Source organism: Phlebotomus papatasi, chromosome 1, assembly GCF_024763615.1.
Source record: "Phlebotomus papatasi isolate M1 chromosome 1, Ppap_2.1, whole genome shotgun sequence".
Lineage (NCBI taxonomy): Eukaryota > Metazoa > Arthropoda > Insecta > Diptera > Psychodidae > Phlebotomus > Phlebotomus papatasi.
In genome coordinates this window covers 42,936,225-43,008,313 of record NC_077222.1, presented here as the reverse complement: position 1 = coordinate 43,008,313, position 72,089 = coordinate 42,936,225, and the positions used below count along the sequence as shown (strand labels likewise).

General features: G+C 35.1%; 4 protein-coding genes across 5 annotated transcripts; 2 read left to right on the top strand and 2 right to left on the bottom strand.

The window, feature by feature from the left end:
* Positions 1 to 17,326: 17,326 nt before the first annotated feature.
* On the bottom strand, positions 17,327 to 42,362 carry LOC129799304 (uncharacterized). The gene is made up of 9 exons (XM_055843047.1): positions 41,868 to 42,362; positions 41,656 to 41,802; positions 41,441 to 41,593; positions 41,244 to 41,382; positions 40,975 to 41,186; positions 33,082 to 33,504; positions 32,556 to 33,011; positions 17,936 to 18,038; positions 17,327 to 17,819 (listed from the first exon to the last, which is right to left on the bottom strand). The coding sequence occupies exons 1-9, from the start codon at positions 42,027 to 42,029 to the stop codon at positions 17,422 to 17,424; spliced, it is 2,193 nt and encodes a 730-aa protein (XP_055699022.1). The 5' UTR covers positions 42,030 to 42,362; the 3' UTR covers positions 17,327 to 17,421.
* A 3,307-nt stretch (positions 42,363 to 45,669) lies between these two features.
* LOC129799303 (palmitoyltransferase ZDHHC23-B) lies at positions 45,670 to 49,091 on the top strand. Of its 2 annotated transcripts, XR_008751508.1 has the most exons (5): positions 45,670 to 45,886; positions 45,946 to 46,194; positions 46,267 to 46,414; positions 46,480 to 47,904; positions 48,699 to 49,091. XR_008751508.1 is itself a non-coding variant. In XM_055843046.1 (4 exons), the coding sequence occupies exons 1-4, from the start codon at positions 45,774 to 45,776 to the stop codon at positions 47,071 to 47,073; spliced, it is 1,104 nt and encodes a 367-aa protein (XP_055699021.1). In that variant the 5' UTR covers positions 45,670 to 45,773; the 3' UTR covers positions 47,074 to 49,091. The 2 variants fall into 2 exon arrangements, 1 of the variants encoding a protein (XP_055699021.1); XM_055843046.1 differs by having other exon boundaries at positions 46,480 to 49,091.
* Positions 49,092 to 51,075: 1,984 nt separating this feature from the next.
* On the bottom strand, positions 51,076 to 56,857 carry LOC129799301 (golgin subfamily A member 6-like protein 24). Its single transcript, XM_055843045.1, has 3 exons — positions 56,463 to 56,857; positions 55,233 to 56,401; positions 51,076 to 52,252 (listed from the first exon to the last, which is right to left on the bottom strand). The coding sequence occupies exons 1-3, from the start codon at positions 56,685 to 56,687 to the stop codon at positions 51,199 to 51,201; spliced, it is 2,448 nt and encodes an 815-aa protein (XP_055699020.1). The 5' UTR covers positions 56,688 to 56,857; the 3' UTR covers positions 51,076 to 51,198.
* Positions 56,825 to 69,857, top strand: LOC129799300 (phosphoinositide 3-kinase regulatory subunit 4). The gene is made up of 5 exons (XM_055843044.1): positions 56,825 to 57,066; positions 57,147 to 57,327; positions 61,681 to 62,688; positions 65,791 to 68,327; positions 69,525 to 69,857. Exons 1-5 carry the CDS (start codon positions 56,966 to 56,968, stop codon positions 69,751 to 69,753), a joined length of 4,056 nt encoding a protein of 1,351 aa, XP_055699019.1. The 5' UTR covers positions 56,825 to 56,965; the 3' UTR covers positions 69,754 to 69,857.
* The last annotated feature ends 2,232 nt before the right edge of the window (positions 69,858 to 72,089 follow it).

The window sequence follows — 72,089 nt, the reverse complement described above, 5'->3', positions numbered from 1 at the left end:
CACGAGAGCTTTCTAAAACACTTTCACTTTTTAAATTCTGACTATTGAACCGGAGTTAAGGCCATTTTAATAAAAATTTTTTGGACCCTTATAGCTCGAGTCAGGGGGGTCCGGGGCCCTTAAGTTTGGTATTGTATTGATCGAAAGCCCTAAGGCCCAGCTATAACGTACCAAAATTTGAGCCCGATCGATGCCATAGTCGAGGAGCCATTGAGAAAACAAAAAAATGGGGGTATTCAAAATGGCGGAAGGAAGGGTGGGGGGTGGGGGGTCAATGCTCCAAGTTGCAATTTTCACCCGATATTATAACCTTTGCCGAAAACCGCAAGTCGATATCTTTCTTAGTTTGGGAGCTATTAAGCTACAAAGAACGGCCGGACGGACGGACGGGAACGGTTTTTAGCCATTCATATATTCGTGATCAAGAAGTGTCCAAACACATTCTGGCTAAGTTTGGGGCCGATCGGAGGACATGAGATTTTGTTAGGATTATAGTAGGTGAGATTGTTAAGAATCTCAACTAATACTGGTTATCGGCTATGAACCAGTTCATTGCTAGTTCAAACAATTAAATTATTACTAGTCAAATAATTCTCTTTGGACAGAAAGTCATTTTTGTTTCTGGGACACCCGGGACATCGGTTGCCCACTCGTCCTTAAAGATTTAAAGACCTCTACATATCTTGGGAACAATTTTTGTAAAAAAAACAGAACTTCTTGAAAGAGATCACCGAGATCACCTTTTCCATACTATGGGGGAAATGTCAAAATACCATTAAAAAAAATAATCTTTAAAAAATTGCTCCTAGAAAAGGAATGAATACGGTTCTTTATTACAAAATTTAGATTTTCTCCAATTTTTAGGCAAAAGGTTCTTTCTAATTAGTCTGAGGAACTGCTAATAATATTTTTTCTTAACACATTGAATGTGGTAAATGGGTAAAATATATGTAGTATAGAATAATTAAATAAAATTAAGTTTTGGAAACGAATTAATTATGAATTTTAATAATCATGAAACATTGGGAAAATCTGTGCGAATTTTGTACATACCCTTTCAGATAATTGAAAAGGCCAATTGAAACATTATTTATGTTATGATTATTTCCTACTAATGCAAGTGAGATAATTTATGAAAATTTCAAATCATAATAGGACCCCAAGTAAAACCGTTCATGTTAATATTATCCTATCACTTACCATTACTATACAGTGAGTGTTTAAGTATCTCAATTATTCATATACCTAAAGCTAGAAAGTGTTGTAAATCACGTAACAATGGTAGATATTTTGCGTGCTATGGTTGGACAATTCCGTTCAGACAGTTACAATTCAATATGAAGAGAAAAGTGTATGTTTTCTATTTATTGTCCATCTTCCTGATGGTCTCGGGAGAATCTAAGGAATGTCGTCTGTGTGAGAGTTTACTGAACGAAGATGATCACTGTACCTTTCTCTTGGATGAATCAACTGAGACTCCCCCATGGAGCTGTCCAGCAATTTTTCCTTGTGGTCACATCATCTCCATCAATTACACTTTCCTGATGGATTTTCACGCTATTCACCTTCAAAGAGTCACAAAATGTCGCAAATTTGTAATTGTTACTCAGAATTTTACCCGATATAGTGATTTCTTTTCTGGAACTGAGATTTTTACCCCTTATACGGAGATTGTTCTCCTTGAGAGTGGAAATGATAAACCGTATGAATTTTCCAAGGGTGAGATTTATCAAATGTATGCCAATGCACTACATGTACTTCAGGTAAAATATTTTTAATAATACCTTATTTTTAGTTACGATTAATTAAAAATATCGGTTTTTTGAAATACATTAAATTTGGATCATCTCAATTTAAATTTACGTCATTTTGGTTTGATTTTACCTTAAACCAAAATTGCCCAGAAATATTATTAGTAAAAGAAAAATTAAGAAGTTAAGAAATGGTAATGGATTTAGTAGAGTTATTCTCAATAAATTTAACGTTTTTCTACTGACAGAAATATGATATTTTATTTATCATAAATATTTTTGTTTAAAAGAAAAAAAGCGATTGATCACAAAACTATTCTTTAATTTATTTGTTCAATAATTTCTCAAAAAAAAAAGAAAAAAAGAAAAATTACCCTTATAAGTTATATCCGCAAAGAAATTATATTATTTAATCAAGAAAAATACTAACATGTTTTACATTTATTACCGGATTAATATTCCGAAATTATTAAAAAAAAAAATAATACTTTCAACATAAATTAGCATAGTATTTCACTCATGATATTTTTTTAATTCACGCAACACAGTTTTTCCATTACCCAATTAATTAAAAAAAAACAAACCTTCTATTTTTTCGTTGAAAAATAAATTTGAATAACATTTCCCGTGTATTTTTTTTAATATATTTCAGGTATATCAGACTCAAGCGAGTATAACAATCAAAAACATTATAACAGGAATGAAATCTTTTGGCAATCGTCATTCAATTCCTAATGTTAATACAGTGTTACGTGAAGATCATTTGCACCCTCTTCTAGATAACGATTTTTCCTTGAATGTTATAAATGTTAGCTTATTTCACTGTCCACCATATGTAATTGATAAGGATCCTACGAATAAAATACAACCATCAATTGATACTGGAAGGTAATTTTTTTTTAAGATTTTAACTAGGGTAAGTGTGCCAAATTCCGGCCAGCTTGCAATTTCGGCCACCTTTTTTGTTCCTCGAATTTCCATGTACTTTTAGATTTTACGTAATCTAGAGATTATACAATGCAGAAGAATAACAAAAAATGTAGCTTCGACAAACGAGATGACGTGAAAAAGATATTGGAAGAATTCCCGAAAGGCAAAGAACTATGAGAATGAAGGTGGCCTAAACAGGGCACCAAAGCTATATGTATATTTTTATTCATTTTAAAATGTATTAAGAATGATTTTAGAGTAAATAAAGACGGTAAACTCTTTACAAGGTTCCAAGCAACACTCTTTCAAAAGAAAGAATTTTAAAAAAATCAATTTGTATTTCAAATATTACATTGCAAACTTGAGACTTTGACGCTTGCATGCAACTATTCCGAAATTTGGCACACTTACCCTACCATAAAGAATATGCGAAGAAGCGCTCATTTTTAAATTATAAATTATTTTTTCTTCTTTTTTAGATTCGATGGGGTTGAATATCGTTTAATGACTCACATAACGGAAAAGTGGAATCGAAAATTTTTTGTACGAAATCCCAGTCCAGATTCTCCAGACCCATGGGAACATATACGAAATGACTTGGTGGAAAAGCGTACAAATATTGCAATGTGCGGATTGTGGCTCGTTGAGGAATTAGATGCAAATTTTGAATTATCAAATCCTTATGAGCAACAATGTGTTACACTTTTGGTACCTAGAACCAAGCCAATTCCTCGTGATCAATATATCTATCTAGCCCTGACTGAACAAGTATGGTACATCTACTTGATTTTTCTACTTGTAATACCAATACTTATCTACTACTTCGTCACCATAAACAGTCATCATACACTCACTGTCCAATTTAATTTGCTCACACGATCTGTAATGGATATCATCGCAATCGCCACTCAACACGGAATCACTTTCTTCCCCAGGAGAAACTCAGCTAAGATTCTGATAATGTCTTGGTTCTTCTTCAGTATCTTAATTTCAGCCATTTATTCAACGGGATACACTTCTATCCTAACAACATCATTGTTTCCCAAACCTATTGATTCAATAAGTGATCTGATAGATTTAAAATTGAGATGGGGAGATGAATTTGGGGACCACCTGAAACGTCAACTTGTAAAATCAGGGAATATGGAGTTTGCCCAGTTTGCTGAACTCATGATTGATTCTGAAACACAAGAGGCAAAAGACCTTATGTACAAGGATTCATATGCTAAAACAGTTGCAGTAAGTTCCTTTCTAAAGATATTTTTTGGTAAATCCTAAGTTGCTCAGTGATATCAATAACCAGAAAATTTGCAATAAGTATTTATTTATGCGAAAGAAATAAGTAGATAAATTTACTCATCAACAATGCTTTCGAATTATAGTTACATATAATTAGATCCTGTGTAGTCCTGGGTCCTAGGAAAATAGTGGGAAAGCTCTTTCTCAGGTTGTACATGCCATAGTCATTTAAGAACATGTTCGAATTTTTAGATACACAAAATCCCAATAAAAGAAGAAGTAACAGAAGAGCTTTTGAGCGTTTGGAGCGTTTTTAGAGCTTAAAAATTACTAGCTCTTACTAAGCTATAAGCTATTTTTTGCATAGGATAAGATCCCATGATAGAGAAAAAAGCGACATAAACGCTAACCTTGGAGTATACTTAAAATCAATAAAAGTCAGGACAAAATATCCCGTGTAATCATTAACGTATTTAATATAAAAGTTACAGAAAAAAAGTATTGAAAGAAAAAAGGATCAGCTTGACTTTTCCGAAAGATTGTGCAGTAGGGGAGACAGGGGTAGAATTAGCCAGCAAATGAAGCTTTTTTTTTCGCGCATGATTTGTGAAAAAATGATAAAGTTTGTCTAATGTTTTTATGTTTCATAAGTAGCATTAAGATATTGGCTGTATAAAACCGTATAGTTCAGAGCTCTCAAATCCTTGGCTTTTTCTAGAGAGGATAATGAAAAAAAGTATGACACATTGGCTACACCTGCCCCGGCCTGGGTAGATTTAGCCACTTTCGGGGTGCTATTTGCCACCAGTTTTCCAGACGAAATTTTAGAACTGGAAATACCAAGTGTTATTTCACTTGATCCACTGAAGCCCACTGATACTAAATATGTAACTTAAACCTAATGAAAAAGACTTTAGCCGACTTTTTTATGACATTTTTGTAATTGCGGCAAAATTGATGAAAATATCATGAAAAAATCTATTTCACAAATTTTTCATCCGAATGGCAATATTGCTTGGAATATCAATAGTACTCTTTCATCTAACAATTATCCATGTATTAGTGAAAAATCATTGATAGTTTTATCCGGCCACGGAAGAGTGACTACAACTGCCCCAAGGGCTGTTTTAGTGTTTTTCATCTTATATAAAAAATTGGATAATTATTATCCAAGTGAAAAATATTTTTTAATTAGGTTTATGAAACCAGAAACGAGGTAAAACTATGAAATCTTGACTACAAACTCAGAAAACCAAATGCTGGTCCAAAAACTGAAACATCAAAACTGCAGTTTTATACCCATTTTATAAAAATGCTTCTAAATTGTAGGATAACAGGATCAGACTTATAAATATTTCTGGGAATATGGGGATGTGTTCCTACTTTCATTAAAAAATACTTTGCTCAAGGTACATTTTAAGGGAACCGAGAAAAATCCACTGTCTACTTCTGCCCCTGGCTAATTGTACCCCGGTCTCCCCTAATAGGCGTAGTCATTGGGAAACATCAGCGATCGGTACAATCTCTGGTGCACGATCGACAGATTGGAACGATACTTGCAAGTATCAGTAATTGACCAACACACAATTGAAAAATCGAAAAATATGTATATCTACGATTTTTGTGAAAGATTTGATTGATTTTGGAGAAAAATTGCTTAAAAACTTACTGTAAATTAGGTTACTAACCATTGGATTATTCTTTTACAGATTTCATCATCAAAATTTGTAGCAGGAACTGAAAAATTTGAGAACATCTCATCAAATTATCGCACAATGGGAAGCTGCATTTACAAATTCTACACGGTATTCGCCTTTCAAAACAATTCGCCGTACGTTGTTTTATTTACAAAAGAGATACCCAAATATGTTGAATCCGGATTGATTCATTATTGGATGAAATTAACAAACTTCCGCTACGGAAAGCACTATGTGTACTCTTTTTCCGTCCTCACGAAAGATAAATTGAGGGAACCACAAAGTCTAAGCATTCAAAATATTACAACTGGACTCTATTTGTGGGGATGTGGCTTAGCAATTGCAACAGCAGTTTTCATTTTAGAACTACTGTATTTCAAGTATAAAATGCAGAAAAATTCACATCGCTTAGAAATAAGCCATAATTATGGATAAAGGAGCAATCTTTGAGGCATTATCTTCTTAATTCTGAGATAAAGGAATCTCAATAAATTTAATATAAGTGCTTAAAATCCAAATCAAATATTTTAATGTTGATTTTTTAGTATGATATTGCTTAAATTTTCACATGACTACAAAGTCTAAAATTGAAGGAACTTAAGAGGTCTATTACTAGGCCTATAAAAAAATGTTTCCTTTAACTTTTTTCAACATAATAAGAATTTATTTAATTCAAGCTCTTAAGCACATAAAAACACGATATTTAAACTATATTTTTCGAAAAATTAATTATTTAAAAACCTTTGAAAATTCAACTGTGGAAGTAGAGGTGGAGTCGCTCAATTTTTTGCCCATCTTGCTTTTCTTCCAAAAGTATTCAAAATTTCTGACAAAATTCTCATCATGGAGAAGAAGATTTAAATCTTGGATTCAACTCGTGGTAAATCCACAATTTTTGTTGCAACTTCCGGAAAGAAATTCTCCCTGGTCCGAAATCATTAAAAAATTATCTTTTGATATTCATATATTGAGCCACTATAGATTTTATAATGGCAAATGCACCAAATCCTTTAAGAGGCGTAGATAATTTTTTTACGGTTGTGGCTCTTTGAACTGGAACCTTCTAATATGATCGAGATCGTTTGGTTTAATAACCATGAATTAAACATTGCAAATTTAAAGTTTTTCAAAAGTACAATAAAACAGCTGAAATCAGTACGGCTGTAGCGTTCCCGTCTTTGCTATTTATTCTCTTTCCTCAGTATTTCTCAGATAATTTTATAAATTGATGATTTTGGTGTATATTTTTATGGATGTTTTTAGTTTTCAAAGGATTTTCAACATAAGATACTGGTCAAAATAGGCCTAAAGACCTAAGACCTTGGTATAGAGCGGTAGGTCTAAAAGTTAATTAACTTAATTTCCAATTAGGCCTAGAAATAATAGGTAAGAGGGGGGACAAAAAAAGAAACAGCTGAAAATTTTAAGAAAGATCCTCCTTTGGTGGTTAAATCCTTAAACAGCAAAGATCGAAATTTCAATATTTTGTTTCTAAATAAAAACACAATAAATTTAAGAAAACTTTTTATGCACAAAAATATATGTTTGAAAAAAAAAACATTTGTTTCAATATATATCTTGAAATTTCATGAAATTTAAAATAATTGCAAACTATTATCATAAACTACCGTGAGACTGCTATGAAAATTTAATAATAGTTTTTCACAGAAATGAAAAGTGCAAGAAAACACGTAACAATGTGATTTTTCACGCCACAGTGAAACATTTCCTCTGAGACTAGTTGAAATTCAATATGGAGAGAAAAATGTTTGTTTTCTATTTATTGTCCATCTTCCTGATGGTCTCGGGAGAATCTAAGGAATGTCGTCTGTGTGAGAGTTTACTGAACGAAGATGATCACTGTACCTTTCTCCTGGATGAATCAACTGAGACTCCCCCATGGAGCTGTCCAGCAATTTTTCCTTGTGGTCACATCATCTCCATCAATTACAATTTTCTGATGAATTTTCACGCTATTCGCATTCAAAGATTCAGCAAATGTCGCAAATTCATAATTGTCACTCAGAATTTCACACGTTATAGCGAATTTTTCCAAGGATTGGAAAAATTTGCTCCTTATTCCAAAATTGTTCTTCTTGAGAGTGGAGATGACGAAGCATATGAATTTTCCCATGGACAAATCGACCATATGTATTTAAATGCACTTCACGTTCTTCAGGTATTTATGTATATCTTATTCTTATATTATTATTATTATTCTAAAGTTCGACATAATGTTATGAGTTGATATTTTGAACATATCACAGAGTACATGAGCTCTATGTAGGGGAGACCGGAGCAAAATTAGCCAAGGGTAGAATTAAACAGTTGGGTTTTCTAATTTCCTTTAAAATTAAACATTGAATAAATAGAACGAGAGTAAGAACATAGCCCCATATTATCTGAAATATTTATAATTTTTATTCTGTTATCCTACAATTTAGAAGTATTTTTATAAAATGAGTGTAAAATTATAATTTTAGTGGGCAAAAAAACAAACGAGCAGTAAAAAATTCAAGAAAATAAAAAATTAAAAATGTGCAGCAAAATATCCAATTTTGGTCAGTAAAAACCATAAATCTTTACAAAAAGGGGTCTAATTTATATAATTAACGTCTAAAATTCCACTCAATGGGTCAAGTGGTAGAGCACTCGCTCTATGATGCAAGTGTCCCGGATTCGAATCCCCTTCAGGTCACCAGGAATTTTTCTGGCGTTAAAGGTGTTCGGATTGCATCCAGTGAGATCCACTCATCTATGGGACATTTACCAAAATATTTTCCTCTATTACGTGGATAATTGTTAGATGAATAAGTACTACCGATATTCCTATTAGCTCATTTTTCAAAAATTATAACCAAAGAAAGAGCTAAATATGCTGGTTAAATGCACCCTGGTCTCCCCTACATTTATGCACGATACATATGACAATACGCACAGCACTTCGTGCAGAAAATAGCTGTTGCAATGATTTGTAATATTCCTAATTTTGTTGCTTAGACACTTAGGAAACAACAACACAATCAGAATATAATTAAAATTAAGTATTAACTTGATTTTCACAAAGCACATATCATATTTTAAAAGAAGCATAAATTTTTGAATAACTCTAAAAGGCCGTATTCTAAAATTTCTTCAAGTTTATTACCCATTAAAATTTTAATTTTTATTAATTGTCGTTAATGTTCGTTAAATTACACACAAAAAAAATTTGACTCTAAATTTAAGAATTATAAAACCCTCGAGAACATAAATTTGACGTGAATCCTCGAGGCGTTTAAGTTTAGAAGATCTGACCGAATGAAATCTAGAACCCCTACATCCTTCACGCTAAGAAAACGAGAGCATAAGTTCATCATTAGCTTAAAAATGAAAAAAAAATGTTTTAAGATTTGCAAATTACAAAAATAAACTAAATGAACAAGGATTCAGAAATAAGGCATTGGCAGTCATTGAATGAGATTTGAAATTAAATTCCTGGGTTTTTCTGTTTAATAGTTTTCCATTTTTCTGTGTGTATGGGATTTAGATCTTTGAATCCTTTGAATCGCTTAGTAATTATAATTTGATCTATTGGCTGATAAACAGGTAGACTTAGCCTGTAAAAAATAGTTTAAATTAACTTAAATCATAAATTTGTATTTAAATCTAAAAAAAAATTATAATCGCATTAATTTTGCTTATTAATACTATAATTGAATTTATACCATATTTTTGAGTGTCAATTCCATTTTTTTAATTAAATCAAATTATAAATTTCAATTGAATTATAGACACAAATTTGGTGTGAAGGACGTAAATGTTTAAATCTTATTTCTGAAGAGCATCAATTTTAAATTAAACCGGAAAAAATACAATTTATGGCATTTATTTTAAAAGTCTTCTAATCAATGCATCTAATCAATTCCTATCAATTTATTTTATTGGAGAATGCAATTGTCTTTGAAAGCCTCACCTGTTGTTAAATACCAGCGAAATCTCCTGTCGATACTGAAAAAATAACTACTAGCTGCACTTTTTGTAGCTGATGTAGGTATTTAGGGGAATGTTGGCATGGTTCGCACAGAGTGAACCTTCAAACAACGCAAATTTTCTCTTTGTTTGCAAAGAGCTAGTTCGTCATTTCTTAGCCAAAAAATAGATAATTATTTAGCTTATGAGACGAGATGAGAAATGGTAAGTCAGCTCTTTGCAAACAAAGAGAAAATTCGCATCGTTTGAGTGTTCACTCTGAGCGAACCATGCCTACATTCCCCTATTCACTTAAAGAAGTTTCCTGAATTAAGATACCAAAAGTTATCTGTTTTCCGTATTTTTTTTTTGCAAAAGAAAGAAATAACGAAGCTTTTTAATTTTATCATTTATTGTTAACCACATTATTAAATAATCAAAGAATTTATTTTCGAAAACCAAATATTATTTTTTTAAAAATTTATTTTCCCAAAAAAATCAAAATGAGTATTTCACTGGAGTTACGCTCCTTGAATTGTGTTGATCTCTGCATGTTCGAAGATACTTCGAAAATATAGTAGTACATACGTTTATAAGATACGATTATCTATATACCGATTTATAAGCAATAATAAAAAAATCGATTTTTTTTACCTTTGTTCTTGAGGGCACCCCCTTAATCTAATGCCCTAGACACACTTACGACTTAAAACGAGAGACGACTTAAGTGGAAAATTATGGAAATGAAGTTTAACCATTATTTCGAATATAATTACGCTAAGCCGTCTCTCGGCTAATCCTCATGTCTGTCAAGGCCCTAAGGGCCCGAATAGACTCACGCTGATCCTCAAGAATATTTAGACAATAAAATTTAATAGTAAAGAATTAGGCAAAAGTTATTAGTGAAGTTAGTCGATGATCCTAAGCCCTGCCCACAGTGTATGACAGTTTTCGATACACCTTTACTGCCAAATTTTCAGGCCGAATATTTTTGAAGATCAGCCAGAGTCAATTTGGAAACTAAGTCATAGATTTAACTAGACTATCGATTTAACCCTTTAAGTATGATTGGAACACCGGTGTCCCATAAAGAAAATAATTTTTCCTGACTACCTAAAGTTATTTTTTTTCTTAAGTCTGTACATAATTGTAAAGTAGAAGGATGAGGGAATCTAGAATATTTTTTGCAAGTCTTCAGCTATTTATTTTTATTTATTTTTTATTTTATTTAAATGGAAATCTGCCTTTGAAACTATGTGTTTCTTAGAGGCAACATTACAGGCAGGAAATTATTTGCGTCCACCGCCGTCTCAGCGTTGGTGACCAACCTACTCCAGAGCCAAACGGTGGAAATGCTCCTTCTCAGGTTGTATAAGCCAGGGAAGGGACAGTACAGTTTAACAGAAGTGAAAAGAAGAGAAGAAAAGAAAATAATTAAAGGCAAGAAAAAAAGCAGTCAAGACGTTACAAAGGCTTGGATCAATCGCCGTTTACTCTCTCTGGGTAATTCATTCCAGAGAGATACACCTAATACAAAAAGTGAATTGTGGTGAGTGCGGCTCAACGATCTGGGCACGACGAGACAGGAAGACCTGGTGGATAAGCCAGGCACTAGAAACTCGGTTAAATACTCAGGTTGTTCAGTTAATAAAGTACGGCAAAATAAATTCGACGGCTCGTGACTCCAGAAAGTGCGGTAAGGATTGCCCTAAGATAGAATTAGCAAAAGGAGAGATATGATCATAAGGACGAAGATTGAAAATATAACGTAAGCAGTTGTTGAATGCAACTTGGAGACGTCTTAAAGAAGCTTTATCACATGAAAAGAACAGTTCAGCACCATAGGAAAATAAAGGAATGAGCAGAGCTCGCACTAAAAGAAGCCGAACACTCTGAGGAGTGTAGAATCGATGTCTACGAAGGGTGAAAAGGGAGAAGTTCACTCTTTTACAAATGTAAGAAGTGTGATCGTCCCAAGTCAGGGTATCATTGAAAATTATTCCAAGATTCCTGACTTTATGGACGCAGGGAATTTCCTCACCATTGAGAAAAATGGGGATTGGGGAAGGACGAAGTCGATTACTTGATACAATCATAACCTGTGACTTCTTCGGGTTAAGAAGAAGATCGTTAGAAGACGCCCATTGTGAAACGGAATTCAGGATGTTATTTGCATCATCGAAACATTTCTCAGGAGCCCGAATATCACCAAAAAGATAGATTTGCAAGTCGTCAGCATATAAGTGGAAACTATGATTAACTAAAGCTGAGGAGAGATCGTTAACATATATAGAAAAAAGAAGTGGTCCAAGCACTGAGCCCTGACCAATTCCTCTGGAAAGAGGTAAAGGGGACGAAATAATATCGTCAATTTTAACTGATTGAGTTCTGCCAGAAAGATACGATTTGAGCAGTTTTATGCTGGAGGAAGAAAACGAATATAACGTTTCCAGTTTATTTTTTTATTATTCCAGCTATTTGCTATGTAGTAAATATTTAATCTCGAATTTTTAAATTCTCAAATTCATAATTGATTTTATTTATTTTTTATACTTCCAATTTTTTTAACCAAAACCCTTTTGGCAATAAAACCTGCAATACTCATACGTAATATTTTTCATTAAAGTGAAAAATATTATTCATTGGTATTGTCAGAAAAATTACCTAAATTTTTGGGCTATTTTTGCCCCTATCGATCATAGAATTACAAAATACACCGAATCAGACTCGGTTGGACTTTCTAAGGTTAGATGTAAGACTTATCATTGATTATGTTTCTTAGTTTAATTTTTATTGTTGATTTTCCGTCCGTAAAAAGTGTCAAGTCGTAAAAGGGTTAATAGTATTAATAAATTTTACCATTTCCTCAAGGCTAGAGACACCTTTAATAAATTCCAAAATTTGTCCATTTTCATACATTTTAAATACAATTTTCAGGTTTTCCAGAGCCCCTCAGATATAACCGTAAAGAATATCTTAACAGGAGTTAAGGCACTGGGTAATCGTAGATCAATTCCCAACGTTACGGCTGTTCTAAAACCGAATCAATTGCATCCTCTCATTGATAATAAATTTTCGCGAAATGAGATAAACGTGAGCTTATTCCACTGTCCGCCCTTTGTGGTTGATAAAGATCCCACAAACACGGAATACATTACAATGAATCTCACAAGGTAATTTTTGTCGTAAAGTCAAGGGAGAAATTTTCTATTAATTCTTCTTTTTCAGATTTGACGGTATTGAATTTCGCTTAATGGCTTACATAACGAGACATTGGAGGAGACGATTTTATGTAAGAAATCCTAGACCTAATAGCACAGATCCGTGGGCCAGTATTGTAATAGACGTCACACAACGACGTTCGAATGTTGCCCTCTGTGGTCTATGGTTAATAGAATTTTTAGATGCAAGTATGGATTTATCCCATCCATATGGTCAGCAATGTTTCACATTGTTAGTACCTCGATTACATACCATCCCTCGAAGTGAATACATTTATTTAGCTCTCAGTGGACAAGTATGGTACATCTACCTGATTCTTATGACTATCATTTCACTACTCGTGTACTACTTTATTAGTGTAAACACAGAGAGTTTCACTGTCCAATTCAATTTATTCACACGATCTGTAATGGATATCATCGCTATAGCCACTCAGCATGGAATAACTATTTTTCCTAGGAAATACTCAGCTAAGATTCTGATAATGTCATGGTTCTTCTTCAGTATCTTAATTTCAGCCATTTATTCAACGGGATACACTTCTATCCTAACAACATCACTATTTCCCAAACCAATTGATACAATAAGTGACGTTATTAGTATGAACTTAAAATGGAGTGATGCTTTTGGTGGACATTTAACAGATGAAATGGAAAAGGCTCACAATCTGGAATTTGAAAGACTTACCGAATTGAAAATTGATCATCAATCTTGTGAAACAGAAAAGCTCATACAAAGCGAAAATTATGGTCAAACAGTCTCGGTAAGTATTACTAGTCCCTGTAATACAAATGCAATCCATGTAAAGCGGTCCTCAGACTAGAGATTTAGCCTAGTTCCCGAAGATCTCAAAATCCTAAATAACGTGCAATTTTATTGCTTTTTGAGAACCTAATAGGTTAGCTGAGATTCTTTACAATCTGAGCTTTTGTGGTCACAGGTGAAATCCGACCTCGTCAGATCGGGCCCAAATTTAGGATGTACATGTACACGTTTTGACACTCATAGATCACGAATATGATGTGCGTCAAAAATCGATTTTCGTGGATGCCCCGTCCGTCGTATAACCACTTCTGGCGAGAGAACGGAAAGAGATATCGACAAGCAGTTTTCGGCAAAGGTTAAATATCGATAGGTGACCAGAAGCGGTGATGTCACACCCAGCCCCCCACCCCTCCCACCCTCCATTTTGAAACACCCCAAAATTTTCGTTTTTCAATAATTCAGTCCCTATAGCATCGATCGGCCTTAAATTTTAGTATGTTATAGCTGGGCCTAAGAGCTTTCCACAGATACCAAACTTAATCCCCTCCGTCCCCCCTGACCCGAGCTAGAGGGAATCAAAAATTGAATTTTTTAAATGGTCATATCTCCGGTTATAATTATCGGAATGCGAAAAATTTTTGTGTTTTGGAAAGCTCTCGTGGAGTACACTCAGTTCTTTGTTATCCGGCACTTCGTTATCCGGGTGACAGCTGCCAAACACTGGCGGTTGATGTATTCAAAATTATTTTTACTAAACATGAAGTTTGTCCAGAGTGAATTAAAGTATTATTATCATTATATCGAAGTTTTTAATACATAATTGTGATAAAAAATGAAACATAAGCACACCATGAAGAAAATTCTCTTGTCCTTTCTCAGACAGAAAATAAATTTACACAGCACAAAATAGAAAAACCGTTGATCATTCAAAAAACCTAAATGTCATTTTGTCCCCACGTCAGCCGGATAACGAAGAGTCTACTGTACTACAAACCCCATGACACGCTAACTTCATCCGATTTAATCGAAAGTCCGATTAATCGAAAAATCGATTTTCGATTAATCGATCTCGAATATTTCGAAAACTAAACGATGCTTTTTCTTTAAATTTTAGTATGTTGTAGCTGAGGTCGAGGCCTTTCCAATGGTAGGTCGCACTCCTCCCTCGATGTTCCCTGACCAGAGCTATAACCAAAAATGTCATGACCGGACTGCATTTTGGTGTTTCTGCAGCGGTTTTGATAAAAAAATTTAGTATATATCTAAAATCAAGATCTTTCTAATAATGGGTCCCATCCGTCTCTGCCCCAACCCACTGTACGCCGACCCTTACTATATCCACATGGACCGGACTCTATCTCTAATGTTTATTAACCGATTTCAATTAACTTTTTTTTCTTTTGTTGGTCTTCCCCACTCAGACTATTTAAAATAGAAAATGACCAATGATAAGCCCAGATAAGCTTATGGTAGCTAAGATTCTTTACAGGTGACCTCGAAATGCGTGCAACTCGGGGTGCTTGCAACTCGGAATGCGTGAAAATTCGATTGAGTTGAATTTTGGGAATAAAGAATCGCGTCGAGCCAATTTTATCCATTTCGACCGACAAGGACAGTTTACTCGACAACTCACAATCGAATTTTCATACATTCCGAGTTGCAAGCACCGCGAGGTGCACGCATTTCGAGGTCACCTGTAAAGAATCTCAGCTACCATAAGCTTATCACTAGTTTTTTTTTAATAATTCAATGCTAATCCTATTTTGCTTATTTTATGGCCTGAGATGAAACGATGAAACGCTCTAACCAGATTCCCTAAAAACTCTTCCAAGACGACATTGTAGCGTCATTTGAGAAAAACTGATCAAAAATTTCCTGATCAAACTGATCAAAAGTTCTATCAAACGTTTATTTTGAAAATTTTAATAATAAGATTTTGCGCAATACTTTTTTATATCTTTCATCGATTTTTATCTTTTATTGATTTTTAATCCAAATTAAATAATTTTGGGCATTTTGGAAAGCTCATAAGATCCTATAAAATACATTACTAAACAGTAAAAACGCCTCGCATGAAAATGTCCTTAAGGTAATCTCGATATTCTTTAATTATTTTTGGTTTTACATTATTATTTTTATTTATTTTTTATATTGTGTTGGGGGTGTAGAGGGCAACGATCCCTCCCTGTCCCCCGTTCGCTACGTCTTTGTTTAATATTTAATGAGAATCGACAAATTAAATTAAATTTACTTTAAAACCTGCAATATTAAAGGAGCCCGGTGAGCCCGGTGGATAAAACTAAGTGTTTTATAAGCTAAAAAACACATACGAAATATTTAACTCTTTCGCGTCATTAGGGTCATATATGACCCGGGGAAAAAACAATTTCTTTTGACTATTTACATTAATTGAAATCTATCGGTTTGTGCACGACATCATAATAGAAGGATGTAAGATTCTTGGCTAATTTTCTCAAGACTCCAGATATTCAGGAAAAGAAAATATTTGAGATCAAAAATCACGAATTTCGAACTTTGTGAAATGACTTTTCTTTTTCAAAATTTTTTATATTCATTTATTTTTTTTCAGCAAAAAGTTCTTTAGAAATACAAAATAGAATATCCAAAGATTGTATATTGCATATTTTGATATAATAAATTACTCTCAATTTTCCAGAAAAGCGTGTAGAATTTTCCGGGTCATATATGACCCTATAGTCCCCAAGGGTAACAGTGTTTTCGTCCCAAACCTGCAGCGAAATGTAGTTGGGACATTGTTTTTCTTTGTGAAATGCAGGTGGGACATCTTGCTCCTGGACATTTCATCTAATATCTGATGAATTATAACATATTTTGCAATATTTTAGAGTATTCTGCAAGCGTCTCATATTGTGCAATTGTATTGTGTGTGAATAAATATGTGGATAAGTTTATTTTTGCCAAATACCACTCAAAATATTGTGACAGTGACTGTTCAAGGGATTACCAGGAAGATTCCTTGAACACCAGGAGTACAGTGTTCATCATAACAATCCAGTTTGCCATGGTTTTGGCCAAATTAATAACTTCAAGCAAAAAAAACTCTTAAAAAACCCGTGATATAGATTTTGAAAATGGTAAATACACTTCCCTTGAGGACAACAGGGTCATATATGACCCGGGGTTTTTCCGAGTTTTCACGCAATGGAAAATTTTTTTCCTCTCTGAACTATTATATTTGATCATAAAGCATTAGGAAAAACTCAATTTTGCATAAATTCATCTGCTGAATAAAAGTGGGACGCGAAAGAGTTAAAAGCGCTTACAGCTTACCTGATTATTTGCCGAATGGCCGAAATGAAGTCTTAAATGTGAAAATTTGTAATTTGTTTCCAGATCATATCGCCATTTCATGTAGTGGGCACGGAGCGATTTGAGAATGTCTCATCGAAATACCGTGTAATGAACAGCTGCATTTACAAATTCTACACAGTTTTGGCCTTTCAAAGGAATTCCCCATACACTGCTCTCTTTACCAAAGAAATACCCAAATACCTAGAATCGGGTCTGCTCATCTACTGGATGAATTTGAACAATATTCGGTATGGTAAACCCTACATTTATACCTTCTTCAAAGACACAAAAGACACCATGCGTGGACCCCACACTTTAACCATGGAAAACATTGCTCCAGGACTGTATGTGCTGGGAATCGGCTTAACAATATCCACGGCAGTTTTCATTGTGGAACTCCTGCACTTTTGGAAGTATGGACAAAATAATTAAAAACAGTTTACGTGAAAAAAACGAGGGGATCAATTTTTTTTTAATAATAATAATAATATTCTAACGAGTTTTTTTCTTCAACGGAAAAGAAACTGAATCTCTTAGAGGTTCATACACCGAAGATCTTCGACATTTTTCACAATTTGCTTATTTGTGAGTGATGTGAACAATTTCCTCCTGGCCACTACAATCCTTCGATTGTACCTAGCCAGCATCTCTGCATTTTGCTGCACTTGGACATGTGGCGCTGGAATGGATACTGTTGCATGTGATGCTTTGCGTGGCAATAGAACAGGACGACAACCAGCAAAACGAAATCCAATCCTCGGTGGAATTCTCTTGAGAGTTATTCTATCAGGCCTTTCAAAGCACTCATCATTGCCCTGCCTGAAATGCCCACAACTCACCCTTGAGCACGTCTTTAGGAGCACTTTGGACACTATCTTGTACTTAATATGTGATTCAGTCGCTGATTTTATGGCAATTTTATGGAGTTTCTCTGCAAGATGGAAATTGTTTATTTCTGTTAATACACACACACATATGCATTTAGTTTATCTCCAACATTCCTTAATAACAAGAAAATAATAAAAATCCATCAATATTATAACTTACTTGTGTTGTAAATCATGAAGGGAAGGAGGGAATCCCCACAGAGTGTATAGAGTAATTCATACAAGTAACTATCACCATTTCCACAAATATACACAGCAGCAATCTGGTGAAGAGAAATCAACAGAAACATGAGTATCCTTTTTGCCCCAAACAGCAAAAGGTATGTCTGCATTATATCCCTGTGATTTATTTTGATTAAGTCACCAAGCCAAAAATCTACATTTCAAATTATTGTTGCAAAAGGGAAATTTGGCAAAAGAAGCCAGAAAGAATATTCTCTTATTCAAATCCTCTTTGCGGTTTATTTAACTAAAAATTTCTCTAATGAATGTAAATTTTGAAGTTTCGAGTTTATTTTTCTAGCATTACAGTGTTTGTCCGTTTTTCCGTTTGTGTATTTTGAAATTTTCAAACTCAAAGTTAGACTCTCTGTGTTTTCAATGGGCAGTGAATCGGTAAATTACCGGTAATGCATTTACTTAATTACAATATGTAAGCCCAGATGGGGCTCGCCTAAATACAATACAAACTTATAGAGGGAAAATGGGGAACTGAGGTTTGCCACCCTTATTTCAACTTCCTGAGAGTGACTGTCCACGGCGACTGATGCTCACTCACTGAAGTACTGATGTTAATTGCCATAAGCAACAAGAGCACCATATAGCAACCTTCAGCACCCGCCTTGGGATGGTAGGGGTTGGGCGTGTTAAAGGAAAAAGGAATTGGGATTGGTGGGTTGCAGCCGTCGACGAGGGTTGACATGTGTCGAATAGGCCGCACGCTCTACAATTCGGCCAATCCTGACGAAGCTGCCGTCCCTTGGCAGCGTGGTGAATAGTAGGAGCCCCAGGCCAGGACCGTAGTCTACCAACCTGCTCCTTTAGCCCATAGCACCACAACACCTAGGAATCTAGTATGCCCACCAGGATGGTGAATTAACCTGTAAATTCCGTGTTACATAGAGCGCTCGAATCCATTTATCACCATGGATCGAATGATTAAGCAAGCTTAATCTCACAGTCCTTTCAACTCACTAGGCGCTGTGACCTGGTCTTTCACTAACCAGACATGGAGGCCCCGCGAGAAGCTACAACATGGGAACGTGTTATAGCTACTCACTTCATTTGTAGGGGTGACACTCCCCGGACTCAATGATTGAGAAAGTGCCCGTGAGAAGCGCGAGCCAACAGAGTAACTGTTTGGGCAAATCACATTCTTTGACGTGGACATCCTAGAGATATGGAGATCGCCTAAAATGCCCGTGAAGAGCCAAAAACCCACAGCACCTGTTGGAGCCAATCACTGTATTGGTAGTGGACACTTCCGCACATCATTGGTCAAAGACCTACATTCCGCGTAGGTTAGGCTAGCCTCTTACACACTGCGCATTTTCTCCTAGGTAATTCCACACACGGACATCCTGTCTCCACCCGAGACCTGTCCTCTGCATTCTTCTGACGCCTTGCCAGACTGCAGTGACGAATCCCATCGTCTATGACTCTACTCTGTACTTCAAATGGGCCACATTTTCTCTGCAGAAGTTCGTTTGACCGGTACCGGTTTTCCATATATCCATGAGCTTTCCTCATCCATATACATCATGCTTTTCTTTCGACCTTAATCATTCCTCTGATATCAAATTCCTTGTTGCTATACTGATTGAATTTCCCTTGATCCAACCAGAAATATCCATGTAAAAGCCTGCCACTAGTGTGACCTATTGGGTACAACACGTCTTTGAAGTGAACAACTTCAGTGATTTCTAATCACAAATTCTTTGTCCGCGATTATATTCAGCATCCAGAATGCTAGATCTGCCCCATGCCTTTGTACTCCGTGAAACTCCTGTCGCATGTTAACTTGATATCTTCAGTGTTTAGTGTTGTCGACTCTTTCATTTAATCTCTTCTGTTGTAGTTCATTTCTCTGATAAGGATCCTTTAACGGTCCTACTGGTTATATTTCTGTTGTCGTGCATTCGAATTAGATGTCATCCGTGTAGTAGAAGTTCGCTGTATTGTAGAATGTGCTCTCTGTCGAATACTGATCCTGTTGGTTTCCAATGTGAAGTCTTCTTTTCCTCCTTCAGGAACTAACTCGGTGCGTTCGGCGCTTTCGTTCCCTGTTCCCTAACTTTGGGATGTAGTGATTGTATGCATCATACACCTGGCCAGATTCTGTCCGCTTTGTTGTAATTGGATCTTACCTCTGGACCTAGGAATTTGATCATACCACTATCCCATCATTACCGTTTTCGTCATGCGAATCTTTTACCGACCGTGTGCTTTAGAGTTTATAACGTATCGCTCCTATTCTTCGAATATACCCCTGAATACCGTTTCCTACTTATAACATTAAATAGCCTGTCATTAATAAGTTGAGATTTATAATCCCTTCGCAGTCTTGTGTAACAAAATACTATACGTGATGTTATAATTTTAATTTAGTATTAGTAGTCATGTAGTTCCAACAAGAGTCGTCTTGATTCAGAGTCCTGAGCCTCGCGTAATTTTGGTATCTATCGTGGTGTGAAATATGTTTCAACTTGAAATTTTCAAATGCTCGAACTCTACGAGAGAGTACTTTCCCTCATCTTTAATTTCTGTCTCAATACCAAATCTTCTTCCAATCAATTCTACTTGCTTGGATAAAACCCGTTGAGTCCAGCCTTTCTGTACTCCTGCCATTCTGCTTTTCTTCTAGTATTTCACGAAATACGTTTCATTTATATTCGTTTATTCCTTTCATACATTACAGTCGAATCTTGTAAGAGTCCCCTGTACTATTTTTTTCATACATAAACACTGTTGAAGATTCCATTATTTTCTTGATGCCGTTCCCCTAGGTCCAGAGCACAATAACCCCCGTCCTGCAAACATGCCTTCGAAATCTCATATGAAAGTAAGAGAGATTAACATATCTAGATCTCACTCATTCTCATTGAAACATCAAAAGCACACCTACAAAACAAAAACTATTGTGCGTTGCGAATTACTCTACTATAATGTTGGCTTTAGACTTCCTACTGCACACGTTGTTGTATTTGGTTCATGTCTAACTCGATTATGATCTTGTTTGTGCTATATTTATATTCACAATACGACGTTGTCCAAAAATTTTCATAATTACACTTCTGTCCGTATAATGTCATCTATCTCTTGTTATAGTAACGACTGTTATCACTTCGTACAACATCTTCCTTAAAACCTCATCGTATGTGTGAAACCCTTACACACACAGCATACTATTTCTTCATACTCCTATTAGATTCCATACAATTTGTTTATTTCATACACAACGCCATCTATTTGCGAATCCGTGCGATACAACTTTCAACTCAAAGTTTTGAATATTTCAACCGTCAACCTAAATGAATATGTTGTCCTACTTTCTACCTGTGCACTTTCGACAGCTGAAAAAGGTTTTTTCCTCATTATCCCGTGATCCTAAAAATGTGTACCTTTAATATGATTTGATTTCTGAATACTAAAAATATTGATCCCATAAAGTGTAATACAATATCACTGATTCATAGATTTGAAATTCTTAACACCGAATCTTGAATTAACGCGTTTATTTTGAACTAGGCTTTACTTTCCATTTACTAAATTCTAGTGAATTATAACATGCGATTAATCATAAGTTGAATTACAACATGCGATAGACGTCGGGATTCTCTTTACATTAACTGTTTTACTCGACATCCCCGAGATACTGTAAAAGTCCTTTGACTATTTTAAAACCGACCATCAAAAATAACCTTCTTTTCCTTCAAGATCTATCTAATTTAATGAATCCTCAGATGCTGTAATAAATGCTTTGATGCTAGATTGCTTACACGTCATATTGAGATATTCTTATATAACTCCCAAAATTTTCGGATTTCTTTAACATTTAACCCATCCGCATCTATCACATATTATATCTCTCGAAACCTAGATTATCCTGGATAAACCATTTCTGTACAATTGACATACGCATCTTTGCCGGAAAAGAATTTCTAGTTACTTTATTATCTTGCATAACACGGTAAGGATAACCCGACGGTCTTACAACTAGGTTTCGCATATTTGCTCCAGCTTCGTGGAAGATCATACATGTTCTCTACTTGATCACCTCTTTCTCTCTCTTCATGTAAAATCCAGGACAAACTTCCTTTTCATGTAATTTCACTGTGCCATGTAAACAAATTATGATTGAAAAAATTCAAAATGAAGAATTCATTCTGTGACTGTTATGAGATCCACACGCTAGAGAAAGTGATATCTATATTTTACATTATTGAAGAAATTTTGACGGTTTTCCCTGACGTCAACAATTTACTTCAATATGGCAAATATTGACGAACATTTATTATAGTGTGTAGAGGCCATTAATTTTCCGAATGACAGCGTGTTCCTATTTCCCCATTAGATAGTTCCTTCCCTCGCAATAATCATCTATCAGTCTCTAAGGAGTCACTTCCAAAATACGATCAGTCCATCTGTAGTATCTCCATATATCGCCTGAACGAATTACGATCTTCTGTTGATGTAGATGGTTCGACAAAGCCTTTCTCAATCAATAAACTATTATATTTTCTGCGCGAGTGTTGCACAACTGAAGTTAATTTCTATGTCGCAAATGTTGACTAAAATAAGCGTCGCGTCGATATGGTTACGTTTCATGATATTCCCTATCGTATTCAACCTAGATCTACACGCGATTTAGTGTCTTTATGTTACGTAGCCCTGTATTCCCGTATGTATTAAGAATTCTAAAGAGATTATATTGATATTAAGACTTTTTCAAAATACTATCTAATTGTTACTGAATTCGACTTATATAACCGTGAATTACCCGTCTTATTTATCTATGATATATCTGCCATCTGAAATCCGCTTCCTTAAATTTTGAGTTACCCCTTTTATTCCAAAATATTCCTTTTTGATTGAGATCAGATCCAAGAGCATGTGGTTGGGAAAGTTTTCAAATTTCTCTAGGTATGGCGACACGACATAATGTTCTTTCGAAGATCCTTCGTTTCGTTAATAATTATCCGTTGTCTAATATATTTTACAATTTGTGAAAAATGTGGTATGCAGCTGTATACATTTTAAAAGCATTACACATATCTATTTATGTGGGTTTTATTGCAAGGGATACGTTTTCGACCCGAGTATCTGACCATCCCGGAAATCCCAAGACCCGCCTAATGAGTGGTGCATTGTAAAACTGTAAAACCTTTTTGTAGGATAAATTGCAACATTGTCGGTATGTCTGTTTGAAAAACCTAATTACTTCATTTCCATAAGGCGCTTGAACTAATGGGTCCTTGCAACACATTTGGGTTTTCCCAATTTGCTTGTCGATCCTTTTGCATTTATTTTATGATCCCTGAATGAGGTGTTGTTTTTCGCCCCTTAACCCAGACGCATTTCTTTTTGTGTCTAAGCAATTGAAAAACTCATTTAGACCATTTCCTCTAACGCATCCTTTCAATATAACATTAAGTTTGCCGACGTGTCGGGTCCCTTTGTCTGCAAAAATATTTCAATATTTTATAGCCCCTATCATAAACCTAAGTTTGTACCCTTCTCTACCAGCATTTTTTTGGGTTATTCCCATACTTTCGAAAATGGATTACTCATCTTTATCATTTTCTTTCCTTTCTTCTTATATTTCAACATTATCATTATGAATTCCAATTTTTAATATTTTAATATGTCCTTCAATTCCGTGACCGCATTAATGTTCGTTAAGCATATGTGATATTGATCCTTGATCGCGTGAACTTTCTGAAGATACGTATGTAATATCAAACGTCTTATCACTTATGGATATCAATATAAACCTCTGAAATATAATATATAATTGCGATTCGTCTTCGCTTTCAAATGTGTCCTACTCTTCAACTTATGTTGCTTATACAACTGAAATTATGATTTCTCCTAAGATAAAGTTTTTACGAATTCTTCCAAATTCCCAATTTTGATTCAATTTACAACTGCAATGGAAAATCTCATTCACACACACTTTCGAGGGCCCTCTATCACACATCAATCTCACAGATCATTCATCGACACAGCTTCTAAGTTCCATTTGCAATTATTCTATGTCTCATCCGAAATGTTATAATCTTATTGCTAGATGAAATTTTTGCTTATCATTGACCTCTTAAATCTTCCGATATATATTCGTCATCGACTGGGTGTTAAGTATCGCCACGAAAAGATTATTTGCTAATGTTCCGAAGAGTACTTTTGCTCAATTAATATTTTAATTTAACCTACGTAATCCTACGAAATCACTTCCTTGCATACGGCCCTACAGACTTCTAAGTTATCTTGCTAACGTCTTCTGATCTCGATCACTAATTTACTGAGTTGCGCACTTAACGTTATTCTTGGTAAATCATGAAAAACTCGCGTTAGATCTATTAAAATAGTTGTCTCAAATGTAGATTTATACCTCTTCTATTAAATTTGATTCACTATGTGTTTCCGTAAAGAAATGGTCATGGGACGTGAAAACAATTATTTATTAATGGAATTAATAGTGGTTTTGAAGACTATATCACAGATGCTACGAAATGATGAAGTTATGGAGGACTTGCATCCGAAAGTATCCCTGACGAACTTTTAATTTGTGGCTGTGATTTAGATCCTTAATAAATTTAAAACACGTTCAAAATGATATTTATAATTTTTAGTTATCGTTTGCACAAATTTCCCAGCAAATCATCCCTCACTTTTCCTTTGATGATAACACGTCAAATATTTGATTGATATTATATATACTTCTATGAAATTGGCACTCATTATATCTGTAGCTACGATTGCTCAATATAAATAACTTTTTCTAGAAATTTAATTGGAATGGACTTATCTCAAAATCTTTCTCCGATGATCTCTCTGTACTAAGACCTCCATCCTCACAATTACTTTCTTGAAGAATTCCTCGCTCTTATCTTAAGGCTCCACAATCTCCTGGCTCCACAATACGATGTCTCCTCCGCGTTGGCTTAGTGATCCCGCATGGACTCCCCAGTCATCTGCAGTTTCTTCGACAGGAATCCTCCATCTTATCTTCTGTGTTCTCGTAGTATCACTGAACTTTACACATCTCGACCACAATGCAAGATTAATTAAAGTCTCAACACAACAACTACAACAATTAATTAAACTGTTTTTTTCGCGATCCACTTTTGGGGAATGGGGATCCCACTTCTGAATTTGTAAGCCCAGATGGGGCTCGCCTAAATACAATACAAACTTATAGAGGGAAAATGGGGAACTGAGGTTTGCCACCCTTATTTCAACTTCCTGAGAGTGACTGTCCACGGCGACTGATGCTCACTCACTGAAGTACTGATGTTAATTGCCATAAGCAACAAGAGCACCATATAGCAACCTTCAGCACCCGCCTTGGGATGGTAGGGGTTGGGCGTGTTAAAGGAAAAAGGAATTGGGATTGGTGGGTTGCAGCCGTCGACGAGGGTTGACATGTGTCGAATAGGCCGCACGCTCTACAAATATTACTTATATCGTTTATTCTTTTCAACCTAGAGATCAAACGATAAGAAATATGTATCTACTTTCGGTCTTCGGCAATCCTCTCTGACCTAAAGTCGATATTATCTAGGGGAAGTGTGCCAAATTTCGGCCAGCTTGTAATTTCGGCCACTTTGAGTGTAATTTTGGCCATGGAAATTAATTAATTAAAATTATGTATGTAATCTTCGAATAGTCAATGAATTAATTTTCCTTTTATATATTTATTCATTTTTGGACATATTAACACAAAAACCGTTAAATTTTAGGTATAATTTGAATTTAAATTGCGTTCTCAGTGTAGAGAGAGTCTTACAAAAAATGTGACAGATCGATTGCGTTTCTATAGTAGTCTTACGATTTGTAGTGAAGTGCAAAAGGTTTTCCTTCGGTGTTTTTCATGAAAATTGATTAGTTTTCATTAAAGATTGTTTCTGTTTATGTTAATAGTCCCAAAAATTTATGAATTATATAAAATATGGCTGATTTCCACCTATCCTGATATAACTGCGGCTACTGAAAGACAATATCAAGATATTTTCACTATTGAATTTAATATATTCTTTCAGGTGCCTAAAAAAGATGCCTGTAATGAGTGTACTATGTATCAACTCAGGGGTAAAGTTGGTCAAAACAATCTAAGTGATCAAGAGAAAGATCATACCAAGGCCAAGGGTGGAGAACCAAGAGAGGGTGACAAGAATTTCGGCGAGGCAGATCGAAACGTGACCGTGATTACCCTGGATTTTGAAAAGATTCTTTCCTGTCCACGAGCAAAATTAATGTGCACAACTTTACAATTTATTATTTAGTAAATCGTAATGTAGTGTACAGTAGACTCTTCGATATCCGGCTGACTGGGAGACATGACATTTAGGTTTTTTGAATGATCAACGGTTTCTCTATTTTGTGCAGTGTGAATTTATTTTCTGTCTGTCAAAGAAAAAGAGAATTTTCTTCATGGTGTGCTTATGTTTCATTTTTTATCACAATTATGTATTAAAAACTTCGATACAATGTTAATAATACTTTAATTCACTCTGGACAAACTTCATGTTTAGTGAAAATAATTTTGAATATATCAACCGCGAGTGTTTGGCAGCTGTCACCCGGATATCGAAGTGCCGGATATCGAAGAGTCTACTGTATTACACTTGAGACGAGAGTGTTAATTCGCGAGCCGTTAGCGAAGTCTGTAGCTGTTATCAGGACTTCGGATAATTGCTGTGCACAAAATAAGAATAATTTTTATTTGCTTTTTATGCATTGATAGCTAAAAAGCACAGCATCGATATCACATGTGCGATTTTTTCATTCTTTATATAAATAAAGATAATATAAATAAATATAAATAAAGGATTCCTAAACGGACATCTCGTCCATATACGAAAATACCGTTGAATCATTCCTAATAAAGGTTTTTTCGAGGTCAAAAGTCAAAAAAAAAAAAACTGTGAAGAGCATATTTCCCAACAGAATACCGGTAGCCATTATCCTTTGGTTAAGAAGGGACTTGCTACCCTTCAGTGTTGTTGAAATACCCAAGTCATAAGTTCCAAAGAGGATTTGCAAAAACCACTCTTTCGAAGAGCTGCTACGAAGATATTCACAACAGTAAGGTAAAGTGATACAAATTGGACATAGTGTTACAACTTGGATAATTCGCCGGTACAAGTTGGACAGGAATTTTTTTCTTGATAAATACAGTACTAATTTTTTTTTAAAGCACAAGGAACCAAATTATAAAACTAAAGCCTTAAAAATATTCAAATAAAAATTTAAAAAGAAAAATTAAATTTATCAAGAAAAAAAGCCCTGTCCAACTTGTACCATATTGTCCAACTTGTACCATGGTCCAACTTGTACCACTTTACCCTATGGAGGAAAAGCTCAAACTGAAAATCTACGATGGAACCAAAGACGTGAAACATCTTCTTCTTCTTCTTCTATTTTATGTAAGGCTGTCGGACTCACTCGGGGCCAGCCAATTGTGAAACATCAATTACCACGGACGCGTGGTCTGACAGATGTTCGCTAAATTATCTGACGCTCAATGTTCATTACTTTAATAAAGAAATTAAACTAAAATCATTCACTTTCACGATTTTCCAGTTTGACGGAAGCCGTACAACACAGAATATTTCCTGAGAAATGTGGAGCATGAAGGTGCTTCTCAAAAACCATTATTAGGGAAAAGTGGAGCATCTTTGAAACTGTGTTTTTTCTCGTATTTTAAATGGAAGAGGACCTTATCGTGATATAATTTAGCTTCAGAAACTTATTGTGAAGCTAAATTGCAGTGTGGTTCAATTCAATTTAAAAATAGGAGAAAAAGCCCAATTTCAAAGGTTCTCCACTTATCACTAGTAATTGTTTTTGAGAAACACCTTAAAAGGGGGAATTAGGGCAGCTTTGAAAGTAGGCCTTTTACCCTATTTTTTATTGGTATTGAGCCCTATCATAATGTAATTTAGCTTCGCAATTAGTTTGTCGAGCTAAATTATATCATAAGGTCCTGTTTTATTTAAAAATAGGAGAAAAAGCCCAATTTCAAAGTTGCCCCTATTCAAAGGTGGCCTACTTCTCCCTACTCCACATAACTTCTCAGCATGGCATAGAATGAGCTCCACCACGTTGTTGTCATTGACTACAATCTTTTGAGCCATTTTGCCGGCTCATATTGGATAATATCAAAATCTACCAGTTGCTTGGATGCTTCCTCCTTCTCAGAAAATTTTGGAACATTGACAAATAACGTCAAAGTGTTAAAACAAGCTCAAGGAAACTCAACGATCCCCTTCTCAATGGATTCATTTTGATGGACAACGAAACCATCGTTAAAGGTGATGTTAATCATCTTCCTGGTTATTAGCAATTTTACTCAGTAAAAACACGTACGAGTGTGGCTAATATGTTCCGGTACAAGAAGTACAACAAATTCCCAAAGAAATACATAGTGGATGGCTATCTGTTCTTGTGGCACTGTATTGCAATTGTATTGTGAAATTTTGAGCATTCAATTGAATTCAGCTCTCTACTGTTGCCATTATTATATAAATAACACACGTGATCTCCTTTTTCTTGGTCACTTATGGCCTCTACATAATAGATAAATTTATGTCCATATTGAAAAGTTTTTCCTACGCAAGCTTAGAAAATTCGTTTCAATATGTTCATAAATTTTTCTAGTGTGTAGAAGCCATTAGACTATTTTGATCAATCGTACTCTTGAGTTGGTATACGTATACAGTACACTCGTTTCAGGCATCCTTTTTAAGCACATGACAGCTTATATTAAACACACTTTTTGTAAGAATTTCTCGATATTGTCGTTTCAGTAGCCGGTGTTCCTTTAAGCATACATGCATCTTTGTTATTCTTAGTTCTTGCTTACACAATGTACTTTCAAGTAGTCTCACTCCTCTCATATGGCCTCTACACACCAGAGAAACTTATTTCCGTATTGAAGAGTTTTTTCCAACAAAAGCGTAATAAATTTGCTTCAATATGGACATAAATTTCTCTGGTGTGTAGAGGCCATAATACGAGTCGACGAATGGAAATAATTTAATATGCTTCCTGATAATACATTTTATAACACAGTAGACGTGGGTGTCTTTGACCCTGCTGTTCGTAAACTTCTCTTCAATTCAGATATATACTTGAGGATGATCTTCAGTTCCGTTCGGTTCAGATTCAGATCCGATATATCCGATCAGTGAAGACAAATCTTAAGTATTTAAATTAAAGAAAAGCTTACGAAAAGCTGGGGAAAACTTACCCACATTTACGGTACTAAACTTACAAAGCATTTCTCAGCAAGCTTAAGTAACTTTTAAGGTCATTACACAGAAAAAAATATTTTGTAAAAGTGTTCGTAAATGTTTGTGAATTCCTATGGAGGAGTTACGAAATGCTCGTGAATCGTATAACCCACAAACATATTCGTAAAAGTTTGTACTTTTTTCACAAACATTGTTCGTAACACGATCACTTGACGAGCATTTTTTGTACTTTTACAAACATTTGTTCGTAAATGTTCGTAAACACACAAAAAAATGTTCGTAAAATTTTTGTTTGTTTTCCTGTCGAACATTTTCCAAAAATCTACGAACAAATGGCAAAATTTTACGAACATTTTTTTGTGTGTTTACGAACATTTACGAACACATGTTTGTAAAAGTACAAAAAATGTTCGTCAAATGATCATGTTACGAACAATGTTTGTGAAAAAAGTACAAACTTTTGACGAACATGTTTGTGGGTTTATGGTTCACGAGCATTTCGTAAGTCCTCCATAGGAATTCGCAAGCATTTACGAACATTTTTACACAATATTTTTTTTCTGTGTAGGTGTTTTTGGTTATTGTGGGAGGAATTACCAAAAAAATATATAAATAAAAAATAAAAGTGAAGTTCATTTTGAGTAATTAACCAAAAATCCCAAATTATCAAGAGAACTAATTTGGAAAAGGGGGTGTCAAAGCGTCCCAGGCCTTGCGAAATGACCAAACTTATGACTTAGATGTTACACCTCAAAAGTTCTTTCGTATCATTTACAATTTTCCGGTTCTCAAGCAATCTGAACCGATTCACAAAACATTAAGATCCCACAAAATAGTTTTAGGAGTAATAAAAATAATTGTAGAATTAACCCTTTAGCAGATAAGACCGTCTCAAGACGATTTTCACAAAAATCACATTTACTGCGATTATTCAATTCAATTCAATTTAATTTATTAATAATTCACGATTATAAAATTTTTATTTATTTAAAAGTGATATAGTGTCCTCGGTAATAGTCTTACTAACATCTTTTGAAAGTTTAAACTCATTTTGACTCTTCGTTTTGTTGCTATTCCCAGTTTTGTGTGACAGATCAGAGAAAAAGCAACAAAAAATATTTATGCAAGAAAACTCATTTTTAATTTCAAGAAAATACCGATTTAAAGTTATCTGACTAAAATAAATTTATTTTTTTTTACTGAAAGATATGTCATTCTTCTTTGTATATTTTATTTAAAAAAATTGAAAAATGTGAATTTCATAAGCAAAAACTGTTTAAAAAAAAATTATATTTTCTCACCTAGGGCCTAAACTAAAAGAGATAATGAAGAATGGATGGTTTTTTCGACTTTATTGGACCATAATTATCTTAGAAAACATTGTTTTAGAACTTTTTTTCGCATATTAAAGAAAACACTGAAATTAACTTAGAGGGTTAAAATTAGTCACCGATTATGAGCCTACTCATTAGCGAAGACTGGGGTAAAAAGTCACAAATCGAGAATTTTAAAATTCAATATCTTCCAAGATAAATAAGATAGCGACTTAAAATTTTTTCCATAGATAGTTTCCATAGGTCTTCTTCAACATCGTAAGTTTGTTAGAATTTGAACAAGGAATTTATAAAATAAAAAATATCGAAATTTTTAGCCCTATTTTTGAAATATTTTCCGTGCAGAAGATATCAATTATTAGCTACTTATATTAAATTTGATGCACTACTGGTGAATATTTCCCAAATTATCTGGATATTCTTTGAATACGAATCCGCTATCTATTTTAGAATTTTACAAAGATTCTTTTCTCCAGAAATCCTTTTATTAAAAACGACCACTTGGGGTAAAAAGTAACAAAAGCTATGGAGCAAAAAGTATCAAAAACCGAAACAATTTCTGATGTCCCACGGTGAAAAGAAACGTCAATGCTATGTGTCGCGGCTTGTTTGCATTTGGTCAAACGATTTGCAGTCTTTTGTGTGTTTTTTGTAAAATAGCTTAAAATGCGCTTTTCTCGCTCAGATAGAGAAAACGGTGTTTTACAAAGGTGTAGAAGAATATATTTCCTATAAAAATATGTAATCTAGGTATTTTACTTAAATTTACAGAATCCCGTAATAAAGCGAATCAAAATGTGATATCTGATACAACGGATATAAACGTGATAAAACGGCTCGATAAATAAATTTCCTTACAAAATAAAGGAAAATTACTTTCACAGAGTTGTAGAGCGGTAAATTTCCTATAAAACTATGCTAATTAGAAATTTTGGAAATGCTCGGGTAGCTCATAAAAAATAAAATATCCGTTTTGTGACTTTTTGCCCCTGTCTCCCCTACCAATTCAGAACCGATTGGAACCGCGGGTCAGACATGTAAGAAAGTCCAAGACCTTTTCAACGAGCCCAACTATGATACCATTCGGTTGAGAAATACGCTCTCTAGATCTTTTTCAACCTTTGACCTTGAAAAACTGTTATTAGGAGTAATCCAATGGTATTTTCATATAAGGACGAAATGTCCACCATGATAATTTCTAAAACATGTCCAAAAATTAAAAAAAAACGCACAATGCGTTTTCGAGCAATCACAAAAAACATGTTTCTTTTTAGGCGTGGTAACGGTCAAATACACAAACGGACAAACAGCGTGACGTCAAAAAACTCGAAACTTCAGATTTCCGAAAATATACCAAAATATGAGCCCTTGAGGGTAAAGAGTCTCAATATATATAACTAAAAATCGAAGGATTATCGTCCTTGGAAATTACAATGGACTAACTCAGATTATTGAATGCACAGTTAGCTCAGTTTTAATGCACTTAGACAGAATATTTAATAAATTTTAATATGATGTGAGTCACTAAATTAATTTATTAGAAAATTTTTTTCAAAATTTTACTCTTTTTGATTGCTTGTGCAATTTTAGTTATTTTTCTTCAGTCATTATATTGAAATAATTATTTACACAAACTTTAATCTTTCGTACTGTCTTTTGAAAAATGTCTGAAAATGGGTTGGCCCCTTGTAATTTCCAAGGAGCTATATATACTGATCTCTCTGTAGAGCTCGAGCAGTAAAAATATGCAACTCAAAAATTATTAAGTTGATAGTCAGTAAGTAAAATTGCAATGTTCTCGAAATTATTTGACGAAGAAACTTCATTGAAAACTCGACAATGTGAATACAATTGTCAGATTTATGATTTTCAGTACATTTTACGCAATGCTCATGCTCATTGCATTCATTTGCCAAATGTCCAACATCACGTCATTTCATGCAATAAATTAAAAGTCGTTTGTACTCACATTAAATTCCTGTAGAACCCATTCTGGAGTCACAATTGGATCAATTCGCTCAAAATAGATGGAAAATTCCCGAAAGGGATTCTCACCGAGTGCCCACATTGCTCTAAAAGCCCTTATAAGCCACTCAAATTCCCACTGCAACTGAAGGTATTCCCGACTGAAGAATTCCTTCAGTCTGGAACGTATGAGATTGCAACAGCGACGCTCCACTAAACCCCAAAAACTCCCCAAGCGTCCCAAACACTGACACACGGTATCAACACAATCAAAATCACACATTTGCGTCGTTATCACGCCACACTCCTCTTCTCGCCAAAAGACAGTCTCTGAGTGATTGTCCGTGATCTTGGCAGTCTCATCAACTACTGAGATACTTGTTCCAGCAACTGGTTCAGATTGACACGAGGCAAGAGGAGGATCCTCCTGTTTGAAACACATCTGGTTTTGTGACTCACACTGAGGAAAAAATATCAATATAAAAGTTTAACATTAATCCTCGTCCTAATCAAAAAAAATAGAATCTAACCTGATAATCCATTGTTTCAGCACTTCCGTTGTACTGATCATATGTATCCATAAGTTCAGACTTAATCCTAACGATATTGCTCTGATCAATTCCACTCTCGTGCTTCATCTCCAGCCCATTGTTCTCCATCATAATGAAAAATGTCTCACACTCATTCTTAATATCCGTAATATCAATTCCATTGTACATGGATGGTTCCTGCTTGATTCCCGTTATTGTATTTAGAAGATTCTCATCCACCACCGTTGTGTGGGGATTTTCAATTGTGGCCACATTCACCTGGCCATTTTCACTGTGATACCCGTGAAATGTGAGATCGGGATTAGCCTGGAAATTCCCATTGGAAGCTACTTCCGCTGAGAAAGTGGCTTGATTTGCCGGTCCCAGAAGGAGACACACCAATATTTGGCACAAGTAGTACATCTGAAAGTACGAATTCAATCGCCATATACAATTTATTAATCACATCGACTTTAAACTTGAGGAATTCCTATAGAATCAATAAAAATATTTTAACTCTTTCAAAATTTACATCGCAGATAAGATTAACAAAAATCAAACGCAAAATTTCGGGAAAATCAAACGAGAAAATTTCAAATCTAATTGTAAGTTGTTCAGGATAAGTAAAAAATTAACCACGAAAAGCCTACATCACAAGTGGTTGTAGGAGAATTTCTTAATATGAGCCAATTCGGAATGCATTCAAATTCGATTGGAAGCTGTAGTTTTGGGTAATTCTGCATTAAATTGTGAATAAATACACATATCGTATTTAAACTAAACTATTTGAGAATTGAACAGGCTGGTAGAAGAATGATATAGGGCGGAACTGCGGCAGAATTAGTCGGGGCTAGAATTCGGTAGTAAAATATTATAATTTACCTTAAAAGGCATAATTGAACAAACCCGTATTTACTCAGATTTCTTCCCTATATTGAATTTATCAAACTGATTTAAATAGTCTAATCTAAAACGTCCTTTTGTTGAATTGTTGAACTTTGTGAGATTTTTCTCTTTAACCTCTAAGTAACGTGATCGATTGGAAAAGGTCATTTTGGCATCTGCGCACTTTCACAGAATTATCAGGGCTCAATGGGATAATTTAAAATCGGACAAAACTCCCCAATATTTCAGATAAATCAAGAGAAAAGGAGGACACCCAAAAAGTATAACGAAGTATCTTTTCTTTTCTTTAAGCAGTGAGGAAATCACAAAATTCTAAGTTAGGATTTATCTATAATTACTCCATAATACCCTAAATATGCAAAAAAAAAATCGTTTTCGTTATACTAAAAACACAATATCGTTTAATTTAAATGATCATCTTAGTCGAGGAATGAAGTACGCACGAAATACATATATAAATTATAGTCCTTTACAATTATGGCGAAGTAATCATCAAAATCGATTAAACGGGAGTCTTAATAATTTGGGTTATATATTATAAAAATTGGTTTTTGTTTTTAATGCTCTTAACATTGATTCTACGAAATCCAAATGTTTCAGAAAGCTGTATAGGAGAAAGTACTCTCTTCGAACGTTCATGCCTTCGAATAATGTGATTTTTTTTTTACTTTTCCTAAAATACTTACACATTTTTACTAAATATTAGTTAGCTTATTATCAATTATTAATAATTATGTGCTAATTATGTGTACTCTTATAAAAATCAAAGAAAATTCACATTATTCGAAGGTATGAACTTTCGAAGGGAGAGTACTTTCCCCTAGTAATTTGCAAGACCTTGTATTTGCGCCCTAGATCTTCCCATATGAACATTTAGATTAGTAGATAACAAGATTGTTATACACACTATCAGGAATTGTTGCCTACTGTATTGTCTTTAATTAAGATATTCCCTAGTATTTTGAAATCCAGGGATCCTCTATATCAAGAAAATTTCACCTATTTTAATCATTCGAAATTTCACGAAAACTTTCATTATCACCCCTGATCGAATAAGAGCCTCTACACGTCTACACACTGCACACTGGGAGCAATTTTTGTAAAAGATATGCTTTTTTAACACTTCGTAGAACCCTAACTAAAAGTGTCACGGAGGGACTAAATGGGCAACCGCTGCCATTTATCGGATTTTCAAAATATTTTGATATTTTTACTTATATTTAAACATTCGGAGCTTTAGTCAGTTCTTTTCTTGTGGTCTGAATCAGAAATTTCATCTCCTTGGGTACTGTATCTAACTGTGTTATCACACTTGTACATTAAAATTTTAATATGATTCACATTAATTGTCGCTGGTGAGAGTCCAAATATGTAATTTGTGTGTTTGAATCATTTTATATTCAAAATTTAATCTATTTGTTGATAAAAAGGTAGACTTGACCCGCAAAATTTGATATAAATTGATTTATGGCATTAATGCGAAAAATTAATACGATTTTCTCTTTAATTTTTTAATGTGAAAAATATTTATGTTTTAGGTAAATTTAGACTTATTTTTGCAGGCCAAGTCCACTTCTTTATCAATAAATAGAAAAACCCCAAATATTAAGTAACTCAAAGACACAAATAACATATTTAAACGCTCACAAGCGACAATTAATGTGAATCACATTAAAATTTTAATGTGCAAGTGTGATAACGCCGTAAAGATTTCTAACCATTCAATGTTTTCATATTTATCAGAATCATGTAATAATCCTTTTTCATCGAACATTTCACGATTAAAGTAATTCACTGAACTTTCATTATTTTTCTTCTCAATAATTTGCCAAAACACTTTCAATTTGTTCTTTTAAGGCTTTTATACACTAACAATCAAGAAAATTACATCGGCAGAACGTCAAACTCCCATATAAAGTCCATATGGCAACCACTGCCACTTGGTCCTTCCGAGTGCAGTTTTTTTGTTTTTGCAATATATTTACATTAATATTTAATTTTTATTAAAAATTTTATAACGAAAAAATAGCCAGATAAATTCTGCACGCATTCAATCAGGCCTCCAGGCGAAATGATATATTCTTCACTATAAAAAAATAAAATTTAAAAACTGAATTGGCAGCGGCTGCCACTAGGGTCCTTCCAAGTGTTGACGAAAATTTCCCCTAAAGATCATATTGTAGGTAGACAAAAACGTCAAAGTTTTTAAAGACATTTCTTGACGGAAATTGCTTCCAAATAGATACCATATTATAAGTTGTATAAATTTGAAGCGATGTTCTAGGCATTTTAAGGATTTATTTAAAATCCTCTTAACTAGAATTAAGGTGGTCCAGCGGAAATCAGTCAAGTTTGCTGAGATGGCTGAGATTCTCTACAAACTCAGCTCCTATTGTCTATGGTGAAGTCCGACCTCGTCTGGCCCGCCCAAATTTTGGATTAATAAAAATCGTTTTTTTCCAGTTGGTCGTCCTATCGTTTCTACGGACTTCAAACGCTTCTGAAGGGAAAACGAAAAGAGATATCGACAAACGGTTTTCGACAAGGGTTAAATATTGTTGTCCATTTAATGGTAATGTCAGATCCGTCCCATACTTCCCATTACACCATTTTGGAACACCCCCAAATTTTGCTAACCGAAAACTACAGTGAGAAATAACGGGGGTGCGATGAACTTTTTTCCTCATAACTTTAACACTTTTCAGGTGTAAAAATATATCAACATTTTTTAATATTAATTTTACACCTTTTTAAGGGTAAAATTAACATGAAAAAGGGTAACTTTAACCCCTAATACACCTAAAAAGCATAATATTTACACCGATTTCGGGTCAATACTGCAGGGTAAAATAAACATTTCCGGAATGTTATTTTAACTTTTTCGGATTTCTCTCAGTGTAAAAGCTTTCGATTGAAAAATAAGTTATGTCGCCAATCCCACATTACCCGATCTATAAGGGATCAAAAATGAATCTTAAAATTCAGAAAGGAAATTCAAGAAAGGTCTCATTAAATACTTTAACTCTGTCAAAAATACTACAATGTCATACGATCACACTAGGAGTCGTAAAATCAAAAAATCGATTTTCGAAAATTCCATTTCAAATATCTCTGAACTTCTATTTTCGACCTCGATTTAATTTTAATATATTGTCCCTTAAGTCAAGACCTTTTTAACGATGGATCGTGTTTTCCCTTTGCTATATTCTGGCCAGAACTTTAAGTGAAGAAAATAACTTGACCGGACCATATTTTCGGTGTTTTTATTAACCGATTTCTGCTTCATAGTGAATTATCAGGAATACACCCGGCCTGTTTTATGGAGTTTATCTGAAGAACAGGCTGGATTGAGACACCCGGACCTTAATAGGGTAAATTTTAGGGAATGCATAATAGGTCCAATAGAGAGACCTGGATGCAGCGGTCACCTTTGACCATCTGCTCTTCTAAATTTAATCTAATCTAAACCGATTTCCGCAAAATTTTAGGCGAATTTTTAAATTCTCATATTGAAAAATTATTTTAATTATTTTTTATACTTCCATTTTTTTAAGCAAACCCCTTTTGGGAATAAAAACTACATTACTCATACGTAATATTTTTCATTAGACTGAAAATTATTATTCGTTGTTATTATCAGAAAAATTACTTAAAGTTTCGGGCTATTTTTATCCCTATCACACGTAGAGGTAGAAAATGTACCGAATCAGACTCTGTTGAACTTTCCAAGGTTAGATGTAACACGTTTCACACATTTTCTTTATCGGTTTAATTTTTATTGTTGATTTTCGGTCCGTAAAAAGTGTCTCGTCGTTAAAGGATTAAAGAATCGCACCGAGACAATTTTATCCATTTCTGCGGCCAAAAACAAATTGTTCGGCGCGATTCTTTATGGCTCCGGCAAACCTTTTAAATCAGGAAAATTTCACGAAATCAAAATTCATATCCTTTTCTTTCTCAATTTCTTCAATGAATGAATATCTCATTTTTTCGCACTCCAAATTCGGTTGAACTAAACTGAATTTGTCGTTATTTCTAAAAAAAAAAAAGATTGCTTTCAGAAAGAAAGATATGCAAATTTCAATTTAATGAAATTTTCCTAATCTAAAAGGTGTGCCGGTTATTATGGTTCTATTCTATATTATGGTTCTGGAGCAACTTTTAGGTCAGGACATTTTAGCTTAGTCAGGAAAATTTCATGAGAGCGAAATTCACATTCCTCTCTTTCTAAAATGTTTTGCATAAGTCTACACTCTGTCCCGGGATTATGCACATTTTCGGGACCGAGAAAACCGCGCGAAGTGGCTTCATGCATCGAGAAAATTTGCATACCCGCAGGCAATTTCTTTAAAAGTAGTCAAAACAAAAAGATTCAAACGTTTAATAGAAATTCAGCAACAAACAGTACTCGCTTGACCAAATTTCTCCAATAAATTGTTAGAATTCTTAAAATTTTTACCTTAATAAAAGAAATTAAAATTTTATACTGAAAAATAAGCACAATTGGCCTCAATTCTAAGATCAAGATCAAGATCAAAATTTCAAGCTGTCAAATATTTCCAAGATCAAGATTTCATATTCTGACGTGAAGTATTTATGGAACTTAAAATGTCTTAGCTAAGAACCAAGACTTCAAGATTTTCCACACTTAACGAAACGTCATTTCTGACAAATCGTCAGTTAAATCAGCATTTGCCGTAACTTCCTTTTGAAAACTTTTCAGGAGACGAAATTTTCAGTTCAATATTATTTTTCTTAAAAATGAGCCCCGAATGCGATACTTTTGAGTCAAAATAATAAAAATGGCACTAACAAACTGTAAGTTAACTCGAGAAAATCTTTATAAAATTATTTAAAAGTTGAGATATTGAGATATAGGGTAAAGGCTCATAATTTTGTCCAGTCAGTGCAATATTGAGAAATATGTTAGAAGAAACACAATAATATTTTGTCGTAACTTCAATCGTTTATAAAGCCGTAACTTCCAATGTATGGAGATCTTGTAAGTTACGACAATTTTTAAAAGTGCATTATATCAATTTCAATTACTCTAGTGATAATAAGCGCTTTATTTGACTAAATTAATCAATTAAACTCTTAGGGGAAAGTGGTCTGCCTTTGAACGAAAAATGATGTTCAAAATTTGACTTTTTTTTTCATAGTAAACTACAACATGAGTTTTATTTTCCACTACATCAAAAAATTCTCTTGTTCATTAAGCTTCTATGCTTACCCCATTCAGAACTCGCAAGTCCTCAGTTTTTCCTGGTGAGGAACTTGAAAATGTGATGTCGATATATTCAAAGGCTGCCTGCATGGCCTGCCTTTGAATGTGTTTGGGCAGCCTTTGAATCTTAATTTTTCACTGAGAATATTAGGGCTGTAACATTAAATGACCCATAATTGATTAGCATGAACCCTAATGCACTCAATAAAACCACCACTGTAGTCAAAAGTCATTATACAACAACATTTTTTACATTTTTCTGAAGCACTGTTTTTCACTTGAAAATTTGTAATAAAACGCCATTGAAGTTGCCAATTGTCAGTTTGAAACATCCCGGCCGGAGCAAGATAGCATGTTATAAGTATTTGTATGACATTCGTCGAACCAAAGTAGGAGTTCTATTCTGCTCCCGGACAGGAAGCTGTCAGACGTTTCAATGTATGTAAAGAGAGGATTCAAAGGCACACATAATTAAGATTCAAAGGCTGCCGCAGAGCAATATTTGTAAACTTTTATCACCCAAAAAATTTGTCTCATCTGAATCAAAATGTATTTGGAGAAATACCATCCAAGAATAACCTTCTATGACTCACAATAGAAGATTTGTTCGAAAAATTATTTTGATTATGAAAAAACACATGAATTGTGGAACATCAAAATTACAGTATAGAGCTCAGTTTCGTTTTTTTGCCCTAGCACCTAGAAAATACGAGCTAGGATCTGCATTTTTTGATGACTTGTGAGGATTATGAATAGCTATCTAATAGTTAATAGAAAAGAATTTATGCTTTAAAGAAAACTGAAAAAATTACGATATTCAAAGGCTGTCGCATTCAAAGGCAGACCACTTTCCCCTATCCCTGTCCCTAAAAGCTTTTATGTCATAAATTTTATTGAATAAATTTTGTGCGCCACGTCGCTTGTTTTGTTTTGAATTAATGACAGGTGGGTAGGGATTTTTTCTCACTTTTTTCTCACAAATATTGAATTAAAATGATTTCATGTTACACTATTCGCACTGTCTTTCGATATTTGGAAGAGTTTATAAACGTTTTATTGAGAAATATTGCAATTTTGCTGCAAATTACAAGCCACGCAAGTGATCAAAAGAAGTTACGGCAAATGCTGATTATTGAAAACTTTGTATGGAAATTTGTCGTAACTTCCCCAAAAATGGAAGTTACGACAAATTCTGATAATTTTTTCTTAATTAAGGGCAGAATCACATTGACAGTAAAATGCTTACCGTCACCGTCAAAGCCCTCACCGTATTTAGTTGATTTACGCATTATCATTGTTTTTTTTTTTAATAACTGTCCATATTTTTTTCGTAGAAAAAATAAAAAAAATATGTAAATTTTCGGAATTTTTCGTAAATTAAACTTTTTTTAAAACATTTTGTAGCTTAGACTTTGCTTATATTAAAAATTCATTATTGAAAAAGTATATTTTATCTAGAATTTTAAAATTTAATTGCAAATTTCCAAATCATCTAATTGAATCAATTCGATATCTTACTATATTCGGACTTCGGAAAAATAATGCTCGAAGCGCTTTTGTAGCAGTTACCCAAATCCAAATTATTCAAAAACCCATTTTTAAAAAAAATCGATTTTTTGAATTGGCTTAGAATTAGAATCTCCTTTATTATAAGCTTTTCAGGCTTATCATCACAGAAATGAAAAAAAATATGGATTTTTATTAACTTTTTGCTTCAAAATTTAAATTTCTTTTTTGTGAAAATCGATTAATTGACCTACCTCTGAGTTGATTTCTGCATCCCTGGCAAATGGGTTCCTCGTGAGTGTGATGAGAAGTTCCATTGCCCTCTTGAGTGTGTCTGGCTTGTATTCGAAGCTCAGCAATTCCGTGCATTTGTTCAGGAGCAAATTTACAATGCATCCCATGAAGGGATTTGTAGCTACAGTCTCCATAGCCTTGCTAAAGGTCTCCCCATTGCCCAGGAAGACCGCTGAAAGGCCAGAAGTTTAATTTAATTTGCTTTGAGAAAGACTTTTTAATACCTTACCATCACATAAATGGTCCATAAAATCCAGCAAATCATCCGACATGGTCTCTTCCGCGAGCCACGAAGCACAAACGTCCACACGACTCGTGGTGACTTGGACGTCTTTTAAGTACTCCTCCCTCAAGTCCACTATTCTGTCCTGGAAGGGATTTTAAAGGATTAGGAAGGATGAACTGGAAACTTTTCGGAAAACTTACTTTGTTGAAATGATAGACACCATCGTATTCAATTGTATCCCATTCGGAAGATCCTGCCCCCAGGACCGGACAGACATTTGCATCCTTCAGGGCATCATTCACCAGGTCCACTGTGACTCTCCCATTTGAGTGACGAGCATAAGTTTTGAGAGTCTGACCAAAAGAATAAACCTCAGAAAGTTTCCCCACAAAATAAATAAAGAATTTCCCCTTACATTTCCCAATTCCCAGAGCTTATAAGTAACATCTTCAGCTACCCTGGAACAGGCTTCACTGGATAAATCAGTCTCCTGTTTCTCATGCTGCTCCCAATAGGACTTAATAGACTTTGGACTGATCCCTGCATAATTCTTGTAGCGACTCTGTTGAGAAAACACCTAAAAATCAGATCCCACCCCAAAGTCCTCGCCCTATTCCTCCGAAATACCTTCTCCGATGAAGATGTCGTAGGCTCACTGGACGCTGAGGAATGTGAAGAATTCTGTGAGGACTTCTTGGATTTACTCTTTGATCCCACCGACGACGAGGATTTCTTGTGTGATCCACTCGACTTTGAGGCAGAAGCCTCTGTGCTGGCAAAAGACTTCATCTCACCATTCGAACTCACTTTCTTAAACAATTCCCAGTTGCAGAATCACAAATCTTCATCCACTTTTTACCATTCCAGCGACAAAAAAAATCAGCACTGGAAAACCTAACCTCAAAATACCATCAGCCACTTTAAACTCAATTTTCACACCGTATTCACACACACTGACCGAATTAATGAGTTTTGGCGCGTGCGTGACTCACGAATGGAGCATATTTCACCAATTTACCAAGAATTTGTGCGCTTTTTCGTGCGATAGAGAGCGTGAAAAGTGGAAAAAGTAACCACAAACAAAATACATTCGGAGCAACACAAAAAATACTGACAGCTGTGACTTTTGACAGTTTTTATATTACGTGTTTATCAAGTCTAAAATATTACGTGTATTTTATTACATTTCATACGAGGTACATATTTAAGAAAAAGTAAAAAAAATACGAAAAATTTGATGTAAAATATGTAAAAAAAAGTTAAAACCCATAAAGTAAACCCCTAGGTTTTGAACTACTTCTCTTCCTTATACTTTGCCATCCATGGTGAAAATGGCTTATAAATCGGCTAATAAATCACATCTATCTACAGTGATCTATCTACAGATTGATACACATCAAATTGTTTGAAATCCAACGATTTTCTTTATTTACATTGGAAATTTGTGGAGTGAATCCTGGGGTGGAATGATAACTTTTCAACACTATCGAATCGATAGTATCGTTAAATCTATATCTGTTAGATTAAGTGAATATCGACTTTTTACGCATTTTTGGGCCATTCATTTGACATTTTTAAAAGAATGCGACTGTTTATAAATACACAGGTATACAATGAAAAAAATCCTTAAGAAGTATTAGTTGATTATTATGCTATTGGGTGTGCTGATATAGAAAATGACTAATTTTTTTTCAATCACATCACATTTCTGAGAATTTATTATTTTTGTCTTTTATCTGTTTTGTTTCACTTTATTGATTATATCTCCGGTTCAAGTGAATGGAATTTAAATTTTGGATATCCGTTGGAATGGTGAAGAGTTGCCCTACAACTTTATATTAATACATGAAGTCTGTAAAACCACCCCTTGAGGGTGAAATAATGAGGTTTTCCTAAGAAATCCCCAAAAAATGCTTTGGACTGAAGTTTTAAAAAAATAATATATAACAAACTAAACCAGATATTTAGGTGCTCTCTTTGGGAGAGAATGGAGGGTCCTTGGGGATATATATTTGACCAATAGAGACACCTCCTGTGAATTCTCTAAATGTCTCATTTATTGATCTTAGTCATTTCTGAAAATACAGCAAATTTGTTAGGGATTTTTGAGATTCGATTCTTTAGAGTCGGGAAATTAATTCTTTTAAGATTGCTTAAATTTGTTTGGAAAACACAATGTTCTCTTAAAATCATAAAATTATGATAGAAAAAAACCTCGAACATACTATTTTCACCGAAATCCACCTCTTTCTCTCAGCGCGGCCGCGGTAATAAGCGGTATTAAACGCGCGACATTTTCTCTTTTGTGACTGTGAATTTTATTATGAAGCCTGTGAATTCTAATATAAATTCTGTTAAAAATGCACTTTTAACAGAATTTTGACGTTTCTACTTAAAATGTAAAAGCAGACGAATTCCTTAACTCTTTCGTCTTCTTTGGGACTCTGGGTACCAATGGAAATAAGAATTTATTTGGACTATTTAGAATCGATAAAAATCCGATTCTTGTGGATGATTACAAATTATAAGAATGTCCAAATCTAGGATATTTTTGCAGGATCCCAATTAACTCCTGAGCTTAGATATTTTTGGTCAAAAATCGCGAATTTGCGATTTTCTGCTTCCTTGCAGATATTGTGACTTTTTTGATATTTCTAGACCAGAATAAGGAAAAACCTCTCGGGGCCAATAAGTATGATAACTAACAATTACAGATTGCATAAATTCCAAGGGGTAACTCATTCCCATTTTTTCTGACAAGGGTTTCTGCTTTCTCGGGTATCGCGATGCAATTTTTGAGTTTCTCGGGTTTCGCGATGCAGAAATTGGGTTTCTCGGGTTTCGCGATGTAGACACTGGGTTTCTCGGGTTTCGCGATGCAGACACTGGGTTTCTCGGGTTTCGCGATGCATTCTTGGGTGTCTCGGATTTCGCGATGCAATTCTTGGGTTTCTCGGGTTTCGCGAAGCGTTTCTCGGACAATTGACGAGGGTTTCTCAATATGAGTTACCCCTTGATAAATTCGAAAAACAATTTTTTCTTAAATTTTCAAAAAACTTGTTCAAACTTTATGGGTACTCTCGTCCACAGAAATCTAAAGGTAAAATGTAAGGTTATCCCGCCAATGCCCGCCATTTGCTTTTCGACATCAATCTTGTAACAAAATTCTAAGCGGGAGCAACATTTTTGCCAATATGGCCGATAATTTTGACATTTGGCAGCGAGGGAGATTGCTTTCAAAGAAGTTTTTCCTGTTTTTCCTGATTTTGGTGAATTCTTATTGTCCAGGAAGTGTTTTTTTTGGCTCTTGAGAAAGCTTAATGTGTCTGCAATGACATCGTGTTGAGAGAAATGTGTGTTAAAGTCTTATTGTGTGAAATATTTTCAGGAATTTGTTGGCAAGCAGGAATTTGGTCTCTTCTTGACCACTTCCTGGACATCCCACAATAATTCCCAAAATAAGCCAATAATTCACAAAATTGATATTATTGGCTTGTGGAAAATTGAAGTTTGTCTCCTTTTTGTTCTTTTGGGGACGAGAGTACCCATAAGTTTTCCAATTTCTCAGAGACGAAAAAAATTCTTTCTCTACAAAAGTATCATATTTGACCACTAAGACTTACAATAAAGTGAGTTTTACTGAAATTCGTTCGCTGGATATGTTGTGGTCCGGAAAGAGTTAAAAAAAAAAACAATTTTTGATGAAAATTGCTCTCAATATATAGAGGACTATGCAAATGCGACTTGATAATTTTTTATGTTTAACTCTACAAATAGAAAGTGCAGCTAAAATATTTCAATTTTTCAGAATCAACAGTCGATATTATCCATAAGATGTTATCATGTCACTCTACAGTAGAGTCTCGCTATAGTCCATATTTGGTTTCAAATTTGACACTTGGGTCGCACTATAGTCCATGTAATTTTTTAAAATTATCAACGATTTTTAGTATTGAAATTGCTCGACGGCTTCCACTTTCTTTGCGATTGTGGTACTTGTCCTTGCTCTCTTCATTGTGGATCACAATTATCACAACTACTTAATAAAGTTTGCCAAAAATATTAAAATAATTATGCATGTCGCATACTAAAAAACATAACCTAACTTAAAATCAGTGTTTTGAAATCAACGGTCGATAAATTGTGGACTATAGAGCGATGGCCTATAGCGAGACTCTACTGTATATAGTTCTCTTGAATTTTGAATTTGAATTTCGAATTTATTGATTCATGCCCAGGTTACATAATTAACATTTAAGACTATACAATCACTATACTTTCCACTTTTCGGACAAAACAAGACACATAAATTGTAGAAACGAAATTGTGATTGAATTTTCTACTTGCATACTTGATTTTATACGCGGTAAATATTAAACTACTTTCTGCACCGGTAAAATTTCTTTGAAACCTTTCAAATGTCGCAGTGGAAGTGGAATCAAGCAAAATGTTTCGTGTGATATCAAAAGGAGGAAGAAGAATGTTGAGAAAAGTGTGTGCAATGCGGGCTTTTTTCCTGGGATTCCCATCGAAATGAATGAGAAGGAGTCCCTGTGTTGTTGTGAATATATTGATCGTGACAATGAGCGCAATCACATTCTAGGTTGCTGTTGCAATTGCGTGGATTTTGACCAGGCTGCCGACAGGTTAGATTCCCTGGAAAAGAAAATGTTTTCCTTATCATATTTCCGGACTATTTTTTCAGCTTATTCCGGTGTCAGTCAGTGTCCCAGGTACAGAAGAGCAACATGCTGTTGACTCTGCAGGATCGTATCAGGGCACCGTGGTTTGGGGGAGCCAAAAAGGTCGCCACAGTTGATGTTATTCCCATTGTTGTCCTTCCGGCAATGCTGTATACTGCTGCTATCAGTCCCTACTGCTCAGTGGCAATCTTCATCACCATGCTGGCCTTTCTCACTTATATGTACTTTTACCTGAGACGCACCTCGCCCAGGTTAGAGGATGACACGCAGATCCGAAATCTCCCAAAAAAATATTGATTTATTTTCTCTGGAACATTTTGTAGGTCGAAGTTCTTTTTCCTGTGGGCCATTTGGTCTATTCTCTTCCTGTGGATTCTCTTCGAGTCCACAGTTCCCATGCTTGAACTCCTACCCGAGGAGAATGTGGCCTTCCTACTTCTTCTATCAGTTTCGCTTTTCTTCCTCTACAAAGTAACGTTTTTTTTCTTTTTGGCTATGAATCCTGGAGATCTTCAATTTTTATTTGTCTTCCGCAGACCAAACAATTCTCCCAGACATGTCAGGCAACAGCCTATCATGAGCAAAGTGATGAGGACTCGACAGTTCTTCTGATCCATGATGAGCCGGAGGACCCAGAAATGGGAGGAAATTCCTGTCAAATGTGCCGGAAGAGAATTCCTCCACGCACTTTTCACTGCATCCCATGTCAGACTTGTGTTTTCCGCCAGGATCATCACAATGTCTGGCTGGATTGTTGCATTGGTGCCTCCAATCACAGATACTACCTCCTGGGTTGCCTGTTCGGGCTCATAACTCTCCTCTTTGGCTCCAATCTCTCGCTCACATCCATCTGCCATCCCTTCCTAATCGCCAACGTCCTGGGTGTTCATGTTCTGATGCCTGACGACTGCAGCGATGTCTATGACCAATATGACATCGCTGTTTGTTTCGTGGGATCGATCTATGCCCTTTCAATGGCCATCTGCATTGTCCTGGTGCTGCTTCAGCAGACCTTCTTCATCTCTCGAGGAGTCACCGGCACAGAATGGCGTCGTGGCGAGTTTACAGGTCAAAGAAGGCATTGCTGGAACAATTGGAAGAACTTCCTCTGTGGCACGCAACATAAGTAGTCCTCTCCATCAGAATCCGGAAGGCAAAGGCTTGGAAGATATCCCACATTGAAAGGTAGGAGTGTTCTTCATAAGCTTTTTCAGTGATCATCCAGTTTCAATTTTGATATTAAACAACAAAGAATACGCTTAAAAATTAATGTAGAGTGAATGAGGATGAAAAGGGATTATTGATAAAAAAAAATATTCCCTTAACAGAGTTGATAAAGTTTACCATGCAAAATTTTCTAGATAAAATTGCGATTTTAGCCTATTCTTAAAAAAAAATCTTTCTCAGTAGAAAATTGAAAATTTTAAAAACGTAAAAGAAAAAAAGTCATGCATGCTCAAAAATTTAGATGATGCATTATTAATATGTAATTAAATGGATTAAGTATTTGATTTTATAAAATATTGTTCAAATAAATTGCCGCTTTCCCGCTAGAGGGAATAAGAATCGCGCAAATGATGATGCCACACAGATGCGTATCACGTTTGAAATGTGATGAAAAAACCGATGCTTATTAATTTATTTCTCACAGTTCGGTTACGTCATTTTCATTACGTTTATAATTCTATAAAAGCATAAAAGCTACAAATTTCTAGGTACAGTAGACTCTCGCTAATTCGACTCTTTTAAGATCGGGCTACTTTTTAATTCGCGGGCGGCTGTTAAATTCGAAAAAAGTTTGTTGACATTTTCAAGTTTGATTATGAATATCAATTGAAGCAAATATGCTCAAATTTGCCATGGTTTGTCTTAGTTTTGATGTGATTTTGCATTATTAAGGGATTTTCATGAAATTTGCAGTATGTAAAATCAATATGTCGTCAGTTAAATCAACATTTGTCGTAACTTCATTTTTGCGATTTTGGGATATATACATATTTAGAATCGGCGTAATTTTGTTTATTAAACACACTTGAGAAAAAGAAACTTCTATAAGCCCATTAAAAATTATTTTAAACAAAAATTATCGTAAGTGCCCTTAATTAATAAAAATTTATCAAAATTTGTCGTAACTTCCATTTTTGGGCAAGTTACGACAAATTTTCATACAAAATTTTCTCCAATCACCATTTGCTGTAACTTCTTTTGCTCGTTTGCGTGGCTTGTAATTTGCAGCAAAAATCTAATATTTCTCATTAAAACGTTCACAAACTCTTCCAAATATCCAAAGACAGTGCGAATAATGCAACATTAACTCATTTTAATTCAATATTTGTGAGAAAAAATTAAGAAAAAAATCCCTGCCCATCTGTCATTAATTCAAAACAAAACAAGCGACACGGCGCGCAAAATGATTCAATAAAATTTATGAAATAAAAGCTTTTAGGGACAGTGATATGAGTTTAATTGATTAATTTAGTCAAATAAAAGTGCTTATTATCACTAAAGTAATTGAAATTGATTTAATACATTTTTGAAAATTGTCGTAACTTCCAAGATTCCCATACATTGGAAGTTACGGCTTTATAAACGATGGAAGTTTCGATAAAATCTTATTGTGTTTCATCGAACATATATCTCAATATCTCAGCTTTTAAATCATTTTATAAAGATTTTGTCGATTTAACTTTCAGTTTATTAGTGCCCCTTCTATTATTTTGACTCAAAAGTATCGCATTCGGGGCTCATTTTTAAGAAAAATAATGCTGAACTGAAAATTTCGTCTCCTGAAAAGTTATCAAAAGGAAGTTACGACAAATGCTGATTTAACTGACGATGTGTTTGCAGATGAATAAAAATCGTTGCATTTCAAAAAGTTTGTCGCCCGAATTTCTGTCTAATTCGGCTGACATTTCGGTCCTATATGCCCGAATTTGAGAGAGTCTACTGTATTGCCAAATTTCTACAAAAATTACAAAGTTCTAGGTAGATCTATTCTATAGCTTAAAGGAATTTGAGCCTTTGAAGCCTTAGCTAATCAGAGAACACTATAGAGCTAAAATATTTTATGGGATTAAATATTCATTTACATATTGATAATGCTTCAAGCATAGAAATTTTATGAGTCAAATTTAAATATTTGTGTTAATGGCTCCGGCACACCTTTTGGATCGGTCGAATTTCAGGAAATCAAAATTCGCGTCCTCTTCCTTTTTCATAAGATTTGTATAAGTCTATCCCACTCTTTCGGACTCAAAATTGGTTTGAACTAAATTTAATTTGGTGTGATAATCAAAAGAAGAAGAAGAGTGCGAAAGAGTAGGCTAGTCATATAAAAATCATTTTTAAAAAAAGAAGGGGATGTGAATTTTGATTTTGTGAAATTCGACCGATCTAATAGGTGTGCCGGAGCCATAAAAAACAAAATTTATGTCATTCACTCGGAACTATGATGGTAGTAGGCATGCAGATTGCAGAATGCCAAAGTTTACTTATAGCCCTCAATAATTATAATATATTTCGTTACAAGCTTCCTATATCCTTAACTCTAAATAAATCTTACGTAGAAATATGTTAAAAGGGGAACCTTTATATATAAAAAAATGGCGTGCACGAACCTAAATATTTTGAAAAATAATCAATTTAAAAACATTTAGAATTTGAGAAAAATGGAAGGAATGAAAATTGAAATTATAAAAAGAAAGGAACTTCTCTCAATTACTATAAATTGGTTTCTACATAGAAATGGTAATACGTGATTTTTAGTTTCTTTCACAATTATATAAAAAATGATGAGTAATATAATTTAATTTTTTTTATTGTTAAATATTCAAGACCAATTGAAATAGACCATTCAAATCTTTAGAGGAATGGGGTGGTTTTGACTAAACACTGAAACTATGACTGGAACTCTGACTAAACGCTCAACTTTCGAAGCAATTTTCGTCAAAAATTGTTTTTTTTTTGACAATTCTGCTTACAATATGATACGGGAAACTTTCTTTAAAATCAATTTTTTACAAAAATTGCTTCCAGTGTCTAACGGCCTTTAGAAAATTTGTACAAAATAGCAAACCAATTTTTAGTAGGTTAGTAGTGTTTTTCTTTGATTCTATTAGTTGTCATCATTTATATGCAAATTCTTTAAAAGTTTAAACTGAAAGGTAAATATTTGTGCCGTTCACTGTTTAATCGAGTGCCGATTTACCGAATTTTTGAAAAAAATTGTGGCGATTTTTGACATTAAATTTGTCAATTTGACGCACACAACGCACTACAATTTAATTCCACATGCACCAAGGAATGGAACTCGAATCTCTAAAACAAAGTAAGCTGGGATCGTGATTACGATAGGGGGCGTGGTCTATTGAATCTAGGTTTTGACTCGTTGTACACTAAATTGTTAAAATGAAAATCCGCCCAAACTTAAGTATTCAGAATTGAACAATTGGAACGTTCATTAGTCCTTTCCTTCCTAAATGGGTGTAACTTCAAATTATAATTTATAGTTAAAGATTACTGAGACATAACGCTAGCATAATGCAAAAAGTGTTTTGTATTTCAGGAAATCACTTTGACCTATCAAACATGTTTACAAAACAAATTTATTTATGTATTCTTTATTATTATTAAAAAAATAAGGTAATTGCATAGAATTGGACAGAATTGCACGTTTTAAAGTTATTGTAGTTGCATCTTGCCTTAAGTTTCTAAATTAAGCTACATTATAGGTAATAGGGAAAAAATTGTCTATGGTGTGTAGACTAGCCACTGTATTATAAATTAAGTTGTGACAAGTGTACTAAGTGTATGAAACTTAAATTCTATAATTTTATAGTATTCTTAAGTTTTAAATTAGTTAATAAAAATAGAATTCAATTGTCAATTGTATTACATATTTACATTATTATAAAAAAAAAACAAATCCAAAGGGTGAATTGTGATTTTCAAAATCAATATCGCGAATATTTTCAAATAAGTAGAATATTGAACAGGTAATGGACTAAATAAGCAAATTGTATTCGCTAAAATATTTATTTATAAAATTCTGTATGAAAATTACAAAATAAGCTATAGATTAAAATTGACGAAGCTGAAATCCTCTGCCTATAAAGTTCAACAGCAAACATCCCTTTTAAAACATAAGACCACGCTGATGTATTTTTAAAATTTAGTCAGTTTCCGCATTTAAAAATAAAAATGAGAAAAAAGAAATAAATTATACACCTAGAAGTAAAACAAAAATAGAATTTATCTCAAGGATCCAAATTTGGAGAATAGTCTGGTAAAAGTTCCCAGATTTTATTCCTCCATCGTTGGCGACGTGCTTCAATTTCCTTCTCAAGGTGCAGGATTGCATGAAGTCTCTGCCAATGTTCTATAGAGCGCCATTTAAGATGCCAATTATAATGAGCTTCAGCATGTTTCATCTTAGTTTCCATTATGATCTTTTCCTGCTTTGTTCGAGCAACCCACAAACTAAAGAATCGCTCATTGAGACGCATTTCATACCAATCTGTGGCCACAAGCAATTTTCCTTTCTCCATCAAATGGTTTCCCTTCCAAAGTCTCATAGCTTGTCGCATCATAAAGACCACGTGAAACTCTTCGGCTTTTCGATGTTTTACTTCCCAGATGGATTTTGTGTGATTCCTCCATTTTCGGAAACAAACCCGCATTCGTAAAACTTTACGGAATTTCATGGCTTTTGATTCAAAACGCCTCTTTCGTTCCAAAAGTTTACGAAATGCACCAATTCCGTAGATCTTCAGCAAGTGAACACGATAGAAATCATTAGCTCGACGACAGTTCATCAGCCATGTTTGACGCTCCTGCTCTCGGCGCAATTTTTCCTGTTTCTCTCGTCTCCGTTTTTCACGCAATGCTTCAATCCGTGCCTTCTTTACCTCTTCATCTTCACGACGTTTTTCTTCTTCCTGTGCTAATTTTTCTTCCTCACGTTCTCGTTCAATTTGTCTACGTCGCTCTTTGGCCCTTTCATGTCGGAGATTGCGTTCTAGAGCGCGTTCTTGCATCTGTACGAGGAATTTAGGAATAACACTCCCATAGGCTGCAAGTTTTTGTTCATCTTCTTCATCCCTCAGATTACTGACAATTTGAAGGCATTTGGCTTTTGCACGGACACGTATATCACCAGTTTTAGCAACATTTTTCAATTCATTCTTCAGATCCTGTTTAAAATTTCTAGCTTCTTCAGAGAGCTTTGAGAGTCTAAGCTCTGTTATCATCCTCTCCTGCCGTTCTAGCTTAAGTTTCTGATATTCAATAATATCCTGTTGAATTTTGAGCCTAAAAAAAGTACGAGTAGGTGAAAACTGATCAGTACAATCAATCATAAACTTGTTCTAGCATATGGGAATTAAGGAAGGTAAGATTATTGAAAATATATTTTGATTAGTATTTTAGTAAATTGTGTCAGGTAAAATTAATTTTTTATTATATAAATAGATAATAATTAAAACGAAAATTATAAGTTTTTTTTGCACTTAAAATATAGAAAACTATTCTTCCCATTAGGGAAAAGCAGTTGAAAATGTGATGATGATTCTTTTGGGATACCCATTTTGGGGAGAAAATTGCAGAACATTGGCTTAAGATAGCGATGGAGAGGAGCTTTAAAATGTCCCTTCATGACCCAAACGTGTTTTTTACCTATGGTACCAATTGTAGCAATTTTACGAATCACAGTTCATGGTGAGTTTCCTGCTGTGTGAATGGGAAAGCTAATAGGATTACAATAACCGTGACAACCCTTACCAGAGACGCGCAGCCCCTTGCTCCCATGGATGGATTCTCGACGATTCCACGATTCAGGTTGAATCCGCCTGTCATGAGAGTATTTGACTAGGTGTGTTGCTTTGGGGCTTATTAGAAGTCAAAAAGCAGAACTTTTTCTGTAAGTGGAAGAAACCTGAGGATCACCCCTTAGATTCAGAAGACTTTGAAGATGCCCAAATGCCTGTTATTAGCGAGAGAGGATGCTCTCCACTACATGATACATGATCAAGATATAAGTTATGAAATATCAGTCAGGAAAGTCATGGTGTTTTTACTGCATGAGGGCAATGAATAGATTTCTTCAACTCCTAGGGAGTAATCGATTCGCCAGGGTGAATCACAGGGGTTGGAGCTCCTCTACTCATATATTCGCAACAATACCGTTTTTCCTTTATCCGAAACGTACGAAATACTTTTTTCTCATCGAATCGGGTACTTGCAATTTAGTTTCATAATATACAAACTAAATATAATTTTTTTTATGATGTTTGAAATTTCGGCCTGATTGATTACGAACTAAAGAAAAAGCCTAATTTAATTTTCAGTCGCCTTAGGAAAAAAAATGAAATAAAAACTCACCAAATCAGCTAAAAACAATTAATTTGGTAAGGAAGGGAGGAATTAATGAACATCATCAGATCAAGACCTCTAATTTGCAATTCTTGTGATCAAATGCTAAAGGTTTATAACTTAATAAGCAGAATCATAGCCATTTTAAGGTTTCTTTAACTCCAATTTCTCGAAGGGCAATTTTTAATAGGTTTAATGGATTTAATAGTAAAGCGTTTTTACTATGTTAATGTCAGAAAAAAAAATAAAATGTTTAAAACATAATCTCTTCAGTTCTGGACAATATAATTTTACATTGTAATCTTAATACGTAAGATATTAAAATCGTCCATTCGAAAATGAAAGAAATCGTAAGAGCTCTTTTCGAAATAAACTAAAAACACGTGATATTGGAGGGGTAGGAAAGTGCTAGGGGAAAAAAAACCGTTCTAGATAATATTGATTTGTGGGGGGTTGTCGAAAACCGAAAATTGATATTTCTTACTGTTTGGCCTCTAGAATGAAATAATTTTAAAAAAAAATGGATTGTATAACTGTTCTCTCTTAGGTGAAGAGCACCTAAGTTTTACTAGTTACAATTACTAGTTACTCCCCAAAACAGGCGCAAAGAGACCTCGTGGTATCGGAATTTTCTTAAAAGTTGCATCCCCTTGCAAAAGTGCAATTGCTGGAGGGTAGTTATATGTCAAATTGCAAAATCATAATATAGGAGGTTCTTAACAACTAGGATCCCTCAAGCGATACCCGGAAATAAAAGACAAAACAGCAGACCATCTATCGTGCAAGTATTACGCAGGAAAACTTCATCAATTGGTTTTCTGCGTATTTAAATTTTGTCAAAATTCACTAAGACCGACTGACTTTCTAACTGTTTTGGTCCGACTTTCCAAATTTTTTGTCCGATTTTTGAGAATGTGCTCTTTTCTGATTAGAGACAGCTTTTCTATTATTCATTTAAATTTTAATTCTTTGGTATCTTTTAGGACTCTTAATACCCAAAGGCAAATATGGATTTTCTGGGGAAAACAATTGCTTTGAATTATTTAGAACCGATTATAATCTAGATTTTTTAAGCTTTGTCTTAAGATCCGACTTTCTAATTTTTTTGCCTTTGATCGTTTAACAAAAATTAAACGAAAAATTAAAGTTAATGTATATAAGTATCAGAAATAAGTTGAAATTGATTCTTTAAAAAGACTTTCGAAGTGCTGGAAATATGTAAAGTTCTCCATAATGAAAACGGTGTACAGAATCTCAAGTGGTAGAGCAAGAAATCAAGTGGTAGAGCACTCGCTCTATGATGCAAGTGTCCCGGGTTCGAATCCCCTTTAGGTCACCAGGAATTTTTCTGGCGTTAAAGGTGTTCGGATTGCATTCAGTGAGCTTCACTGCATTTGATTCCACGGGCATGGGACTGACAACCTAATCCCGTACAAGGAAAAATAATAGTGCATGTCTAGAAATCCCCTTGCGGGAAGGCCTTGTTCCTTCATGGAATGTTGTGGCAGCATTATTATTATTATTAAAATCGTACTAAAGTAGAGTCTCGCTATAGGCCATCGCTTTATAGTCCACAATTTATCGACCGTTTTTCAAAACACTGATTTTAAGTTAGGTTATGTTTTATAGTATACGACATGCATAATTATTTTAATATTTTTGGCAAACTTTATTAAGTAGTTGTGATAATTATGATCCACAATGAAGAGAGCGAGGACAAGTACCACAATCGCAAAGAAAGTGGAAGCCGTCGAGCAATTTCAATACTAAAAATCGTTGATAATTTCAAAAAATTACATGGACTGTGCGACCCAAGTGTCAAATTTGAAACCAAATATGGACTATAGCGAGACTCTACTGTAAATAAATAAATTATTTATCTAGAAATCTTCAACATTTCAACTCTGATTGATTGACTTACTTGCTTCTATATTTCTTCGCCATGATGATGGATTCTTCCTTTGGAGCAGGTTTCTTTGCCTCTTCACCTTCAGGATTATGCTCCTTCCTCCCCACTCTACGCTTTTCATCACGGATTTTGTTTAGATAGGCGTCAATCTTCCCAATTCGGTCGTTTTTCGATGCAATGCTCTTACACTTGCTGACCTTTTCTACTGTCGTGTAATGGATCCATTTGAGGAAGTACTTTCTCAAGAGAATCTCTCTGAACTCCTTGTATGCCTCAGAGTGCTCTCGGAACAGCTCACTGATGATTTTGAGTTTTTCCGGAGAGACTTCTGCATTTTCTCTTGGGGCATCTACATCTTCAACTTCTTCCTGAACACGCTTCTCTGGAATGAGTTGCTTGACAATTAATTCACCATTTGGACTTTTATCTGATTCTTTAGCCTTTTCCGAATCTTGAGAGATGGTTTTTAGAGCTTCTGCAAGGAAACTAGCTTCCAGATCTTCATCCTGATTGAAGATGATGGAACTCTCTGTACTTTCGTGAGTTGAAGAACTCCCAAAGTCACTTTCCTGACTTGGAGATGATGTGAGACCATGGAAAGTGAAGTAGGATTTTGTAGTCGTTGTGATTTCTTCACAGCATGAAATTATTTGATGATCTCTGAAATTCATCCCAAAGAAGGTATTTTCCTGCAAGAGACTTTCACTGTCTGATTCGTCGGATTTTTCCTCTAGCCCATCCTTTGGATACTCAATGATCTTCACGTTGTCCTCAAACTGAACTGAGGCACTTTTTAGGTCTTTCCGGGAATTTGCAGGAGCATCCAGAACTGGTTCCACCTGATTGAGTTCTTCAGTCTTCTCAAATATCTTTGCACTCTCAATTGGTGCTTTGATCATTTTTCTATAGAAATCATTGGTTTTCTCCTCTGTAGTGGCCAAACTGGAGAAGATTTCACCATTGTCCAGGAGTGTATAAGGATTCTCAGGAATTTTGATTTTCTTAGCTTTTGGTGGGCGTTTCTTGGTCATTTCCTCACGAAATTTTATCAATTCATTTTCTATCAAGTTTACCTCGATGATTTTGTTATGATTGAGAATTTTCTGCATTTGTTCATCTCTGAAATCTGACCCTTTTCCCGGGTTTTCTACATCCTTCCGAGGTTGCCGTAACTTTTTTACCTGAAATTAATTGGTTTTTTGCAGAATACCAAAATATTGCTGAAAATATCTTGTAAATTACCGCCTCGTGCCTCATTTCCATTACAATAGCTGGATTCAGGAAGGTTTTCTTCTCATCCTTCCTGACCAAATCCACAAGCTGCTCATCTGTGAAGACATTGAGACACTTTTTAACGGTTTCTGTTTTGAAGTTGAGCATCGCGATGGAATTTTTGCGTTTTAGCTTGTCCCATCTTGACTCCCGAGATTTGGATCTTATAGCACTGCTCTTCCTGGAGGTATTCATGAAGATTTTTCTTGTAAAACTGTTTCCAGGATTTTATTTTTCGACTGCGAAGTTTCCCAATGGAATAGCGACCGTTGCTAGGATCTCCAAACAAATTTCTTCTCCCTGGCAGACAGCGCATTCTGTGATTGGGATGGGCAAATACTGATGACGGCGCTAGTGTGCAATGGAGGAATCAGCTGTGTCAGAGTTTTTTGCATTTCAATGAAAATTTGCGTTGACCCACAAAGAAAAGGCACAAAAGAAGTGATAAATTGTGAAAATTGGGACTCTGTGAGATGGGTAATCAATTGGTGGGCATTGCCCCCAGTCAAATATTCCCGGTGGAACACTATTTGACTGGATCTTTCTTCGAATCGGATTTGCAGTATGAAACAAGGTAGGATGCCATCCCAAATTTTATTTGCGCTTTTCCTGGAATTGGGCATTTTTCTCATATTTATGGAAGTATACTTGTAGCATGGGCAGTACGAGATTCTTCAAAGTGGCCAGAGCAAAGTCCGACGAGGGTTTGGTGGTGATAAAAGTGTTTGTGAAGCATGATCCCAGTCTCCCGTTGGAATGTCATGCGGAGAAGCTTGAGTTTATTAAGAAAAATCTGTCCAATGCAGTCAATTGCCTTCCATTTCAGCGAGTTGTGGTAAGTCTTTGATATTATCTCTAAGAAATTCACTAAAGGTTTGTGGGAAAAGGGTAGGAAATTATATATTGAACATAATAACAATGCGTATGTAAAACTTTCTACACAAACTGTCCAAAACTTCCGGACAATTATTTCCAAGGAGGAGTATGATGCTTGAGATTCTGTACACCGCTTTCATTATCCAGCACTTCGAGTCTTTTTAAAAAAAATCAATTTATACTTATTTCCGACACACATTTACTTTAATTTTTGTTGACAGATTAATGATAAAAAATTTAGAAAGTCGGATATTAAAAAAAGTGCAAAAATAACTTAGATTATAATCGGTTCTAATTATAATTAAAAAAAATATATATTTTCCCAGAAAATCCATATTTGCCTTTGGGTATCAGAGTCCCAGAAGATACGAAAGAGTTAAATTTAAAATGTAATAATAGAAAAGTCTCTAATCAGAAAAGAGATCATTCTTAAAAGTCGGACAAAAAATTTGGAAAGTCGGGCCAAAACAGTTAGAAAGTTAGTCGGTCATAGTTAATATTGACGAAATTTAAATACGCAGAAAAGCAATTAACTCTTTCGTCTCCTTTGGGACTCTGGGTACCCATGGAAAAAATAATTTTTTTAGACTATTTAGAATCGATAAAATTCCGATTCTTGTGGATGATTACAAACTATAAGGATGTCCAAATCTAGGATATTTTTTGCAGGATCTCAATTAACTCCTGAGCTAAGATATTCTTGGTCAAAAATCGTGAATTTTCGATTTTCTGCTTCCTTGCACATATTGTGACTTTTTTCATATTTCTAGACCCGAATAAGGAAAAACCTCTCGGGGCCAATAAGTATGATAACTATCAATTACAGATTACATAAATTCGAAAAACAATTTTTTCATAAATTTTCAAAAAACTTGTTCAAAGTTGATGGGTACTCTCGTCCCCAAAAATCTTGAGGTCAAATGTAAGGTTATCCCGCCAATGCCCGCCATTTGCTTTTTGACACCAACCTTGTAAGAAAATTCAAGCGGGAGCGAAATTTTTGTCAATATGGCCGATAATTTTGACATTTGGCAGCGAAAAAGATTGCTTTCGGGGAAGTTTTTCCTATTCTTCCAGATTTTGGTGAATTCTGATTGTCCAGGAAGTGTTTTTTTGGCTCTTGAGAAAGCTTAATGTGTCTGCAATAACATCCTGTTGAGAGAAATGTGTGTTAAAGTGTTATTCTGTGAAATATTTTGAGGAATCTGTTGGCAAGCAGGAGCTGGGTGTCCTTTTTAGCACTTCCTGGACATCCCACAAGATACTGGTCAATAATTCTTCTTGTTTTAGTGATCAACATTGTAAAGGAGTCATTTGACACGCAAAAATAATTCACAAAATTGATATTATTGGCTTTTGGAAAATTGAAGTTTGTCCAAGTTTCTATCTTTTGCATTCTTTAGGGGACGAGAGTTCCCATGAGTTTTCCAATTTCCCAGAGGCGGAGAAAATTCTTTCTCTACAAAAGTATCATATTTGACCAGTAAGACTTACAATAAAGTGAGTTTTACTGAAATTCGTTCGCTGGATATGTTATGGTCCGGAAAGAGTTAATCAAGTTTTCCTGCGTAATACTTGCACGATAGATGGTCTGCTGTTTTATCTTTTATTTCCGGGTATCGCTTGAGGGGGATCCTAGTTATTAAGAACCTCCTATATGATTTTGCAATTTGACATACAACTACCGTCCAGCAATTGTACCTTTGTAAGAGGATGCAACTTTTAAGAAAATTTCGATACCACGAGGTCCATTTGCGCCTGTTTTGGGGAGTAACTAACTAGGTGCTCTTCACCTAATGGCCTCTACACACTAGAAAAAATTATGTCCATATTGAAGCAAATTCCCTACGTTTGTGTAGGAAAAACTCTCCAATATGGACATATATTTCCCTAGTGTGTAGAGGACATAAGAGAGAACAGTTATACATACCATTTTTTTTTTACAAATTATTTCATTCTAGAGGCCAAACGGTAAGAAATATCAATTTTAGGTTTTCGACGACCCCCCACAAATCAATATTATCTAGAACGGTTTTTTCCCTATCACCTTCCTACCCTTCCAATATCACGTGTTTCTGGTTTATTTCGAAAATGGCTCTTACGATGTCTTTCATTTTCGAATATGTTTTAGAAGTAGTCAAGGCGGATATTTCGTCCTTGGACACTCATGTTCGAAAACCTTTTCAATATCGAATTTTCGAAGATCAAGGACCACTTTGGAGGGCGTATTTTTCAGTCGATTAGCTTAAATTTGGATGTTTTTGAAATATCTCGAAATTTCCAACCAGACTGCATCTGAATTAATCGGTCATGAGTCAGTATAGTAGTGATATTGATGTAGGTGTACCTTTCTCGAAAATTTTTCAAAAATATTTTTTATTTGTTTGAAAGCTTGTGAGACGATAGGAGCCAAACGGTAGGAGATATCAACTTCCGGCTCTTCGACGACGCCTTTCGCATAAATCGACATTATCTAGAACAGTCGTTTTTTTTATTTTTCCCCCACCCCCTCCTTCCTCTCCAAACCATGATTTTTGGTTTATTTGGAAAACGGTTTTTAGATTTTTTTTTTTCATTTTTAGAATATGCTTTGGAGGTAGTCAAGACAAATATTTCGTCCTTATAGATACCTATAGGTATCATCGAACATATATGTCCGAAAAACATTTCGATATCGAAAATACGAAGGGCCTATTTTTTGAAATGCCGTTAAAACATAAATAAGTGTCTCAAACATGCTGGCTATCCCTTACCTTACAAGAACTTCCTGGACAACTTCTATGTCATGCAGGTTACGAACGCAATGCATTTTTGAAATGCTTGTTCCAAAAGTAACTCTCTGATTGCTACATAATTCAAACGTTCAAAGTTATGTTATAAATCACCCCTCTGGCATGTGGCCTTAATGCCCAGTTTCTACTGGAAATCTTCATCTTGTGCAAAGTTTATCAGTGCAGCAGATTTCTCTAACTACAGGGACAATTAAACCATCAATGTCTTAGGAATCAATAATTCCTTCTCAGAGGATATTCGATCTTTACCCAATCTAGTTAAAAACTATTTTCTCGAGAATTTCTCGAACAATATCCTCTACAATTTTTACAAGTTCTCCAGAAAAGGCAAGGCGAGAGCTAATTCAATGAAATAAGGAAAAAAACAGGTACCATGCTGTTGTCGTAAAATCAAACAGGAATCCGCCAATGAGTTCAAAACTAAAAGTGTTAAGATAATCTACTCGCGTGAGGAATTTGATGATCATGATTGCAATATTTAGAATAAAAAAAAGAAAAGAAAGGTAGATGGAAAATAAGAAGAAAATACTTTAAATAATTGATTGACAATAAATGACTCTACTGTACAAATTAAATTGATATTAATTTCTAAGTATGAAATAAAAGATGAAACATTTTTATTTCTATCAGAAATATTTTTAATCTGGTATTTAAAATTAATTAACGTGCTCCAATAAAGCGAATTATGCGAGAAAAAAATGAGTCCCAAACATCCCCATTTCGGGGAGGTTTGAGACAAAGCGTCAAGTTAAATATTTTATCTTCTCCAAGAAAACTAATTTGTTTTCCAAATTCTATCGAGTACTTTTTATAAAGTCAATACCCATAAGTATCCTTTAGACCGCATAAAATTATGATACGCTATCGTGTTTTTGGAATAGTGTCTCAAAGTCAAAACATGAAAAAGTGTCCCAAACCTCCCCGGTCTCCCCTACACTTTTATTTTTTCTGAGAAATCTATAAATTAAAATTTGTGAATATGAATGGATTTTCGCTTTATTTGGAGTAAAATTAACTAAATAATGCAACTGTAGTATAGAAAATATATAAATAAAAATTTAATACTGCATTTATCATGGGAAAAATGATGTTTCCATTTGGAGTAGCGAAAAGTTTCCATTTGGAACAGGTTTTGAATTAGCTTAATTTACCCTACTTTGTTCTTGTTTAAATTTCATATTCCGTCACATTTGCCTCTGACTCTTTGACTTGAAAATATATTTAGAATTATGTACTGTATTATTGTACAAATCGTTACTCAGATTTAGTTAGATTTTCCAATTATTTCGTGAAAATTTTTAATGAATATTTTACCGCCTTCTTATTTCTAAATTTATACAGTAATACATGTCTACTTGCAAAATCTCCTTCCTCAAAATCACCGAAATGTATTGAGATTCCTTTTTTTTGTTTTTTTTTTATTTTTTTATTTTTTGAAAAATGTTAAATGATCATTAACCTATATATCTTCCCATTTAATCTGTTTTACCTTTTATATGGAATTTTTTTTCGAATTGCAGCTAACTGAGAAGGCAGGATTGATAATGAGGGAGTTTGTGAAGCATAGTCTTTATGATCGAGTGTCTACGCGTCCTTTTCTCACTGCAACAGAGAAGAAATGGATTACCTTTCAAGTCCTCTGTGCCTTGCATCAGTGTCACAAACAGAAGATCTGCCATGGAGACATAAAACTGGAGAATATTCTGATAACATCTTGGAATTGGATTCTATTGGCAGATTTTGCATCATTCAAGCCAACTTTTCTGCCTGAAGACAATCCTTCGGACTACACGTACTTCTTCGACACCAGCCGACGGAGAACCTGCTACATAGCTCCTGAGAGATTCATTCAGTCTATCTCAAATGAGGCTCAACCCAAGGATGGACCCCTTGTGGGAGATGGTCCCTGTTATTCAGGCAATCTCACTCCGGAAATGGACATTTTTTCAGCTGGATGTGCACTTTTGGAGTTATGGTGTGAAGGTACAGCTCCATTTGAATTTTCACAGCTTCTCTACTACCGCAAAGGCGATCAGGAATTAGTGACGAAGCATCTAAATGGCATAGATAATGCTCGATTGCGAAATTTGATTGCATCGATGCTGAACAGAAATCCAGCAGAGAGGAAATCAGCAGAAATTTATCTGGATCAGGAGCGTGGCTCTCTATTTCCCGAATACTTTTACACTTTTCTTCAGTCCTACATGCAGATGTTCTCCTCTATTCCCATCATGCCATTGGATGACAAGATCATGCGCCTACATGCAGATATCAAGCAGATCATAAAAATGCTGACAGGGGTGGATCCGGAAGAGAGGGAAAACTCCGAAAAGGCTCAGAGGATCGAGGAGAAAAGTGAGAAAAATGGGATTGACGATGATGGATTGATACTTGTGACAACAGCCGTAACAGCCAACAGTAGAGGACTTCACTATTGCAACTCGAAATTGTGCTGCTTGGAAATTCTGCAGGACTTGGCTGAGTACACCACATCAGAAGTCATTCTTGATCGCATCATTCCCACCATTGTGAGTAGATTTTATTTATTTATTATTTTATATAGCTAAATGGGTCCCGGTTAAACTTCCGAAAGCCAATACCCCGAACAACAAAATACCGAAAAAGTCAAAATCTTGAACGTCAAAAAGGCAAAGTCACGAATAGGCTAAAACCGGATGAAGATCCCGAATGAGCCAAAATTCCAAATGGGACCAAATCCCGAAAAGCCAAAATGTCGAACGTATAAATCCCGAATTGATCAAAAACCCCGAAAAAGCCAAAATCCCGAACAGTCATAGATCCTGAATGAGCCAAAATCTCGATTGGATCAAAATCCCGAATGTCTAAATCCTGTATTGATCAAAGCCCTGGAATAGCCAAAATTCTGAACGTTCTAAGATTCCGAATTGGTCAAAATCTGGAATGAGTCGAAATTCCGAATGGGTAAAAATCTCAAAAAAACCAAAATTTCGAATGCCGGAATCCCGGCAACCAAAATCTCGAAAACCAAAACTCCGAACACAAAAATTCTGAAGGGGCCAAAATCCTGAATTTTTAAAAATGTCATAGGTACTTCCACGAAAAAGGGAAATTTTCTGTGTTTTGGAATATTATTCCACAAATTATTCTCCGTATAATTTCGTCCCTTTCGGAATTTCGATATTTTGACTTCTAGGATTTTAGCCTTCAGAATTTTGGCGTCTGGATTTTTGATAGCACCGATTTAAAAATGTTAGGGTAAGTGTGCCAAATTTCGGCATAGTTGCAAATAAGCACCGAAGTCCTAAGTTTTAAATGCAATATTTTTAATACAAATTGATATTTCTTGTAACTTCCTTTTCGGAAGGTATGTGTGGAACCTTGAAAACTAGTTTACCTTCTTTGTTTTCTTTAAGTCAGTTCCTAAAATATTGAAAAATTAAATATAGACATTGCTTTGGGTAGTATTCCGGCCACTTTGAGTGTAATATCGTCCACCTTGTTTGTGACCACCTTTTGTGAAGCAATGGATAGAAAATTTCAAAACGTCATACGGAACGAGTTTAAAAATATTCACTTTAATACGTTTGTATGACTCACAAGCCCTGAGATCTTTTACGTAATTTGTCCTGAAGACCTGAAAAGTTTACCTTGGCATCTCAAATTTACGCTCAGATTCCCGTAGCAGTTTGCCCTTTCTGAACTCTTCCAAGGCCTATTCCACATCATTTTTTTCATAGAGGCGATGCTTTTTTTCTATGGGCATTGTAGAACTCAGAAATTGAAAAAATAAAATAAATTAAATAAGAAATTTAGGAAAGCAAAAGATGTTGCCGGAATAGGCAACACTACCTCACCGGAGAGATACTCACAAATTATCTACTTTTTTACGCAAAATACAGGATCCAGCTGAGAACTTTTACCCAAAATTTAAAGAATGATTTACTATTAACATAAACAGAAAAATCTTTAATGAAAACTAATCAATTTTCATGAAAAACACCGAAGGAAAACCTTTTGCACTTCACCAAAAATCACAAGACTGCTAGAAACACAATCGATCTGTCACATTTTTTGTAAGACTTTTTCCACACTGAGTTTTTACAGCGCAATTTAAATTCAAATTCTACCTAAAGTTTAACGGTCTTTGTGTTAATACATCCTAAAATGAATAAATATTTAAAAGCAAAATGAATTCATTGACTATTTGAAGGTAACATGCATAATTTTAATTAATTTATTTCCATGGCCGAAATTACACTCAAAGTGGCCGAAATATAAAGCTGGCCGAAATTTGGCACACTTATCCTAGTTAGGGTTGTTATTTAGGTCCCTTGAATTCCGGAGTCGGTTCCCGAACCCGAAGTGGTCCACTGAAGAAGGTTCACGTCGGAACCGAAAACTGTGACAAAATCTTAGGGTGACCCTTTTCTGGATCACAAAGCCAAGCAATTGGCATATGCAGAAAGCAACCTCGGAATTAGCATTCCTGAGTTAACGATCATCTGTTGCAGTTCAAGAAGTAAACATAGATTTCAGTGAATGTTTAAGAAAACCAATATGAAAATGACGGTTGCTAACGTTTTTGTGTATTGTAGATTTTAAGACGCCCGAGGTTGTCCACTGTCTCCATGAAGATTAAAAAGATTCCGGCTTAAGTGAAAACAGATTGAAAGAATTTAATATAAATTGCCTACTATTGGGAGCTTTTTCTATAATATAATTTTTGAAAAATCCCTAAATGTATTCAATTTTTTCTTATGAACCGTTGTCACTGAAAATGGCCGAATTTTTGGCGCTGAAAATGTTTTGCATACATCATGGCGTTCCCGTATCATATTACAAAGGTATCTCCTATGAGTATGCAAATTTTCTGTGTCACTGAAGTGAATTCGCGGGCTTTTTTTCGGTCCCGAGAATTTCTTTGAAAGTGGAACTCCCTGTACTTCGCGTGTGCCAACTATCTCGATCCTTTTGTTACTTATTTTTCATTTCAATAGCCTCTTATGAGTGTTGCATTTTTCTAGAAGGGAACCGGAATTCGTCGGGGGAATGTAGTCACTATTTGGAAAAACGACAATCCTTTCCAAAGCTTTCGGTTCGGTCTCCAAGCCTTCATCAGTGGTCGAATCAATTAGGAAATTCCAGAGTTTTGTCTCTCAATCTGTATAAGGAAGCTACAGGGCATAACAGAGGATGTGGGGGCACTCTTCTCACAAACAACAATTTACTTTTCTTACAAACAATTTGGCACAAATTTAAAATTTCTCAACTTCTTTCTGGCCTTCTGTAGTAGTCTCTGGCAACTTCTTTGTTCACACTCTGTGACTACTACAGAAGACCAGAAAGAAGTTGAGAAATTTTAAATTTGTGCCAAATTGTTTGTAAGAAAAAGTAAATTGTTGTTTGTTAGTAGAGTGCCCCTACATCCTCTGTTATGCCCTGTAGCTTCCTTAGACAGATTGAGAGACAAAACTCTGGAATTACCTAATTGATTCGACCACTGATGAAGGCTTGGAGACCGAGACGAAAGTTTTGGAAAGGATTGTCGTTTTTCCAAGAGTGACTACATTCCCCCGGCGAATTCCGGTTCTCTTCTAGTAAATTTCCCTAACGTCGGTTCTTTCAAAACCATGGTTTGCCTTTTTCAGCTGTACTTTACAAAAGATCCCACTCCTCGTGTGCGGTCCACGGCAATTGATACACTTACATCGTGCCTGAGAATGGTTCGTCGGTTGCCGCGGAGTGATGGAAATGTCTTTCCTGAGTATGTCTTTCCCATCATCTCCGGTCTGGCCACAGACACTGCTAATGGAGTGAGGGTGGCTCTGGCGAGAAATCTTGGTGATCTGGCTGAGGTGAGTGTGAGATTTTTGGAACAAACCAGATTAAATTGTCCAGCTGAATATCACCAAGTGCGATATGAGAGAGAAATGACGGTGCTGCATGATATGGTGCAATTGATGACATCGAGTTTGTTGACGGATCCACAAGGAATAGTCAAACAAACTCTAATTGAGGCAGATATCACAAAGTTGTGCATATTCTTTGGGAAGAATAAGGCTTACGATGTGATACTGTCGCATATGATAACATTTTTGAATGATAAGGAGGATAAGCATTTGCGTGGATCATTTTTTGAGTGTATTGTGGGTGTGGCTGCGTATGTTGGATGGACATGTTCTGAGATTCTGATGCCTCTGCTGCAGCAGGGATTGACTGATACAGAAGAGATGGTTATTGCCAAGGCTATAAGGGCAATGTCAGCTCTGGCAGAGTTGGGATTGGTTGAAAAACCAGCTCTGGTTGCATTTATAACTGAAGCTGCGTGTTATATGAATCATCCAAATGGTTGGATAAGGCATGAAATTTGTGGATTGATTGCCACAGCAACCAGAACATTGACAACTCTAGATGTTCAGTGCAAAATTGTTCCAGCAATTGCTGACAATTTAACCACATCCTTGATCTTAATTGATCATACGGAAATTTTGATGGATTGCTTGCAACCACCAATTCCACGAGCTGTCTATGACAGTGTGGTGAAATTTCCGGATGTGATGCACTTCTTTAAGGCTCTGGAGGAGCGTAAAGAAGCCAGAGCTAGAGTTGCCGATGGGTTACTGCCACAGTATGGAGGAGAATCGGGTACGGCCATTAGAAATCTCTTCAGACGCTTGAGTGCTGAAGGATTGACAGAATTGGCGGAGAATCAATTGTTGACCATGAAGTCACATATTGTGAAGCTGAATAAGTACAAAGCAGCCGAACCAAAGACTCTCTCAGACGGTCGAATGACTTTTACACGAAAAATGGGTATTAGTCATGAAGTACAGTTGCTGGAGAAGCAACACAAGGTGGATCCGAGTCAGGGTAGGAAGGCACGTAAAGTTGATGTGGATATGACGATGAATTCAGAATGGCAACATATGTTTGGTGTGTTAGACATCAATTCTGTGTCACCATCATCACCGTCAAATGAATCGGGGACTTCTGTCACAGGTAATAGTCCCCCAATGGTCAATACCCAAGTTCAGCCAACTCCTACATCATCCTTAGTTGAGTATAGCATGCCAGAAAGGAGTTTTCTGCAAGAGAGATTTTCAGAATGTCGATTGGATCTGGAATCATTGCAGACAAAGATTAAAACTGAACATTCAGTTATGGCTCTCAATCGGGACTACGATCCCTTTGCCTATTATGCCCCTATTCCACCTAATTGGCGTCTTAAAGGTACTCTTGTAGCTCATTTGCATGAACATCGAAGAGCTGTGACACGTTTGAGTCCCTTGAAGACTTTTGGGTCTTACTTTGCTTCAACGTCCGTTGATGGAACTGTAAGATTGTGGGATTGCAATAAATTGGATGGACATCAGTCTATCAATCGATCTCGTCAGACCTATTCGGCCAATACTCCTCTCTATTCCCTGGCATCGTGTGATGCTGGACAATCATTGGCTGTGGCTGGAAAAGATGGAACACTTTTGCTATTGCGCATTGATCCGAATTCCAGCAAAATGGCTCTTCAACAGGCCATTCAGTTTGATCCGGATCCAAAGTATGACAAGGCTAACATTGAGGCAAGTGATGGTCCTGTGGTGGATATGCAACCATTGGATCAGGGTGCTCAGAGTCTCATTGTGTATACAACACTCTATGGGGGAATTGTTGGGTGGGATATTAGAGCTCCAGGTTATGCTTGGAGATTGCAAAGTGATCTCAAAAATGGCGTCATAACGACGCTTTGTGTGGACCCTACTAGTTCATGGTTGGCTGTGGGAACAAGCGGAGGAAGACATTCATTCTGGGATTTGCGCTTTAAGTTGCCCATAGCTGAGATTCGACATCCGCATGATGCTAGAATTAGGAGGATTGCATGTCATCCAACAGAGAGATCTTCAATCATCTCCGCTTCTCAAGGCAACAACGAGGTGTACATCTACAACATTGAGACGAATCACAGACAAATGGCTCTGTGGACAAGTACAGCACCTCCGCTCTCAAATACCAACCCTTCTAATCATTCGGCCATTGCACTGTTGCCAGGCATCTCGGATAAATCGGAGTTCCTGTTGACGGCAGGAACTGATCAGAGAATTCGACATTGGGATCTCAGGGATCATACCAATTGCTCTTTGATTGTACCATCACCGAAGGATCACTTGTCAGCAACCAACACTTCATACGAGTAAGTACATTTCGCAACTAGTTAAAAAATAGTCTTACGATTCTGGGGAGACCCTTCCAAGATTTTGCAACTGAGGAAACGTCGAAGTTCCTCTTTAAGATTTTTTTGGTTTACATAAGCACAAAAGCTTTGTAAGTGTTTTCCATTGGGGTCCGCAGTAATTCTATTAATTACGTCTTTGGACCTGAGTGGACCAAGTAGTTAGAGCACTATCTGTATGACTCTAAGATCTCGGATTTTAGACTGGTCATGAGCAGATTTTCCTAGCCTTATACCTGTTTTCAATGCATTTAGTGAATAATGAGTGATGATTGACATGAAGGGTTCTACTTCGGTCAATGTAATATTCACTGCCATTGATTCAAAATGCATTGTGATGGGCTGCTATCATGTTATAGCAGTGCTAAGTGGAAGTGTCCACGAATAGAGAAAATCTGTGATACATAAATAGCTAACTATCCGTTTCGATGAATTAGGGTAGAGTATAAGAATGACCCAATTGGAGTCCTACAAGCAGCGGAATTCGAGGTCGAAACCGACCCTTGAGCATTCTTACTCTTCTCCTTCTCCGTTTCTACTCCTATTTTTAGCTGTTGGTCATTTAATACAAGCTAGGCATGGAAAGTGAAAATCTCTCCATGTAGCTTATGATGAATGCAGGTATCCCATGGTAGAATGGGCTGACCGTTCTTTTGTATACGTAGACTGATCGTCTAATAAGATCACCTTCACAACAACTTCTCTTGCGAGATCACCCTTTTTATGATTAGAGACAATCTTCAAAAGATTAAAAAAACGTGCATTGGCCCGTTGACTTAAATTTTCAATTTAAGTCAAATCAAACATGTCGTATACTAGCATATATGTTGCTCACATGAATTATACACTTAAGGCGAAAAATCGGCTTTCTAGCTCAAATCACATGTAAAATCGTTCCAGGATATTTCTACTTCTTTCTAAAGTTTATTTCTTATGGTTTCGAGAAGATATTACTCTCTCAAATTCCGATCCCTAACCTGGAATACTAAGTTAACTTGTTGGGAGATATGTATGAATACCGGTCATCATTAGTTGTTTTTCTATCTTCCTGGTTTAACGGTTCATATTACGAAAGAGAAAAATCTAGGAAGAAATAAAACTTCCAACATAGAAAAAGCCAGAATTTTTCTGATATTCTCTTCGTTATTAATACCTCAGGTATCGCTTAATTGATGGTACGAAAGTGATCCAGGAGATTGACACGAGAACCCAGTCAACTCTATCGGCTCATTCAGGTGCCGCTGGTCTCGAAGTGCCCCGATCTGGTCCAGAGCCACCAGCTTCTGGTCATATTGACATCATCACAGACATGGTGCTGTGCAAATCCACCAAGCAGACCTTTGTGGCATCCTCGAGTCGCGACGGAGCCATCAAAATATGGAAGTAAATGAAGTGATTCACTCCATGTCTCTATTAACTATTCTCTAGGACTCTATGTACGCTTACATTGTACGTTTAATTTTAACAAAAATATATTGTATATTAAATGGATAATAAGTTGAACTAAATCAAAAGAAGACTCATAAGGAGAGATATTTGTGTACTCGGGAAACTTCGTAAAAGTTTTCCGAAACCCATCAGAAAAGTTTGTCAATTTAAGAAACTAACTAAGTGGTTCCTTGGTACATATCTGTCTGGATAAAAATCTAAGGAAACTTAAAGCTCCTGACTGTGTTTTCGGAAATTTGTTGAATATCCATGCAATTCCTCCAATTCCTTATCAGCTGACTGTTAGTGAAAATTTGTGAATCTCAATGGCCAACACCATCTGGATAAGATCACATGTTACTCAGGTAAGAAAGTCTTTTATAAAGTGAGAACAGAAAAGAGTATTTAACCCATTCCTTACCATGGTATTATACATCATACGTAAATTGAGTGATTTTAGATGATTTATTCCTGGTCAATTTTTATCCGAATTGCTGTTTGGAAGGATTTTTAGTAATTTTAGTTCTTCAATTACTTGGAAAAAATAGTCCGACAGAGATGAAAATACATTTTGTTATTGTTTTCTTGCTTCCCGGAAGGTCATGCAAAATTTTTGCTCAAAATGGCGGACGGAAAATACGACATCCTGTCGAATTTGTTAAAATTTGCCTCTTTCCTCTTTCCTGATTTGAATTCTTATTGACAATTTGTTTTTTTGGATAGTTACTCTATCTAAAGCAATAGAGTTTGTAATGAATTAATGACAGAATTTAAATTCAGTGACCGTTAAGACGTGTGTTTGACAGGAACTTATCCCGACTTATCCACATAAAATACTGCAAAATAATATGTTATAATTCATCAGATATAAGATGAAATGTCCAGGAGCAAGATGTCCCACCTGCATTTCACAAAGAAAAACAATGTCCCAACTACATTTCGCTATAGGTTTGGGATGAAAACACTGTTACCCTTGCGGACAATAGGGTCATATATGACCCGGAAAATTCTACATGCTTTTCTGGAAAATTGAGAGTAGTTTGTTATATCAAAATATGCAATATACAATCTTTGGATATTCTATTTTGTGTTTCTAAAGAACTTTTTGCTGAAAAAAATAAATTAATGTAAAAAATTTTGAAAAAGAAAAGTCATTTCACAAAGTTAGAAATTAGTGATTTTTGATCTCAAATATTTTCTTTTCCTGAATATCTGGAGTCTTGAGAAAATTAGCCAAGAATCTTACATCCTTCTATTATGATGTCGTGCACAAACCGATAGATTTCAATTAATGTAAATAGTCAAAAAAAATTGTTTTTCCCTCGGGTCATATATGACCCTAATGACGCATGACTTTAATCCTTTAAGAACAATTGGGTGATCGGTAACCCAAAACGGATATTTTTCCTGTTGTGTTTTGCTCTAAAAACTCGAAAAAAAAACAGTTTTTCTGACCCACAATTTTTGACTCTCTCGTCCCTCTCGTTCGTAAAGGGTTAATAGTATTTTCGTATATTGATGAAACATCCACATAGAACAACCTCTAAAATATATCCAAATGTGGGGGATCTTAATGGTCATTGGGTCTTATGAAGGTCCGTTGAAGGTTCCAAGTCTCTATATATCTGTAACCGTTTAGGCTCTAGGCAGGGTAATGGCCGGGCGGATGGACAAACAGCGTAGCATCATTTCTCAGAAATTGTCTGAAACGTGAAGATATGTTGAGAAAAGTAATTCCCTGGGTGTGGAATTATTAAGATTTTATTTAATTCGAGTGGAGTGTGAATTGATTCAATAGAAACGCTTTAATTAGTACTAGAGAAAACACGTGTATTTCACAGGAGATAGAAGACTTCAAGATTTTATAATGCAATGACAGCCAGTATTTAAATTTTAAAACAACTGAACATCATTTTCAGCAGGATTATGGGAAATTTTGGGAAATGAAAATTCGAGGGATTATTTACTGAGAGAAATCCGAAAAAGTCAAATTAACATTCCGGAAATGTTAATTTTACCCTTCATTATTGATCCGAAATCGGTGTAAATATTACCCTTTTTAGGTGTATTGGGGGTTAAAGTTACCCTTTTTCATGTTGATTTTACTCTCAAAAGGTGTAAAATTAACATTAAATAATGTTGATATATTTTTACACCCGAAAAGTGTTAAAGTTATGACGAAAAAAAGCTAATCGTAGCCTCTTTTTTCTCAGTGTTACAAATTGCTCTCTCTGTGGAATGCGAGCAGTGAAATATTCGTAAATATGTGAAAATGATTATTCTTTCTGTTTTTTT

Coding starts and splice junctions, on each gene's coding strand:
- LOC129799300 (XM_055843044.1), top strand. CDS start 56,966: ATGGGTAATCAATTGGTGGGCATTGCCCCCAGTCAAATATTCCCGGTG. Junction 57,067..57,146: donor GATTTGCAGTATGAAACAAG/GTAGGATGCCAT, acceptor GTATACTTGTAG/CATGGGCAGTACGAGATTCT. Junction 62,689..65,790: donor ATCGCATCATTCCCACCATT/GTGAGTAGATTT, acceptor TGCCTTTTTCAG/CTGTACTTTACAAAAGATCC.
- LOC129799303 (XM_055843046.1), top strand. CDS start 45,774: ATGAATGAGAAGGAGTCCCTGTGTTGTTGTGAATATATTGATCGTGAC. Junction 46,195..46,266: donor CTGAGACGCACCTCGCCCAG/GTTAGAGGATGA, acceptor AACATTTTGTAG/GTCGAAGTTCTTTTTCCTGT. Junction 46,415..46,479: donor CGCTTTTCTTCCTCTACAAA/GTAACGTTTTTT, acceptor TGTCTTCCGCAG/ACCAAACAATTCTCCCAGAC.
- LOC129799301 (XM_055843045.1), bottom strand. CDS start 56,687: ATGAATACCTCCAGGAAGAGCAGTGCTATAAGATCCAAATCTCGGGAG. Junction 56,402..56,462: donor TGGAAATGAGGCACGAGGCG/GTAATTTACAAG, acceptor AATTAATTTCAG/GTAAAAAAGTTACGGCAACC. Junction 52,253..55,232: donor GCGAAGAAATATAGAAGCAA/GTAAGTCAATCA, acceptor TACTTTTTTTAG/GCTCAAAATTCAACAGGATA.
- LOC129799304 (XM_055843047.1), bottom strand. CDS start 42,029: ATGAAGTCTTTTGCCAGCACAGAGGCTTCTGCCTCAAAGTCGAGTGGA. Junction 41,594..41,655: donor AGCTCTGGGAATTGGGAAAT/GTAAGGGGAAAT, acceptor TCTTTTGGTCAG/ACTCTCAAAACTTATGCTCG. Junction 41,187..41,243: donor TATGGACCATTTATGTGATG/GTAAGGTATTAA, acceptor CTGGCCTTTCAG/CGGTCTTCCTGGGCAATGGG.